Below are 72,089 nucleotides of genomic sequence, written 5' to 3' on the forward strand. Positions count from 1 at the left end.
CTACACCCTTCTGAGCTGTTAATTGCTGGTTGAAGGCTTAGTGTGCTTGTTATTCTAAAAGTGTCTTAGTTCTGATTTAAGCACTTGGGCTCCAAACCAGTTATTTTACATTAAGAAGGTTTGTGGTCTACACTCTTGTGGGAGGAGATGGTAGCGTTCACCATTCTGAGCTGGGAATAACTGGTGAAGACTTATTGTGCGAGTTATTATAAGTGTTTTTGTTCTAGTTTAAGCATTTGGGCTCCAAGCTAGTTATTTTACATTAGGAAGGTTTGTGCTCTACACTCTTGTAGCATTACTGTCCAGACATATTTTTTAACTACTAGAGCATCTAGTTTGCTCATAGCTGAGCATTGCCCATCAAGTTCCTTGTCAACTCTGCCAAGATGAGCCCAAGCCCAGCAGCAAAAGGAGGAGAGTGGTCACCCTGCTGCAGTGACCAGAACTGAGAAACTATGGAAAACAGACAAGAAGCCAAATGGAAATTCGAACAAACTAATTTCCTCATGCTATCACATCTGGGGCAGCTAATGCTCCAGCACTGGGGACCTAGGGTGTTGGTGAGAACTGGGCTACTGGCCAAAGGAAATTCATTGCACCAAAACTGGAAACCCACAGCGCCATGTGGAACATTCGAACAGGCCACCACATCGGCCAAAAGGAAACTTTGCCAAGGAACTCACGAAATGCAAAATCTAAATCACTGCAATGTCAGAGTTATGATTCACTGGATCTGGAATATCAACCATCCAACCACCTACAGCCGATGAAATGATGATGTTGTACTAGTCTGGCGATGAGAAGCGAGAAGCTGGAGTTGGGTTTATGCTGCATAGCCTGACTGCAAGAAGCATAATCACTTTCTAACCAATATCGGACCACCTGGCAGTACTCACCATCGATGGTACCATAAAGACCCACATTCTGTCCATCTATGCACCAAGTGAGTCTGGACCAAGCCAAGGATGGCTTTTACAACCAGCTCCAATACATGCTGGATTCAATCCCATGGACTGAGATGATCCTCTTGGCAGTAGACTTCAATGTCCACATCATCAAAGACAGGTCCTGTTGGGAAGGAACAATGGGTAGGACTGGCCATGGGAACATGAATGACAATGGACTGCACCATCTGTCCTTTGCTGCATCAAACAATCTCATTATGGGAGATAGCTATTTTCAGAATCCCCACAAACACCAGCTCACATGGCAAAACCCATCTGGCAAGGACACGGCCATATTAGACTACATCCTTCACTTACAGTGAGCAAAGAGCAAGTCACCTCTGCCAGCCAGGCTGGACTGGAAGCAACTGATGACCCCCCCATCCGCAAACAGGAAATCCAGATTGCACTGTCAAACCAGTTTGCAACACTGGCTCAAACTGAGTACGTGGATGAGACAGAAAAGCAGATATCAAACTCCATCATGGAATGTGCCAAATCGCTATGCCTATCCATCCACCGCCAAACACAACCATGGATATCTGATGAGTGCCTGCATCTCATAGCCCAGTGGAAGCAGACAAAGATGGTCAACTACAAACAATACCAGTAGTTCAAGTCAAGATGTTCACCAGAGGCTGAAAGCAGAAAGTGAAGCATATTGGAGCCAGGTAGCAGCCGAACTTGAGGAGGTGGAATCCAGACACTAGTACCACACCATGTACAACAACCTCACATGACTGACTGGGAAGACCAGATCTACCAGTGACAACATCAAAAAAATGGACAGGACATTCACCTTGTGAACTCTTGAAACATTGGAGGGAATTCTTTCAAGAGCTTTACAGCCATGACTTACTTTATAGACCAATGGTCAATCCACCACTCATCATTCTCCCTGAGGCCCTAATGACTGATGCAAAGCCAACAGTCAAAGAGGTGAAATCAACAAGAACACTGAGAAATGGCAAGGCACCAGGAGTAGATCAGGTCACTGCAGAAGCAATTATGGCTGGAGGTGATATTCTGCTCCACCAACTCCACCCACTGATCAAGCTGCTATGGGTTATGGAACATATACCATCCACATGGAAGAAGGCCATCATCATACTCATCCATAAGAAGAGGGACAACAGGGAATGCAAGAACTACTGCAATATCAGCCTGATCTCCATCACTGTCAAAGTCTTTATGAAGATCATACAATCCAGGCTGCAGAAGCACTATAAGAAAACCAGTAGGGAAGAACAGGATGGATTCAGACCAAACAGTGGATGCTGTGATCAAATCTTCCCCATTTGTCAGCTAATGGAGAAAAGAATCCAGTGTGGAAAACATACAGTTATTGTCTTTATTGATTTCAAGTCTGTATTTGACTGTATCCACTGGCCTATCCTGTTGAAGACAATGGAGACTGAGCACATGCCAAAGAAAAGCATCAGATTCCTTCAAACATTGTACAATGGTTCTTCCAGCCAGGTGCCCATTCAGAATGAACTGTCTGAAGAGCTTACCATCCAGACTGGGGTCCTTCAAGGGGATGTGGTCTCTCCACTGCTGTTCAATATAGCGGAGGACGCCATCATGAGGAGAGTATTTGAGAGCAGAAGCGGAGTCCAGTACAATGAAGCCCATTCTGTGACTGACCTGATGTTCGCTGATGACATTTCCATTTTTGCATACAGTGATTCTGAGGCTGCAGATATCTTCTATAACATTGCCTGCATCGCCCAATCATGTGGCCTATAAATAAATTTGGACAATACCAAAGTGATGTTAACCAATAGGTCACAAGCTACCGTGCACCTCAGGGGAGTTCAGATCAAACAAATGCAAGAATTCAAGTATCTTGGCTCACTGCTTCAGGAGAAGAAGGTGGCATCAACAGCTGAAGTCCATAGCAGGATTGGATAAGCCACTTTAGCATTTTCCTCGCTCAAGTGGTATCTGTAGAAGGGGACAAACATCTCGATCACCACCAAGATTTGCCTTTTCTGGACACTGATCTTGACAATTCTCATTTATGGATAAGAAACATGGATCCTCCTCAACCCAAACCTAAAGAAGCATGAGGTTTTCCAAATGCGATGCCTGTGCCAAATCTTGGGAATCTTGCTCCATGACCACATTAGAAACAAGAGCATCTGGACCAGATGTGATCAGCAGCCAATGATCAGTAAACAGATCCAGAACAGGAAGCTGTGCTGGTTTGGACACATGTGCAGGATGGGCACCCACCTCTTCCCATACAGACTATTATGAAGAGAGTACCCCAAGAACTGGAGAGTTCACAAATCTTTACCAAAGATGACGTGCTAAACAGGTTGAACAGGACCTGAGAAGTCAGTGACTCGACTTACTGGAAGCCAGAAACATTGCCACAGACCAAACAGCATGGAAAGTCATCATGAAGGAAATCCAAAATCCAGCAGCATACCAATTAGGGGGTCAATAACCTCCACTAGCCACCAACTAGGGACAAAAGAAGAAAAAAGAACTTCCTTGTCTTATTGACTTGTTCAATATTTCAGTTTTCCTCTCTCCTCCTACTAGATCAGTAGCCATGGATATGCATTTCCTGATATTCTCTCTCTGTGGCCATTCTGGTTGAGATGGGTATTCTGAGGCATTGTAGCTGTTGCATCATGTACAATGACAACCCACTTATTCTTAATAAAACAGATACGGTATGTGAGAGGTGTAAATACACTTTAACATTGGAGGCAAAACTCTCTCATACAACCAAATCTAATCCTATAGAGGTTGTCAGTGACACCTGCACCACTCCTTTTCCACAGGGTAAAGACCCTACACATAAAACTACTTATGCTGAGGTGCTTGCAGGTAACCTTCCTAAAACACTAAGACCTCTTGCACAGTACAATCAAAGAAAGTGTCCTCAGCCATCACATAAACACTCTGTAAAAACAACATCCACAGCTACACATAGTAACACTGTACACAATGCCTCCAGTGCTAAGCCCTTAAAGCAAACATGTACACAGCCAAATCTCTTGGTCATTGGTGATTCTATAGTGAGGCACACTGATGTCCCGCTCACCAGACTGAGTAAGGAGAGAGTCAAGGTTAGCTGTTAAGTCACACAGGCACTCAGTTCATTGAACCACAGGTACCAGTATGGGTATCTCATATTTCATGTGGGTGTTAATGACCTGAGACATACCTCCCTTGACTATAGGAAGTGAGACATGATGAAGCTTGCTGATTATGTGTATCAGGCAGGTATGAGCCTAGCACTGAGCAGCATATTACCTTCTTCAATGATGATGCCACTTTAACAACAGAGAATGATTGATTTTAACAACTGGCTTAGCTTCTCATGTTAATCCAGGGGAGTACAATGTTTGACAGGTTGGGAGGTCATGGTTGATAGACCACACTGCTTTGCCAGGGATGGTCTGCACTTATCCCCTCTAGGCTTTCAGATATTGGCAAAGACCTTTGCCATCCCCATACTGCCTTTTTTAGGCAATGCCAAACTGATAAACCTACTGACTTAACTGAGCCTGTGAAGGAATATCTGAAGTTGGTACTGCTCAATGCTAGAAATCTTAACAAGAAACTCCACTCCCTGCAAGTCTTCCTCTCCTTGGAGAAAGTAGACATCTGTATAGTAACAGTGACATGGTTTAAAGTCACTGAGAGTACTCCAGCAGTGCAAGGTTATAATGCCTTTCACACCTTTAGACCAGTTAATGCACAGGAAAGAACTAAAGGTGAAGGAGTCTCAGTTTCTATTAAAAACAATCTCATATCCAGACTAGTTAAAGTGCATGACCCACTGAACTCATACGTGTGCAATTCCATATCCTTGCAACCTATAGGCCCCCTCCATATCTCAGGAAACCTATACTACCTATCTCAGTTTACTAGAGTCCCTCACTGTTCAACCAAATATGATATTCATGGGGGATCTTAACTACCCCTCTATAGATTGAGAATCCTACCCCACGTCTAATATACAAGACCAGAGATTCCTAAACTTTGTTAATACCAACATCCTGGAAGTGCTGATCCATTCTTGTACCAGGGGTACAAACATCCTTGACCTTGTACTCATGAACATGGGAGCCTGATGTTCTTCACCAAATGTAACATCTTTGCTCATCAGATCTGACCATAAGGTAGTACTACTTGAAATAAAAATTAATTCCAGGGATCCAGCAAAACCAAAAACCTATAGGAACTATTCCAAGGCTAACATCTCTCTACTGAGCAATACCTTGGCTGAATTCCAAGCTCCCCCAAACCCAGTAAACACCATAGCATACACTGAGCTATTTACAAAATCTCTGTATAGCCATATTGATAGCTGTATAGCGTGAGCAGTGTCCATTCTTATTAAGAATAAGACAAACTGAAAAGATAAGCCACACTGGTGGAATCACAATATCAATCATTTATACAACCAAAGAAAAAAATGTTGGCCAAGCGTAGGAGGAACAAAGCTATACATACTACAATCCCGTTGACCAATCCAAGCAAGTAGCTAAGAGGATTAATTAATACGTCAAAGGCTAAATTTGAAGAAAAAATAGCTTCTCATCCAAAGGCCCACCACAAAGCTTTCTACAGCTATGTCCATAACCTCAGAGGAAATGCACAACAATGAGCAGAACTTACTGCAAATATCATCACCTACACTGAACCAGAGTGCATTGCCAACCTTTTGGCTGACTGTTTCGGCTCAGGTTTCTCCCCCACTCCCCCTGATATTCCAAAGGAAATACCACATAATGCAAATCCCCCAACCATTAATAGGGAACAGGTCATCAATGCACTTTCCAAGGCCAAAAACATACTGCATCGATGGGCCCCGATAGCCTGGGATATTTAATAAATAACATGAAACATGACCTCTTTAGTCCAATTGAATCACTTTTCAACTGAAGCCTTCAGTCAGGTTTTGTGCCCAAGGAATGGAAGTTGGATACAGCCATTCCCCTGCACAAAGGCGGTCCAATCACTGATCCAGGTAACTACAGGCCCATAAATCTTACCAGCCTGATATGTAAGCTCATGGAAAGAATCATCATGGATATGGTAAATGAGGACATAGGTAACCTACAAACGCTGGGCCCATCACAGTTTGGCTTTGTTAAAGGAAGGTCATGCCTATTAAATCTGGTGGATTTTTTTTAGAGGGTCACCAAAGCACTGGTTGAAGGTAAGACTATGCACACAGCTTATCTTGATCTGGCCACAGCTTTTGAAACAATACCCCATTCAGGCATTATAGAAAACTCATTAATTTTGGTATAAATCCTTTTATTGCTCATTGGATAGCCAACTGGCTCACTGATAGGACCCAGGAAGTCAAAATAGGTGAGGCCACCTCCACCAGGACACCAGTCACTAGCGGAGTCCAACAGGGCTCAGTACTGGGCCCGCTCCTTTTAGACACCTATTTCTCTGTCATGGAAGCAAATGCTGAAGGTTTATGGCTAACAAAGTTTGCAGATGATTGCAAGCTGGGGGTTATCATAAACTCCTGTGCAGACACTACATTCTTCAATAAGGTCTATCTCTGACTAACAAATGGTGCCAAAGCCATGGTCTTAAACTCAATGCTAAGAAATGCATAATTGTATCCTTTGGAAAGTCAACCATCCTAGCTAATTACCATGTTGATAATACACCCCTAAGAATCAATCCAGTGGTCAGGGACCTAAGCACATAGTCTTACCTTTGACCACCATGTGACCACAGTTGTGAGGAAATCCTTTTATGTTGCACAACTTATAAGCAAGGACATGGCATCTAGGTCCAAAGATGTCATTATCCCACTGTACTCCACACTTATCAGACCAGTCATAGACTACAATGTTCCCTTTGGTGTATACCTAACCAGGCATATGCAGCAACTAGAGCAACCTCAGAAAAAGAATACAAGGCATAACAAACCTGCCTTATGGAGAGCACCATAAAGCCCATTCCCTCTATTCAGTCTCCTATAGATTTCTGAGGGGTGATCTATGCCTGGTTTACAAGGTATCTACAAACCCCACACTTATGAATCTCCTACATATTCATAAGTCAAAGAGTACCAGAAATAGAAGGTCTAGGGACCTGAATTTTGTCTGTGACTTAAACAGAACATGATGGAGAGACATATATGCGGCTCAGAAATTGCCACAACTATGGAACAGGCTTCCCATCCACATGAAGCTGAGTTCATCTACTACCCAATTTAAGCACAACCTACACCAGTGGAGGAGGAATAGGACATTTACACTGGGCCTGGCACCCATGCCCCTTATGGACAGAGGTAGCTTATAAATGCCTGTCCCTCAATGTCCTATTTGGATACAGGACATCATTAGTCTTTCAGGAAAATCTGGCTAGGCTTAGAAAGGTCCACAGGTTATTAGCCTAGTAACAGTCTATGAATCTATAAGAAGGACAGAGGAATTCCTAGCTATGTACCCAGTCCACAGAGCCTCAAACACATCCACTGCTGGATACTGTTGCATTGGATGCCCCTGATGTTGAGGGGGTAGAGGTCTGTGTTGGCACAGTGGTCAGAACCAAGTGTGCAGGCATGTCTTTGACATGCTGAAGAGAGACTTCAACTGGCTGAATTTTCTTGTCCTACCTCTACCAGTATGTCCTCAACCAAACTCCAAAGCCCCCATTCAGTGAGACTTGCCAGGTTGTCATGTGCTTCAGTGCCTCCAGATCTGGCGCCTCCACTCCAACCCTGAGAGGACATCCCGAAAGGGCAGAGGCTGATTTCTTCCTAGCCTAGGAGGTATGTGCCTGGTCTGCTCTTTAAGGATTTGAACTTGTATAAAAGAAAAATAAAATAGGAGAGAAGCAAAACAACAAAGGAAAAAGAAACATATAAGCAAAATAAGTACAAAAAAGTGAAAAAAGGGGTGTTGAAACAAAAAAGAAAAAGCACAGTAAATCCACACAATACTTTTGTAATGCAAGGTAGCAACTCAATAAACCAGTGAGAAAAAGATCTTTATTGAAGTATACTCGTTTATGGGAAGTTTATGTGTACAGTTGGTGGTCGTGATTGTGGAAGTTCTTATGTAACTAGGACAAATATGTGAGAGTAGTGATTATGCACACTTGTGATGAATTGAAATGGCAAGGGATATTTTCTTTCAGAAGGGTTTTGTGTTTCAATTCTGTAGTTTTCAAACACATTTTACAGTACACAGACATCAAACATCATGGTTAAAAGTGACAGTATAACTCATTTTTCTTGCTCTGTTCCTGTCTTCATTTGCATTTCTTTCTGCTGCAAAGGTATAACAGTTGTTTACAGGATTACCACTGAAATCACTTTTAAAAGCATTGCTGTACTACCGTTTATGCTACCCTGAATTATGTGAAATAATTTTTACTATTCTTTGTTAAGTTGTTGTTGTTGTGTCTTTCGGCTTCTCCCAGTTAGGGGTCGCCACAGCGGAACTCCGGTCTGCTAATGATTGGCAGTTGATTTTTACGTACCGAGTTGCCAGCCCTGATGCGCAACCTTCAGTGAAGGAACACACATCCACGCATGTCTCCACGCAGATGCTCTAGCTGAGAGTCGAACCGGACAGCATCTTACTGTGAGGCGACAACGCTACCGCAGCAACTAAATATATTATGGACACCTGTTACTCTTACCAGAAGATTCCACCAGCCACTGTGTTCTTCTCTTCTCCTATTGGGAGTTAGTTATACTGGATTTCTTCCTAAGCTAGAAGAAAAAGAGAGAAGGAGAACCCTGTTTATCTGTATTTGAATGTATTCCACATATACACATCTTGCATTCTTTGAAATCACAAAGAAATGTGAATGGAGTTTTGTTTTTGTTTTTAAAAATGCATGTAACACTCTGTAGAATACCCAAACTGCAAGTGCTGAACTGTAACAATTCAAGGAAGTGTGAATTTCCTCTTCTGCAGAACTTTGTCTAGTGTACAGTTGTTGTTGTCTTTCGGCTTTTCCCTGTTAGGGGACGCCACAGCGGAACTCCAGTCTGCTAATGATTAGCAGCAAATTTTCACGAATGCCGAGGTGCCAGCTCGACTTTCAACCTTCTGTTGGGTGTGACATCACCTTGACCAAATCCTTCTTTTCTTAGCATGATTATTAGACCAGATATCGATAACATTGGCAGGTTTGGTGCAACCAAAACTGCTTTGTCTCACACTTTCTTTCTTAAGGGGAAACACTAGACCATACAATTACTATTGGATTATTTCTAAGTTTATCTATAACAATTAGTGTTGCCAGTAATATTTCTTAGTAACATTTATATTTTTCTTCTGTCTTAGTTTAGCAGCATTTGGTTTTATGTAGTGAAGTTGGACCTATTTTTTTATCACCTCATTTAATGGGTAATTGAAAATGAAATGTCAATATTAATGCCATGAAGGATTTCTAGGCCATTTGGATATGTAGCACTTGTTAGGGTGCGACATACAGATTTGGATGGCCAGAGATTAACCTTCAGATTCTTTACAACCTGACATTTAGAGGACTCCATTTTAAATTTTGCCAGTATATCTTTATATTAGCTAATTCTGGCTAAGCAGCACATGGCTGCGAACAGCTTGGCATTGCTGTGGACTGCTGTGGAGTTCATAACCATCTGCAGTGTGCCCATGGTCTTTCAGATTTGTTCATGTCGTGTATCACATGCATTCACAATCAGCAAAAATCTAGAATACATCGATGTACTTTGTAACATGTTTGCATTAGACTACAGTTCATAGACTTGAATAGAAATTAGCCTAATTTGCATACCAAACATGTAAATCGGCCTGAATTTATGCTGCAAGGTTGAGCTGCACCATATGGATTCGCAAATAGCCGAGACAGGTTGCAAATTACTTAGGATACTTCAGACATCAAAAAGTAAGAAAAGGTTTTTGACAATGACTACTGAACAACAGTGATGGCAAAAATAAAACAATTACATTCACTTATTAGAGAATTTAAAATAAAGCAAATAAAAATACATTTATTGTTCCTGACCAGACTAAAGATTTTCCTTACAAATGTGGTTAAACTCTTCGAAGATCCTGACCCTGCTTTATCCTTTCTACAAACATCTTGAACAAACAGAGCAAATGGATTGGACTAATATATCCTCAAAGAGGATCCATCAAGATTCAACCCTCTACCCTAACCTTGGGTAACTTTAACTACCAAAATAGCCCAAAAACAAATGCCCAGAGATTCTTCGACTTCGTCAATGCCAGTGCATTGGATCAGCTGGTCGACACCCCCCATGAGAGATGAAAATATCCTGGACCTGATACTAACCAACATGAGTAGCCACTATAGCACTCCTACAGTGTCATCCTCTTTGGTAAGCTCTGACCATAAAACAATCACTTTTGAAGTCACCATGTTCCCTGACCCCCTCTTGCCAGGGTCAAACAAAAAAAACTTTTCCAAAGCTGACTATAACCTCCTGAGAGCAGGTATAAGCAGCTTCACAGCCACTGTCCCTTCAGCTGGAACTAGCACTAATGTCCAAGCCTGCACCAAAAAACTATATGAACACCTACATAGCTGCATAGACTCAGCAATACCTGACAGGACCAAATCATCTTCCTCAAGGAAGAGTAAACCTGTCTGGTGAATAGCAGCAGTAAACAAACTCTATAATAAAAAGAAATAATTGCTGTCCAGGACCAAGAAGGAGAAGGTGCCAATTTGGAAGCAATCTCTCCTTTGTCTGAACAAGCAAATAAGGTCACTGGTGAAATCCTCTAAGGCTAACTTTGAGTCCAAATTGGCCACATCCACTAAGGACAACAAAGCCTTCTTCACATATGTCCGCAATCTCAAAGGTACCACCCAAATCTGCTCTGAACTGGTGGTCAAGAACACCACATACACAAATGCAGTAGATATAGCCAACCTGCTGGCAGACAGGTTCAGTGAAAGCTTCACCCCCCGTCCCCACCATCAGTAAACCAGGACGCCCCCAGCACCTGCCCCCATCAGCAGGGAGAAGGTCTGTAATGCCTGCTGAAAGGCAAAAAAATACAGCCTCCATGTTAGCCGACAACACCCCTGGCTGAATCCAACATTAACTCAGGCATGAGCTCTCAGCACCATTAGGCACCCTATTCAACCAAAGCCTGAGAAACTGCTTCATCTCAGCCAAATGGAGGATAGCCACTGTCATCCCTCTACACAAAGGTGGAGCATACACCGACCCAGGCAATTATAGGTCCATCAGCCTAACTAGCCCGATCTGCAAGGCCATGGAATGCATTATCATGACCTTATAAAAAAGGACATTGGCAATCTCCAAGCACTTGAGCCCACACAGTTTGGTTTTGTCAAAGGGAGATCATGCCTGTTAAACTTGATTGCTTTCTTTGAAACAGTCACCAAAGCCATGGATGAGGGAAAGATGGTGCACACTGCCTACCTTGACCTAACCAAAGCTTTCAGCACTATTCCCCACTCTGGCAAAATAGATAAACTCTTCCAGCTAGGCATCAACCCATATATTACCAGATGGGTAGCTAAATGGCTCACTCATAGAACCCACTCAGTCAAAATAGGGGAAGCCACCTCTAGTAGTAGACCCGTAATGAGTGGCATACCCCAAGGATTGGTCTTGGGCCTCTACTGTTTGGGATATACTTTTCTGAGGTGCAAGTCAAAAACAGTGGTCTGTGGCTGACTAAGTTTGCAGATGGCTGCAAGCTGGGGCTGTCTTAAATTCCTGTGTTTATATTACGCTGTCGAAAACTCAAACTGTCGACAGCGTAATAATCGACACAAAAATGTCAAAACCCCCGAACATCAAACACATGCAAAAAAAAAAAATACCCAAACACAACACAAATTGCTCTATGTAGGGGGTCAAGCCCCCCTGCACCCTCCACACACCCCGCTACTTAAATATACCAACTCCGAGATCGCACTACATTGCAGTAAATGGAAATCTCCCCTTACGGAGATTTCCATTTACACGCGCGATAACTTTTGTTTTTAACATTTTGGTGCCGACAATATTAGCTTCGATATTGTCGGCCTTCAACAGGGTGAAGTACACCTTAAATTCCACTAGTGATGTGAACATCCTCCAAGAGGGTCTTACCCAAACTAATGAATGGTGCCAGAAGCATAGCCTCAAACTGAATGCCAAGAAATGCATCATTATCCCCTTTGAGGAAAATGGCACACCCACTAATTATCACATTAATGCCAATGCAATCAGTCATTAAGGACTTGGTCACCCAGGTTGATAGCAAACTGACTTTTGACCACCACATTGCCTCAGTTGTACAGAAGGCTTTCTACATGCCCCACCTCAGAAGAAAGGGTATTTTATCTAGGAACAAGAAGGTCATAACATCCCTGTACTCCTCCCTTATCAGCCCCACTATTGAATACAATGCCCCTTTGGCATGTACCTTGCCAAGCACATGCAGCAGCTGGAGAGACAACAGAGGTTCCTGATCAGGAAGATCCTGGGTCTCAAACACCTATCCTATACAGATAGGCTGAAAGCCCTGTCCCTCTTCCCAGCCTTATACAGATTGCTCAGAGGTGACCTGTGTCTGACATACAAGGCCATCTTAGATCCAGCCTTGATGGAGTTGCTGCATATCCATAAGTCAAACTCCACTCATGCAATCCACATGTAAAGCCTCAACCTGGTCTGTGACATTAATAGAACTTGTTGGTGGGAGAGATTTGTGTCCCAAAGACTCCCCCATCTGTGGAATAGACTCCCTCTCCATGTCAAGCAGAGTACCTCACTAGCTGTCTTTAAGAGGAACCTGGATGACTGAATGGGAAACAGAAAATACACCCCTGGGAACTCACCTGTGTCCCTGCTGGATAGGGGAAACTGGTGCTGACTCTGTGGGAACATGGGTGTAATTCTTGGTTAGGCTTATAAGGGCCTCCATTCCAATACCCTAGTATCATCCTATGAACCTATGAACTTATACAGATTCAAATGGAAGCAAGATAAGAAAAAAAGAAAAAAATAAGGGGACAATGAAGAACTTTTCCTTTTTCCTTTTCCCTTTCTTCAAGCCTTATTTACAAGGAAAGTAACATGATGTTAAAGTATGTTTGTTTTTTCCTTTTTGTAAACAAGCACAATTTTAGTTTTATATAAACCTTTCACAATAAAGCAAAAAACAAAAACACACGCAGTTACAACATAAATAGAAATGTGACTACAAGCAAGTAGATTGCATATGAAAGGTAATTTAACTCATTTTTACTGCATTATGCTTATTTATTTTATAGTTAATTGACAATATCTTTTTATGAGTTGGAACAAAAAGTTATACATTTTTTAACAAAGACATTCAGTGTTTATAATAATATATAAGTTGCAGGTTTCTATATGAAATTGCATGCCTAGAAGTTACTGCATTTTTTATTTATGAAATAGAAAAGAGTGCAACATGACACATAGTTGAACTCACATTTGTTTATCTTATATAGTTGAAATTAGAGGCTTGAATACAGCATATATTCTTAGTACTACCTTGTTGGAAAAGTAACAAGCACTAATTTGTATCTGTTACTCAGTGTATTATACAAAATACCATCACCATCACTCTAATATAAAATGAATAGAAATTATCCAAAGTAAACACTTACTAGAGTAATATTTACAAGGAAGCTTTGTTAAAACTAATAATTGTATTCTAAAGCTGTCTGGAAAGCCAATATACAGTCTTAGATATTATACAATGATCCCCCCATTAATATTTAAAAACGTGCACGCTGACTGGTCAGCATGCATGTTGTAAATCAGAGTTATAGTAATGAAAAAAGGTCCAGTCGCCCGGACTTTTTCCATTACTATAACTCTTTTTTTACAGCAACGGAGAATGCAAGATCTCCATTGCTTCACACTGTCTCACTATGTTAAAGGAGTTTAACATAGTGAGACAGCTTTAAAAAAAGCAACGGAGATTCTCCGTTGCTTTTTTTAAAGCTGTCTCGCTATGTTAAACTCCTTTAACATAGCGAGACAGTTTGTAAAAAGCAACGGAGATCTTGCTTTCTCCGTTGCTTTTTTCAAAACTGTCTCACTATGTTAAATGGGTTTAACATAGCGAAACAGTTTGTAAAAAGCAACGGAGATCTTGTTTTCTCCGTTGCTTTTGCCCAGAGCTCTGATGTACTGTGTAGGCATACGCATGCGCAGTACATTAGAACTGCCGCATAATACCAGACAGCTGCGGAAGGGCAGCAAGGACGCATTATACAATGCCATTATTTAAGAAAAGTAATTTTTTTTTTTTTTTAAATAATGTCATTGTATTATAGCAATAACCCACTTCTGGGTGTTGGTAATGCTGGATTTACCCACGGTTGGCTTTGTTTGGCTACTCGGGCTTCGACCTCATGACCAAACCACACCAACCGTGGGTAAATCCAGCATTACCCACACCCAAGCATGGGTTATTGCTATAATAAGCTATTGTTTTTGCTAGACACAGTGAAATGTGAGGTGGGTTGGGGGTGAATATAGTTGTTAACAAAGTACCTGTTATGGTTGTTTAGTTAAAAACAGGTTTTAATATATTAAACAACCTTAATACTCTCTACATGAGTGAAAGATCGAGCTTGGTGCTGTACGTAATGAAAATTATTATTTGAGGGTTGTTCTTATGCAGAGACCTTCAGTGTGGATTATGTGGAAGATTTTGAGGTAAAAGGCCTGAGATAACTTGAAATTCCTGCCCATACTGAAAGAATAGAACAGTTCAAGCTTGGAGATCTGGTTTGACAGGCATCTTTGGAAAGATAATTTTAATAAAATGTAGAGCCTTCTGAATATAAATTAGATCAAATTTCACTGTAACAATACATAGCTATACAAGCTAGGGTTGTCACCTTTTCAAATGCCCAAAGTGGGACATTTTTTGTAAAACATGAGATTTTGCAGGACAAAATATATCCACAGCCAGTACAAATGATAGAACTTTACTTTTGCCAAAATAAAAGGTTATTCTTATATCATTTGAGTTGCTTATGCTATTTCATATAACATTTAGGTGTTCATATACAAAATAAGTTTTATGTAACTATTAAAGGAAAATTGGGAAATATGTTTTTCTCCTAAAATCTCAAGACATTTGCCATTTTTTAGTTTTTTTTCCACAGGACACAACTGCCTAAAGTGGGACTGTCCCTCACAAAGAGGAACAGGTGGTAACCCTAATACAAGCTAGCATAGCAGAGGAAAAGTTAATATCATGTTACATGAAACATGAAAGCTTGTAATTGAAACAGAAAAAAGTGTGTATTGTTCAAAGGTATTATTTGATGCAAATGAATACAAATATAATATTTAAAGTTTTATTTTTATGGTAAAATATATAAGTATAGAGCATATCAATAAAACACATGAAGGTTCCAAAGAAATAAAAATTATGGGAATTTATCTTTGTAATAGTAAATCATAGTATGTGTATTCACTGTGAAATACTGTTGTAACATCTTTTAATAAAATGCAATCAAGGATCCTTATTGTATACGGAGTGGCAATTACAGATAACAGAAATCCCAATGTCAAGACAAATCTTTATTCAACAAGCAAAGCTTTCGGGGTAAACACCCTTTCTCAGTACTAAAACATTGTATTGAGAAAGGGTGTTGACCCGAAAGCTTTGCTTGCTAAATAAAGATTTGTCTTGACGTTGGGATTTCTGGTAACATCTTTTAATAAACACAGAAAATAGTGTATATCCCAATGAATTAAGCACCTCCACGTAAAGTAAAATAAATCCAGAGCCAGGCAACATGGAGGGTATTGGCATGGCGATGGGGATGGGGGCATTTGTTATAAGGTGGGTGCTTTCTGTATGCTTAGAATTTTGATAGAAGTTTATTTAAGTTAAGCTCTCAATGATTATTTTCATAAAAGTCTGATAAAGTGTCCATTTATGGACATGAAGGCGCTTGCTTTGTGGCGATCATTTTTGGTTTTGTTGCTATGTTTGGGGTCTCTGCATTGCTTGGTTCTTGCATCTTGCAACAAACATTTATTTGCGAGGATTCCATGATGGCTGCCGACTAGACTAGTCCCTATTCTTTGAGCTCCTCACAGTTATGTAACATTTGTTTTTTTTACAACTTTGTAGCAATCTTTTTCCTCAGTTTTTTTTTTACAAAAAAATTTTATAAATCTTTTTCTACGCATTTGGATTATTTTTTTCTTTGGAAATCTTATCCTGGGATATATTTTACCTCAGAACAGTTTGTTGTCTCATCTGATTTGGTCATCTGCTGCTTCAGAATATTCTTAGAACCTGATATCCTGTCATCTGCACTTCATCTCTGGGCATGGCTACTAAATCTGACTCCATGGAGACTCAACCTACGAAGGCCAAATTTTCTTCAATGCTCTCTCCTGAAAAAGATTCCAGTTCAAAAAGATTAAGAACATCTAAACAATCTTCTGAAACTTACAAAGTAAGTAATAAAGACTTAAATGATTCAAATTTTCATTTAGATGAACTAAAAGTAGCATTAAAGCCTATCCAAAGTGCTATCCAAAATTTCTCAGAACAATTTGCTGACTTTAGTAAAACTTTAAAGCAAATAAATGACAGAATGGATATGATTGAAAATAGAAATTCAGCTTTAGAAATAAAAACTGATTCACTGGAAAGTGACCTAAAGTCTAAAGATAAGATTATTTCTGAAATACAAGCTAAATTGCTGGACTTAGAAGCCAGGAGTCGTAGAAATAATATCATTATTCGTGGTTTGCCAGAATCTTATGATAATAAAAATTTGCTATCTGTGACTAAGAGCATCTTTGAAACACTGTTAAACTGTGAAACATCCTCAAAAACTATAATTGTAGAGAGAGCTCATAGAGCATTACGTGCAAGTCAGGATTCTTCTTCACCAAGGATTATATATACTAAGTTATTAAACTTCCAAGACACTTTTCAGATCCTGGAAGCAGCTAAAAGTAAAAAACAGTTTATATGGAAATCTCATAAACTGTCATTTTCACAAGATCTTCCTTCTCAAATAAAACTAAATAGACAAAAACTTTCTCCCTATTGTGCTGACTTGATAAAAAGAGGGATAAGATTTCGTATGTCTTATCCAAATACCTTATCTTTTACAGTTAATGACAAAAGGTTTATGTGCTCTGATCCCAAGGAAGCAAAAGATATATTTTTTAAAACTTTTAAAAAGCTTCCTGATTCTGTGTCCTAATATTCCACCTTTTTAGTTGGTTTCAAATGTGATGTTTTCTGTCAATGTTTTATTTCTTCAGGATGTATTTGTCTTTTATTACCTAATTTTATTTTATAATAATAGATGTGTTAATTATATATTTTTTTCTTCTCTATAGGAAAATATTGACTTTATTGTGATAGTAAATGCTTTTCAGGAATATGGTGTTAGTTTTTGATTTCTAACAGCCTAGTAGTTACTTTTTTTTTTTGTACTGCGAAGTAGTGTGTTATTATTTTCTAGGTTTTAGAATTCAGTGCCCTGTGTCAGTTGTCTGCATTTTGGAGGGAGAATTTACGCTTCTCGAGACTGGCCAGGGTGAAAATCTTCTGCTTTTATCATCAGCTGCATCTTTTACTTGGTCACGCACCTCTTATGGACTTTCGGAGACTGGTGGTGACATCATCATTCACTGAGGATGCTCGTTGGATTCATATTCATGTTGGCGCTTGTCTACAGCACTTCTACGCTTTTAGGGTTTAAATTATATACTTTTTTTTCATTTTACCTTGTTGCTGGGATTATGCGATGGTTGTTTTCTGCACTTAACAGGGTATATTTCGATTTAACCACCAGCGAACTACACATTATTTTCTCGCTTTACTGTGGATCTGCGCTTATGAATGTAAAGGCGGAATTTGCCTTTATATGTACAGAATAGGTTAGTTTCATCTATTTTAAAAAGTACATTTTATATATGATGTGTTTTTCATTTTATTTTCAGTTAAAGCAAACTGTTAAGGTATCTGGTTAGATACACTGTTTTTTCATAGAGTTCACGCAACTCGTAAAAGCAGTATGGGGTTATTATATGCGCGTTGCTTTTTACAAGTTATTATACAGATAAAATGTTAATAAAGCTTATATAGGGTTATGTGCTAGTATTATGACCATACTATATGTGTATATGTTTATTTTGTGTGATAATTCTGAGTTATAATTCGGGTTTAATTGTTTTATTTAGGTAATTTAATGAGCGCTTGTAGGGGAATTGTGAGGTTTATTTCCTGCTAGTATACTGCTCTTTTAAACTCAAAATGTGTATTATAACCTTACAATTCATAGTGCTATTGATTTTAAAGCACTTTAAGAGTTATTTCCTTAATCATAAAATGTGCATTATTGTGCTTATAATCTTTGTCTTTGGGTCTATGATTTTACTGAAGGTTAAGGAATTGTGCAGCAGCTTTTTTCATCTTTTAACACTAGATGGCGCCAAAATCTACTCAATGTATTGTAAACTACTGAGTGATGTAGATGTACAACTGCTATAGTGGCAGTGAACATGTATTTTTTTGGGGTTGATTGGAGAGTTTGAGTTTCCTGAGGGATAGACCTTACTGTCTTTGGACCATGTTTTATATGTTTATACTGTGATTTAGTTATTATTGTCACAGTCATTCTCTATGTCATTATTGAGAATTTTGTTATATTTTACTGTGTGGTTATTTGATAAAGTTTAGTTTATCTTGTCTTGCTATATTTATAGTTATTTCTTTTTATAACTTTAACATCATTTTATGTATGATACAGTTAATATTAGTTTCACATAGGGTAATATATATATAGTGTAATGTTAAATATATTTTCCTTTTACTTTTCATATACGTTAATTTATATATGTTTGATTCATTATAATGTCCGGAATGAGATGTTGATTTTGTTAAACAAAAATAGTTTTTTGAATTATTTGAGGAAATTCATTTTATTGTCATATATTTTTACTTAAAATAGGAGCTTGTATTTTAAATATTTGAGTAGGGATTGAGTATGTTGGACATCTTGAATTTAGTTAGTCTTGTATATAGGTTCGGTATTATAGTACTGGTTTTATTTTTTGTTAGGCTTTCATTTAAAGCTTATTATGCTATTTTGATGCTATTGGTAACCAAATTTACAACTTCTACTTTATTTATATCTGATCTTCCTTTATCAATAGGAGATTGGTGGGTAGGCACTAGGGTTAGGATGAAGGAAATATGTAAATTTAATATTATTTTTCTTCTACAGGGGATATTTTTTGATTTGATTGTATATTCAAGCACAGTTCAGAATAAGTTTGTTTCTTTTTTTTCTCTTCTCCTTGATATTGGTTTATGTGTTGTCAGGACTTTACTCTGTGTTTTTTTATGACATCAGTATTGATTGTTTGCCTTAAATATGTCAAATGATATAATAGTGGATTCCTGGAATATTAGAGGAATCCAAAGCAAAGCAAAAATATCATTATTGTTTCATTTGATTTTTAAGTCACAGGCCAATATTTGTTTTATTCAAGAGACCCATATTCCTCGACTTGATTGGGATAAAGAAAAAAAATAAAAAATGGATCAAGAGGAGTGTGGCTTCTGGGGACTCATCTAATTCCAGAGGAGTAGCTATAATCATTAAACAAAAATTCATGGGGATCATTGTTGATGAGAAATTTGATACTGAGGGTAGATGGTGTTTGTTTACCACTTCTATTCACAATCTTGATAAACCTCTTTTAGTTTTAAATCTATACGGCCCATGTAGTCAACAGCATTTGTTCATTTTAAAAATCTATAATATTCTCACTTCATATAAAGACCACTATATCATAGTAGGTGGAGATTGGAACGCAGTAATAAATCCAGAAATTGATCGTACTAGTTCCACTGCTTCTTATAACTATCAAGCTATTCTGGCTCTTAATGATTTAATGGTGGAGCATAGTTTAATTGATCCATTACATTCTGTAAAAATCTCAAATAAGAATGATATTTATACCTATTACTCTAAGTGTTATCGTTCATGGTCCAGGTTGGATTTTTTTCTAATTTCCAATTCTATCTCAAAATATATTTTGGATTTTATTATTGAACCTAGATTTTTTTCAGACCATTCAAGAAACTTTTTAAAACTAAACATGAGCTACAACATTAAAAATCATATCAATCCAAATAAATGGTCTTTAAACAATAATTTACTTTTAAATAAAGAAATTTGTAAACAATGTTCTGAAATTTTACAGGAAATGGAAGGTGATCTAGTATCATCGGATATCCCTTATGATATACATTGGGCTGCATGTAAAGCGAGATTAAGAGGATTGTTTATCAGTAAGCTGCTTATCTCAAAAAACATTACTTTAAGAAAGAAGAGTTCTTAAAATCTAGAATTAATTCTCTTGAAAATCAATTTAGACTGAAGCATGACTCTAATATAGAAAAGCAAATCCTTGATTGCCAGAAATATTTAATTTTGCTTCATCAAAATAATCTTTCTTTAGCTGAGCAAAAATTACTTGCAACATATTCAGAATGGGCTCAAGTTCCTTCTAAATTATTAGCTAGAATTATTAAAAATAATTTCGACAGACCAAAAATTACATCTTTGTTTCACAAGAATAAATTGTATAACACAGATGAAGAAATTATTCAGCTCTTTACTTTACTTTATACTGACTTATACTCAAAATCTTCTAATTCTGTTAATGATAATTATATAAAAACCTTCTAAATTCTTTAAATTTTCCCAAGTTAAATGATAATCAACAAAGATTGCTTTCTGCTCCTATATCTTTACAGGAGATTTCGGATTCAATTGATAATCTTAAATCTGGTAAATCTCCTGGTCCAGATGGTTTCACACCGGAATTTTTCAAATCTTTTAAATTGGTAATTGTTCCCTTTCTTTTTAAAGTATATAATCATATAAGAATTAGGGATATTTCAGACATTCATTGGAATACATCTAAAACTATATTAATTTTGAAAAATAATAAAGAAAAATCAGACCCAGTTAATTATAGACCCATTTCTTTAATAAACTTAGACATTAAGATTTTATCATCTATTTTGGCTAATAGATTGAAACAGGTTTTACCCTCAATTATTTCTCAAGACCAATCTGGTTTTATGTCCCACAGACATGCTTGGGATAATACACTGTCCTTAGAATCTATCATCCATCTTATAAAAAAAGATTCAAATCCAATGTATGCTCTGATTATTGATGCATCAAATGCTTTTGACAGAGTCTGTTGGAATTTTCTTTTTCAAACTATGTCTTGTTTTAATATTCCTTTATTCTTTATAAACTTTTTAAAAGTATTGTATAAAGATATGTTTACCAGACTTTACATTAATGGTCACTTTTCTTCTTCTATAAAGATTACCAGAGGAACGAGGCAAGGTTGTCCACTGTCTCCCTTTCTTTTTAATATTTATTTAGAACCTTTATTGCTGTATATTACTCAGGACACCTTTCATAATGTCCCTAGAATTCTCAACATGAAAATTTATTTCTCAGCCTTTGCTGACGACCTAGTAATTTACTTTCAAACTCCATTATCCGACCTTAGAAAAATAACAAATTCTATTGAATATTTCTCTTCTGCTTCGAACTATCTTATAAATTCATCAAAAACTTATATATTTCCTTTAAATCATATAGTCCATAAACCATTCTTGTTTTCTGATCATCAAATTCAGTTTACTTTTAGTATAAAGTATCTAGGTATCAACATAGAACACAATAATAAATCTTCTTTTCAAAATAACATTAATAAAGTTTGGAACTCAATAATATCTGATATAACCAGATGGGAACATCTAAATATTTCACTTTTATCAAAGGCTGCTATAATTAAAATGAACATTTTACCTAGATTTCTTTACCATTTCTCTTCTTCTGATCAGATAATTCCTAAATCTTTCTTTGAGACTGTAAATAAAGTGTTGGCTAAATTTTTATGGTTTCCCAAATCGGTTAGAATTTCCTATTCTAGATTATCAATCTCTAAGGATAAAGGTGGTTTGGGTCTTCCTAACTTATATCTTTATTATTTGATTGTTTCATCTAATAAACTTTTCACCATATCTAATTTCAAGAATAATACTCATATCAATCATTTTTTATGGATAAAAATTTGGTATAATTACATCATATCTAAAAATATAAACCCAGAAGCTATTCCTTTTATCTCTTTGGACATCATATCTACCAAAAATCTTTCTATCTTCATTAAACAAAAGATCAAAGCTTTTCAAACTTTACTTAAACTATGTAATCTAGATAAGATTTCTCACTTTTTTCAACCACTTCATCTAAACCCAAATATAATGATAGATAACACTCCTTTTAACTTAACAAAGTATCCTCTAATAAAAAGTTTAAAAGTTGGGGATATCTTGAAATATAATGACTTGTCTCTAACTGATTGGCGTAAGATTTTGAACGCCAATTGGAATTATTCGCCAATACTACGTCAATTAAGAGAAGTAATTAAAAATAAGTTTCTATTTATAGAACCAATAGAACATCAAATGAATAATCTTAACACGATCATTAGAACATTATCTTCATCAGATAAAATGTTATCAAATTCCTATAAGTTGATAAAGAGTTTAGTGATGGACCACAACTGTCTTTTGTCTAACATCTGGTTAAATCATAATTCCCAAATAACTGAGAATCAAAAACTCTTGGCTATCAGATATACTAAGGAATTTACCCCTTTTAAAAAAATATTATACACACAATTATTGATTAACAATGATGCTTACTATACCCCTTATAAATTAAAAAAAATTAATCCAAATAAATCCTCATCATGTACATGTTGTTATCACCCCCAAGCCGATCTCCTACATATTCTATGGTATTGTCATTTTTCTCATAGATTATGGACCTCTTTGAAAGTTAGACTACAGAGAATGGGGTACCATAAGTCTACGTTGTCCTGGGAATTTGCCATTCTTCATATTCCATTAATTCATCTTTCTAAATTAGATACTCATGTTATCATTTTTATTTGCTCTTTATTAAAACTTTATATAACTCAAAATTGGCTTGATCGTACCAAACTAAATTGGGATACTTTTCAGAAAATGGCTTATTTATATATTGATGCTCAGAAGAACATAGTTAGAAGTCCTAAAAAAAAGGCATTAAAAAAATTAGTGTTAGAAAAAATTTTAAATGTTATCAATAGTTAATGCCTTTAATTCTTCTCCTGTTTTGTGCTGGTATTTTTTTTTTCTCTCCTTCTCTCTTTTTATTTTCTTTTCTCACTTTCTCATATTATTCCCTTAATTGAAACTATCAATGCATAATATTCTCTATTTCACTTCAGGATTTTTTTATTATTTTTCTGGTTGCCTAACTTGTATATAGTGTATATATTGTGTAATGTTATTGTTTTCATTACTATAATTTTATTTTTTTCCTGAATGTCATTTAGAGTTGCAATATGTTTATTCAAACCTATTTTATATGTATAAAACTCCTAATGTCTTGTTTATATATCTAATAAAAAGTATTTTGAGAAAAAAAAAACATTTATTTGCTTTAATATAATCTCATAATGAAGGAAACAAAAAGAATTGAAAAGATATCCAGTTTCATGTTATGCCACATTATAAACTTGCTGAGTAGCAGTCATTTAGAATTTATGATACTAGCTGAGCAAAATAATACATAGAAATGTAACAATAATAAGAGATGTTGACATGTTGTTCTTTAATAATTTATTTGATATATACAGTTAGAAAATGTTTTTGTTCCTTGGTAAATAGATCTAAAAATTAAACAACTGTTCTACTTATTTATATTAATAAAGACTTATAGGATACAGTTATACTTTTGGCTAATTGTTATTAGAGCTATATATACATATATTTGTGGTAGAGTGGTTTGGAGGTATCTTTCTTCTTACTCTTTGTCAGAATAGTACATGAGTTGGTTTCCTTGGATGGTTAGACTATTCAACCATGGAGTGTTAGACTCCATGAGGGCTAGGAGAGCTTTTTTAGAAGTAATTGTTTTATGACAATCTTACTTATTGCCTTTTTACAAGTGTCTACAAATGTAATGATTTTGTTCTTAGATATACTCCCAAAATTTACTATTTGTATGAGCATTAATAAACAGTTCTTTATAACTAGAGTGTCATTATCTATGAGAAATAAGTATAAGTTTCTGATCAATATGACAAATGACATTTATTAACTATATTTCTATAAATGTTACTGATTAAACAATGGAAGCAAGAGAGGTAACTTAAATAGATATCTGCAGCTGTGTAATTCTTAGGTTATCTTTCTACAGGAAACACACTTACTAGCAGAAAATATAAACAGACTTAATACTAAGAGTTATACTATACTATCTAGTTCACAACATAATCAGAATAAAGGGAAGTAGCTATTTTATGGAATAATTATTTACCTATGCCTGAAGCTATGGGAACATATCAAGATGATAAAGGTATGTTTTGTACTGCTACTATAAAATACAATAAGAAGATATTAACTCTTGTCAAAGTATACTGGATTCTAGGAATAGGACTCAAGACAGCTGATCAACGTTTAGAGCAAGTAATTCAATATGCAAAAGGCAATATAATTTTAGCAGGAGACATTAACTGTATACTACCACTGAATAATGCTAATACAAACAGTAAAAGGAAAATTCAGCTATCTGCAAAAAAGGTAATGAAATTTACCAAACTATTTCATCTTAGAGATTTAAAAGAATCTTCAGAGCCAACTTCATTAATCTTTACACATTAGTCTCATAGGCATGGAACACAGTCCAGAATAGACAGAGTTTATATCTCTAACGAACAAGCAGACAAGCTGGATAAAGTTAAGGCTGTAATTTGCCCATTTTCAGATCATAATGCAATCACTTTTGAATTGTCTTTGAACTCTAAAAATAATGTTAAAATAAGAATAATACCAGCATATATAACAGCTTTACAAGAATTTAAAGACTATTTTCTTAAAGAAATGTCCACCATTATAGAAATTAACAATACAGTGGATACTTCAGAAATCTATACAGGAGACACTAAAAGCATATCTGTTTGGTAGAATAACTAACTGGCTATCAAATAAAAAAAACGAGACAAAGAATTACATAAAATACAGGGGAAACTTGATAAGTTGAAGTTAGAAAAAAAAGAGAAGAATAAAAATAATAACATAGAAGTGATCAATAAGCTAAATGACAAATACTTGGAAATTTTAAATCATAAAACCAATATCAGTCTTAAGAAGTTTAAGATAATTAACATTTCTATCAATCCAAAGTCTATGTGCAATTTAGACACCAAAACAAAATTACTCAGTAAATCCCAGTCACATAAAATAAATATTCACATAGAAAGAAAAGAAAAGTAACAACAGTAGAAACTATTCTAAAGGAATTCTGAGATTATTACACTAAAATTAATCAAAATAATATACTAACAGATCCAGAGGAAACAAACTATTTCTTAGAAAAATATAAAAACTAGACTATCAAATGACCAAATTAAATTAATTGGCAAACCGATTTCTATGTCTGAACTTCAAACTCAAATTTCTAAACTGAAGTCTAATAAAGCACCAGGTAATGATGGAATTATATATAAACTTTACAAGCTATTACCTAAAGAAGCCCTGTACATAGTACATACGTTTTTTTTCTATAGTTAAGGACTTAACTGAAGTTCCTCCTTCTTGGAAATATACCCTTATCTCTTTAATTTTAAAAGGATCCTACTCAATGCCCTCCATACAGACCCATTTCACTTCTAAATGTAGATTATAAACTATTCATGGTAATTCATGCTAATAGACTCAAATACATTCTACCTATGATTGAGGAAGATCAAACTGTGTTTATTTGAAAAAGAAATACCTATGATAATATTAAAAGAATAATTACAATAATCGACTATGCAAATAACACAAATGAAAACTTAACATTAGTGAGTCTTGATATAAATAATGTTTTTGACTCAGTCAAATGGAAATATCTTTTACTAGTTCTAGAAGAATACAAGTTTTCTTTTAACTTTGCACATCTTATTAATGTTATCGGTAACATTGTTGCCTCACAGCAAGAGGTTCTCCTATTCGATTCTCAGCTGGAGTGTGGGGAGTGCCTTCTGTGTAGAGTCTTCATGTCCTCCCCGCGGTTGGATGGGCATTCGAAAGACATGCGTAAATGGGTGTGGCTTCATTAAAGGTTGGACGTCGAGCTGGCACCTCGGCGTTCATGAAAAATCTACTGCCAATCATTAGCGGACTGGAGTTCCGCTGTGGCAACCCCTAACTGAGAAAAGCCAAAAGAAAAACAACAACAACAAGTGTAAATCTTATTAATATTCTGTATACAGATTGTTTTGCATATGTCAGAACAGGTACTTTTACATCTGATTCTATACAAATATTAAAAGGAACTAAAGGATGTCCTCTTTCATCTCTGCTTTTTACCTAGTTATGGAAGCTTATACTAATTTTATTAGATCAAATACAGTTATAAAAGGTATTAAAATAATGGAGAATTCAAGTTCTAAAATTCAGTTGTTTGTAGATGACATCTTATTCACACTGAGTGACAATAAATCTATAGCTGCAACTTTTTAGCAATGGAACTACTTCAAAGAAAATCTGGTTTAACATTTAATGATAACAAAACAAAAATTTTACTGATAAACAAAAATAATAAAATCCCAAATAAGTCACTTAAATATATTGATAAAGAAAATTAATTACTTAGTAATAACCACAATGGATACTATTACAGATATAGTAAATTATAATTATACTAATTGTATAAATAAGATAAAGAATCTAATAGACAAATGGAATAAAATTCTCTTTACAATGGAAGAAAGACTCTTAGTAAATCTATCATCAAAATTATCTTGCCAAAAATCCTATATAGTATTCACTCATTAACATTACCTCCTATGAAAACCTGGATTAAAGAATTTAACACTTTAATTTTGAAATTTCTTTGGTTCCCAATCCCTGACAAACCAAAAATTGCATTAAATCATCATATAAGAGACTGGGAAGTAGTGGGAATAGGACTACCAGGCACAGAATTATATTCATTATCATCAGTTATGAAAACAATATGTTTTTGGATCAACAACACTTGTACAGCTAGATGGAAAGAATTTTTAGGAAACCTGTTTATGCATTCTAACTGTAATAGATATACTAATAATTATCTTATATTAAATAACAGTTTATTTTGGTTATTAAAGGATTAGATTATAGAAAAACGTCACAAAACAAGTGATTCTTACTTCATTTTGATTATAATAAATACTTTTAGAAATTTTATATACAGAAATCTGGTTTATAATGCATGTATTTTTCTTATGTTTCCTATAGCTTATACTCAAAGTAATATCCCTACTTCAAATTTAGAAACAATGGCTGCCTTTAAACAAAAGAATCTGTTGTACTGGTTTAAGTTAATGAAAGACAAAAAGCTGCACTCAGTAGATTACATTAGGAATAAATATGATTCGGATAAAGATATGTGGTTAGATATATAATCTTGTAGACTATATACAGAAGGGAACATTAAGTCAATGCAACCAATGCTAAGGCTTCATGTCCAACAATTGATTGAATGTATCAGATTTTTATTGCAACAAAATTCCTTGGGACATGGTCTCTTGTCCAAATGTATAACGTAGTGAAGAGGGAAACAAAAACATGGATTTGATACATACTGGAACTATTTTACCCAGATCAATAATAGAACACCAAATGAAGAAGAAAAAACGTATTTCTAATATCGTTTTCTTTTGGCTGTTTCCATTAGGGGTCACCACAGTGAATCATCTGTTTCCATTTCTTCCTGTCTTCTGCATCTTGCTCTGTCACACCAACAACCTGCATGTTCTCTCTCACCACATCCATAAACCTTATCTTAGATCTTCCTCTTTTCCTCTTACCTGGCAGCTTCATCCTTAGCATCCTTTTCCCAATATACCCAGCATCCCTCCTCAGCACATGTCCAAACCAATGCAATCTCGCCTCTCTGGCTTTGTCTCCAAACTGTCCAACCTGGGCTGACCCACTAATATACTTATTCCTAATTCTGTTTATCCTCATCACACTCACTGCAAATCTTAACATCTTTAAATCTGCCACATCCAACTCTGACTCCTGCTTTTTTGTCAATGCCACTGTCTCAAACCCATATAACATAGCTGGTCTCACTACCCTCTTGTAGACCTTCCCTTTCACTCTTACTGGTAATCGTTTGTCACAAATCACTCCTGACACACTTCTCCACCCACTCTACCCTGCCTGTACTCTCTTCTTCACCTCTCTTCCACACTCGCCATTACTCTTGAACTGTTGATCCCAAGTATTTAAACTCATCCACCTTCGCCAACTCTACTCCTGCATCCTCACTATTCCTCTATCCTCCCTCTCATTCACACATATATATTCTGTCTTAGTCCTGCTGACCTTCATTCCTCTCCTCTCTAGAGCATATCTCCACCTATCCAGGGTCTCCTCAACCTTTTCTCTACTCTCACTACATATCACAATGTCATATCAAAGATCATAGTCCACGGGGACTCCTGTCTGATCTCGTCTGTCAACCTGTCCATCACCACTGTAAATAAGAAAGGGCTCAGAGCTGATCCTTGATGTAATCCCACCTCCACCTTAAATGCATCTGTCACATACAATACCACAACTCCTCTCTAGGTACCCTGTCATATACTTTCTCTAAGTCCAAAAAGACACAATGCAACTCCTTCTGACCTTCTCTGTACTTCTCCATCAACACTCTCAGAGCAAACATTGCATCTGTAGTGCTCTTTCCTGGCATAAAACCATACTGCTGATCAGTAATCATCACCTCCCTTTTTAACCTAGCTTCTACTATTCTTTCCCTTAATTTCATGCTGAACTGATCAGTTTTATCCCTCTGTAGTTACTACAGCTCTGCACATCACCCTTATTCTTAAAAGCCATCGTGCAAAACACTTTTTCCACTCCTCAGGCATCCTCTCACTTTCCAAGATTTCATTAAACAATCTGGTTAAAATTTCACTGCCATTTCTCCTAAACGCCTCCAAGCTTCCATGGGTATGTCATCAGGACCAACAGCCTTTCCATTCTTCATCCTCTTCATTGCTATCCTTACTTCCTCCTTGCTAATCTGTTGCACTTCCTGATTCACTATTCCCACATCATCCAACCTTCTCTCCCTCTCATTCTCTTCATTCATCAACCCCTCAAAGTACTCTTTCCATCTGTTCAACACACTCTCCTCGCTTGTGAGTACGTTTCCCTCATTATCCTTTATCACCATTACCTGCACATCTTTCCTAGCTTGGTCCCTCTGTCTAGCCAATCGGTACAGGTCCTTTTCTCCCTCCTTAGTATCCAACCTTTCATACAACTCTTCATATGCCTTATCTTTAGCATTTACCACATCTCTCTTCACCATACACCTCATCTCCTTATATTCCTGTCTACTTTCTTCATCTCTCTGACAATCTCACTTTTTCTTCGCCAACCTCTTTCTCTGTATACTCTCCTGTACTTCCTCATTCCATCACCAGGTCTCCTTGTCCTCCTTCCTCTGTCCAAATGTCACACCAAGCACCTTTCTTCTAATATCATCTAAACATACTACTTCATCTCTTAGATGGCATTTATTTACATGGAAGTTATTACATAGATCCTTCTTCATACCTCATAACATTGAATTGATGTACAAGAAAAAGCAACTTTGTTGGCGATGCAGGAAAGAACTTAAAGCAGATTAGCAACACGTTCTTTGATTGTTCTGTTTTGATTCCTTTTTGGAATAATATTAATTCTTTTTTACAGGCAGTTTCTTTTAATACCCCTATTCCTACTTGTGTTAAAAGAACGAAATATAACATATTGTGGACTGTATTGACCATCTCCAGAAAAGTGATCACACAAAACTGGAAAAATGAATCTACTCCCTCATTTAAAAAAATGTATAAGTTTAGCTATCAAAGTAACTCATCTAGAAATTATTACTATCAGATAGAGAATGAACAGATTTACCTTTTGCCTCAATGTATGGACACAATTTAAAGAACTGCTTGACGAGCAAAAATAAAAAAAAAGCATTCTGGAATTGAACAGACATGCAACAACAGGAATTATTAGAAGGTTGATGGATACTCTTGTAAATAGTTATTCTCTTACTTTTAAATATGTATGTACATTTCTGATTACAAATTTTGTAATGATTATATTTTATGAAAATTTAATAAAAAATATTTTCAAAAAAGTAATAAAAGGTTTATAAATTAGTTAATAGTCATTAACAGGCCAATTAACCAGTGCAGTCAATATGTTTTAAATGTCAATTGCAATGCATTTTGAACTGTAGTGGGCATTAAAACATAACATTGAATGACTGGTTTATTATGGGGAATTGCTTGCAAATTGTTTGAGATGTGGTGCTGTTCATTGAAAATGTAATAAGTGGTCAATGTCCCTTTATAGAACTTTGGTATTGTCCATACATCTGAAAACTGGTTATTGCAGTTGAGGATGTGTACTGTACAGATGACAGAAATACAAATATGTAGTGAAAGTGTTGTTTTACTATTGACAGTGAGGGAGGAATGCTTGGAAATGGCAGAGAGGACTACATTTTAATGCAGGTGTCAATAAGCTGAAGTTGTGGTGCACTTTGAAATCACATTTCTGTTTGTTTATGTATTTGTGTTGGAGGCAGGAATAGCAGGCCAGTAGTTTGTAGTTTAACTGCTGATGTCACGTAGACAGTACTGTGGCTAGTGTCTAGCTATAGCTCTTTTTTTTCTGCATAGTACAAATGGAGAATAAGGAATCTAGGCATAGGAATATCTGGGACAAAGGAAAAGAGGAGTACTTATATTGCAAGAGGAGCTCCATTAGTGATAGAAGAAGATAAAAAAGATAATAATGGTAGATTTGTAGTACTAAGGGCCTACTGGCAAGGGAGGAGGATTACACTGGCATGTATTTATATTCCACCTAAAACTGCTAAAATGGAGCTTAAGAAATTTCTAAAAGAAATAATCAGCTTTCACCAATCCTTTCTGTGTTGGACGGAAGCCTTCTAGCTTATAAGTGGGAGTGGTAAGCACTAGGTAACCTATCTACCACTGGAAGAGTGGGTTTTGGCCCAGAAATTGTAGTTCATTGATCATTTGGGCAGTTTTTCCATCTCTTTCTACTTTCTGGTTAAAAGCCTGTTTTGCGTTTGGTCCCCGCCTTTCCTATAACTAGTGTAATCCAGGTACAGATTTACTGTATCCAGGACTGTTGGTAAGCTTCTGAGCCCCCCAAGCCCTTCAGTGGTTAGAGAAGCCTTCTAGCTTATCAGTGGGAGTGGTAAGCACTAAGTAACCTATCCACCACAGGAGGAGTGGTTTCTAGCCCAGAAATTATAGTTTATTGGACATTTGGGAAGGTTTTCCATCTCTTAATTTAAAAGCCTGTGTTTGCACTTGTTTCCTGCCTTTCCTGTTACTAGTCTAGTCCAGGTACAAATCTGCTGTATCCAGGACTCTCTGTAAGCTTCTGAACTCCCCAAGCCTTTCTGTGTTGGAGGGAAGCCTTCTAGCTTATCAGTGGGAGTGGTAAGCATCAGGTAGTTATCTACCACAAGAGGAGTGGTCCCTGACCCAGAAATTGTAGCTATTGGCTGTTTGAGCAGTTTTTTTCCATCTCTTTCAACTTTCTGGTTTGAAAGCCACACTTGTGCCTGTTTCCCACCTTTCCTATAACTAGCCTAGTCCGGTTACAGAGTTGCTATATCCAGGATTGTTAGTAAGCTTCTGAGCCCCCAAGCCTTTCTGTGTTGGAGGAAAGCCTTCTAGCTTATCAGTGGGAGTGATAAGCACTAGGTAGCCTGTCTACCACGAGAGAAGAGGTTCTTGGCCCAGAAATTGTAGTTTATTGACCAATTGGACAGTTTGTTTGTCTCTTTCAACTTTCTGGGTTAAAAGAGCACATCTGTGCTTGTTTCCCATCTTTCTTGTAACTAACCTACTGGTAGCACTAGAAAGCCTTAAACTGATACAAGCCTTCTAGCTTAGGAGAGAGACTTTGGAGTGATTAAGTATCAGTTTTCTGTACTTTCTTGTTGTACTTAACTGTTTTCCTCCTAAACGCAGATTTTCCAGTGTTTATTGTGATTTAAAAGCTTGTTTTTTTCACATATTGTACTTATTTGACTGCCTGCACTTTTAAAAAGTTGTTTTTTGTTTAAATAATTTGTTTAACTGTTGTAGGCTACACACTAAAGTGTGATAGCCTTTTCTGATCGTTTGTAGTCGTTTAAAGTTGTTTTAAGTGTATTTTTTTACTGTTTTTTGCCTTATCTTTTAAAAAAAAAAAATCCTTGTTTCCCGCCTTTTGAAGCTAGTATAGTACAGTTTTCAGGCTAGTGCTGAATTCAGGGCTGTGATACTAGTTTCTGAGTTGCCCATACCTTACTTGGATAGAAGGAAGTTTCTCTGTTCACCTCTGCGAGAGGGGAGCTTTGAGCAACCTATCTGTCCCTGGAAGAGTGGTTGCAGCCCAGAAGTTAGTAGTTTATTGGCCATTTTGGGCTAATTTCTATCTTTTTCATTTCCCTACTATAAAACACGCGTTTGCACGGTTTTGTGCACCAGGCAGTGCCGGTTAGCTACGGTTAAATTATTCCTGGCTCCACTAAGTCTCCTCTTCAGTTTTTCCCTTGAAACTAGTCCAACTCTCAACCTAAGCATTCAAAAAGCATCTTACAACCCAGAACTTGCTCAGACCTAATAGCAAGCACTAATATACCCTGACACTGATTGCCCAGCAGGGCAAGGCTCTTTATTCACCCCCTCACCAACCAAGCGACTAAGCAGCTCACCCTACTATTCAGGCATGACCAAAAGGCAACTTCAGGTGCACTCTCCAGTCCAGCTGGTGAATCTGGGTATCCTGAGGCAATGTTACAACTGCCTCATGTACACAGATAACCCTCTCCTACTACCACAAAACACTAACATATGCGAGAGATGCAATTATGCAGCCAAACTGGAATCTAAGCTGTCTCCACCCAAGACTGGAACAGACAGTCAAGAGGAGAAGGTTAGCACTTGCACCACAACTCCAGCCGCACACAGATCTACTAAAACAGCACTGGCAAAAAATACACATAAATACACAAAATCATACTCGGAGGCTCTAAATAAAAACCTGCAAAAGCATCAGAGACCTCCAAAGCAGACACCCAAACAACCTGCACTACCCGTCACAAACCAGACAACACATAAAGCACAAAATCAGTGTACCACACAATCACAGCCCTTAAGGTGAAATAACATACCTAACACACTGGTAATAGGTGATAATATAGTCAGGCACACTGATGTCCCACTCACTAGGCTGGACAAGGAGAAGGTTACTGTTAGCTGCCTGTGAGGAGGCAGAATCCACCACATAACACAAGCACTCAGGTCACTGCAGAACAAGTACAACTATGACTCTGTCATTGTTCATGTTGGTGTGAATGACCTAAGGCGTACCTCCCTGGACTACATGAAAAGAGACATGGAAGAGCTCTCTGATCATGTAGTCCAGGCTGGTATGTCCCTGACCCTGAGTAGCATCCTGCCCTCACCAAGAATGATACCTCAGTATAAAGAAAAAATGATCAATTTCAACAATTGGCTAAACTTCTGGTGTCATTCAAAGGGGATCCTATGCCTGTCAGCCTGGGATGACATGCTCAACAAGCTGCATTGCTTCACAAGAGACGGCTTGCACTTGTCACCCCTAGGCTTTTGAATACTGGCCAAGGCTCTTGCTGCCCTCATAGTGCCTTTTTTAGGCAAGTATCAAAAGTCAAACCCACCTCTGTAAACAGCAAAATTAACAAAAAACTGAGGGTTATGCTACTCAGTGCCAGGAGTTTAAATCTCAAAATGCATGCGCTCAAAGCACTCCTCAGTATGGAGAACGTCGACATCTGTGCAGTAACTGAAACCTGGTTCAAGGCTCCAGAGAGCACCCCAGCACTACCAGGCTACAACTCATACCACACGTTTCAGCCACAGAACATGGACCGAAACACAAAAGGAGGGGGTGTATCCATATTCATCAAGGATACCTACACCTCCAGGTTAGTGGCGCAGCATGATACTTCTGAGATCATCCATGTGCAACTAACATCGGGCAAATCTGCAATGCAAATTGTGGCCTGCTACAGATCACCCTCCATGACCCAGGGTGTTTATATCACATCATCGAAAGCTGAAAACACCGAACACCATTTAACCAAACCTAAATAATCCAAAGCACACAATATCAAACATTCAGAACAGCGAATTTTTTCCCAGGGGAAAAATTTGCTATTCCGAAACACATTCAAACAACACAGGCATACCAAAAAAAACAGCAATCCACAGACTTACACTTAAAATCATACATCTAACCCCACACTAAACTATACAAACACTACTATCTATCCACTTACCTTAACCCAACCCTAACCCTAAGGACCGTCACTATCGCACACTCACCTTACTCGCGCCCTAACCCTAACTCACTTAACCCGCCCCTAACCCTAAACTCTGTCACTATCGCACACTCACCTCACCAGCACCCTAACTCACGTAACCCGCACCCTAAACCTAACATCCACACAACCCACACTTACCTGAACCCCCATAACTTTCCACCACAGTGCTAAAAATAGCAAAGCCACAGAAACAGACAACCGAATTCTTTCCCTAGGGAAGAATTCGATGTTCTGCAGCTTCACTATTTTTAGCGTTCGCTGTATAAGGTTTGACATTATGGCATTTGATGTTATCGGCTTTCAATAACATGATATGAACCTGACCCAGGACCACCACTCCACCTTTCTGGAGACACTGGAAAACATGAAGGTCCTACCAAACACCCTGATATTGGGTGATTTCAATTACCCTACCATTCACTGGGAAAACTACTTGAGTACAAATTCCCATGCCCAGCACTTCCTGGAATTCATCAACTCAAATGCCCTGGATCAGCTGGTAAACTCCCCTATGAGAGGTGAAAACATATTGGACCTGGTCATCACCAACATGGGTGACAGGTGTTCCACACCAGAGGTCAACCCACCACTGGTTAGATCAGACCATAAACTAATCACTCTGGATGTCCACACCCCACCACCACCCCCAACTAAGGAAACCACAATAAAAAACTTTTCTAAAGCAAACTTCACTTTACTTAAGACAGAGGTGGTAAGTTTCACAGCCCTCATGCTAAAGGATAACGCTGTCCAAGATGCAGAAACCTTTACAAATGCACTCTGTGAGCATCTACAAGGATGCATGGATCATGCCATCCCTAGCAAAACCAAGACTCACTCCTCTAAGAGAAGGAAACCAGTCTGGTGGACCCCTGCCATAAACAGGCTATACAATAGGAGGAGGAAACTAGTTCAGAAAAAAAGCAAATCCCAAGAAGGAAAGACATCCCTGATCAGTATCAGTAAGAAACTGAGGTCCCTCATGAAATCATCCAAGGCTAACTTTGAAAGAAAAATAGCCAAGGATTCAAAAGATAACCACAAAGCCTTCTTTAGCTATGTTAAGAATCTAAGTGGCAACTCCCAGATATGTACTGAACTAGTGCAAAATAGCACAAAATATACTGAACCTACTGATATTGCCAACATCTTGGCAGATAGATTCAGTGCAAACTTCACCCCCCCTCTTACCTCCAAAAGGGCCCACAACAATACCGGAAAAGTGTAGTGTCCCAAAAATCACAGACGCACAGGTGAAAACAGACTTTTCAAAAGCCAAAAACACAGCGTCAATGGGACCAAATGGTGTCCTAGGCTGTGTCTTGCACAAACTACAGAACGAACTAACCCCCCCCCCCCCCTAAACATGCTGTTCATCCTCAGCCTCTCCACAGGCTACGTGCCCATAGAATGGCACACAGCAATGGTTATTCCTCTCCACAAAGGAGGGGCCACAACTGACCCTGGTAACTATCACCCCATAAGCCTGACTAGCCTGGTCTGCAAGGCTATGGAGCGCATCATCATGGAACTCATTAACAAAGACATTGGAAACCTCCAAACACTTGACCCGACCGAGTTCGGCTTTGTTAAGGGCAGATCATGCCTACTAAACCTGGTTGGCTTCTTCGGGACCATCACCAAGGCCATAGATGAGGGAAAGGTGGTTCACACAGCCTACCTTGACCTCGCCAAGGCTTTCAACACCATTCCCCACTCGGGTATTACAGAAAAACTCATCGGCCTGAACATAAACCCCTACATCATGAGATGGGTTGCCAACTGGCTTACAGACAGAACTCACACGGTAAGAATAGCGGGTCCAAGTCCAACTCTAAACCAGTCACAAGTGGTGTCCCACAAGGCTTGGTCCTGGGACCCTTACTGTTCGGCATATACTTCTCAGAAGTACAGGCAAACATAGAAGGATTATGGCTAACCAAGTTCACTGAAGACTGCAAACTGGGAGCCATAATTGACTCTCCGGCTGACATGGAAATCCTCCAGGAGGGCCTTACTGAGATGGACAACTGGTGTCAAAGTCATGGCCTCAAGCTAAATGCCAAAAAATGCATAGTCATCCCGTTTGGGAAAAACAAAACACCCACGAATTATCACAAAGGTGGCAGCCCCCTTAATGCAGAAGAGGTAAACAGAGATCTGGGGACCAAGGTAGATAGTAATCTCTCCTTTGACAATCATATTGCCAAAGTAGTTAGGAAATCCTTCTATGTGGCCCATCTAATTACTAAAGGGTTTGCATCTAGAAATAAAGAGGTTATAGTGCCCCTCTACTCGTCACTCATTAGACCCATCATAGAGTACAATGCCCCATTTGGGATGTACCTCACAAGACACTTCCAACAGCTGGAAAGACCACAAAAGTACCTCACCAACAAGATTACTGGTCTCAAACATATGTCCTATGCAGCTCAACTGAAAAAACTCTGGCTGTACTCGGTGGCATATCGCTTACTCTGAGGTGATCTCTGCCTGACTTACAAAGCCATGTCCAACTCAGAATTGATGGACATGCTCCACCTAAAGAAATCCAAGTCACTGCGAGCAACACGCTCTAGTGAGCTAAACCTCACCACAACAATAAATAGAACATGCTGGAGGGATAGATTCTTGTCACAGAGACTCCCCATGCTTTGGAACAAAATTCCAAACTACATTAGGCAGAGCCTCTCACTAACACTCTTCAAGAGAAACCTTGACGAGTGGATGGGTAACAGAAAATACACCCCTGGGATCACTTAATTGGCTCTGCTTGACAGAGGATCAGTTAATTAATCAATGGGGTGGTGAAAGCCGACAGACTCTGGCTAGGTTTATAAATGCATTCAGGCAGATAGCCTAGTACCTACCTATGAACCTATGAACCTAATATTACTTATAGATGGGGACAGGAATTTGATTTGCAACAGTGAAAATATGTCTGGGGACCCAGAAGAGAAAATATAACAAAGGGGGGTAGATTTTTTGAAGAAATTTATGAAAATATTTGGCATGGAAGATGTGAATTCCATACTAGGAGTTCAAAGTGGATTTATATATAATTCACCAAATACAAAAAATGGGCTAGGCTAGACAGAATTTACATTTCACAGGTACATGTGCATTTAATCGAAGGTTTTGATATGCACCCAATAACTATTTCAGATCATGCGCCAATAATAAAGAAAATAACAACACAGAGTAATGAAATAAAGATAAGACACTGGTGCTTTCCCAGCTATCTGTTGAAAAGAGAGGAATTTAAGGAATGGATAGTGCAAATTATCAGGAGCTAGTAAAGAAGATAGAAATATCTTCTGAAAATATAGCTAGGGAGTGGGCTACAATTAAAGTGGAGTTTAAAAATAGGATGGAAATAAAAGAAAGGGAGATATGGTTAAGAAGTAGCAAGAATTATTTAGAGGGCCTAACAAATGTTAAAGTACTGCAAAATAGGGGGAGTCTCACAGAACAAGAAGAGGGGCAACTGCAGAATGCTTAACAGAAAATAAGGGATTATCTCAATGATATGCGTGAGTTTAGATAGATGCTGTTAAGCAACTGTTTTTTGATAGTAACTCTAGAGCACAAAAACTTTTAGCACAATGACTCAGGCAGCAGAACATAGAAAGGGCTGCCGCCAAGCATAGGGAGTCTATAACAAGGAAGATAACAAGGGATACTGCAGAAATATTAGAAATATTTCAGAAATGTTAGGAACGTCTGTATAGAGCAGAGAAATATGGAAACCAAGAAAAGGCACAAATGGAAATGTTTATGTAAGAATTAAATATGCCATGATTAGAGGTAGATGAGGCTCAATTACTAACAGTTAGGATAGGAGGATAGGAGATAAAAATGGTGATGTATAACCAATCTACGGTAAAGTCCCCAGGAATAGATGGTATTCCTGTAGAAGTCTGGAAGCTAGGAGGGAAAAATTGATAAAAATCTGGAAGGTTCTGTTTAACAGTATTTTAAGAGGAAGAGAAGTACCAACATCCTGGAAGAAAGTGGTGATAATGGTAATACCTAAAGAGGGTAAAGATCCATCATATCCAGCTTCATTCATTCTACTGGTATAATCAATTAAGTCTATAATAACCAGACATCCCCTTTATCTGGTTTCATATACCGAATGTTGTTGCTGTTAGCGAGATTTTCAAGTAGCTGTTCTTCTATGCATGTAAGGGTGTAAAGCATACATTGTCTTTTTGTTGCCAAAAGTTTTCTAATCTCGATCTCACAAACTTTTCAAATGAATTAATAACTGGATGAAGGGGGGGGGGTTGTATGTGCTTTTCCATTTCAAATTCTGTGTCACATTTTCATTGTCCATATTGTCCCCCATAAGGATTGTTACATTAATTTTTCTTGTAAAAATTTCAAGTCAGTTAAAGTCTGTTCTACACTTGCATAACCAGCAGGAATAAAGGTGAAGACTTTTAAAAATAAGCCATGATGTTCAGGTTGTTTTAAAATATCCATATAATTATGATGTTAAAATGATAGAAATTTGTAACAGACACCATAGGACCAGTAGTAACCAGAGGACACAGTAATCTCATCACAATCCACTGGTTGTTGAATCTGGTGGATTATGTGTTCCTCTTGGGCCAGTGTGTTCTGTCCTCCCCCCCTTGAAATGATTTGTTTCTACCATGTTTGTTTTGTATTTGTTGGCTATTTGGGTGGATCATCTCTGGGGTTGTTGTCCTAAAGGGAACTCTCTTTTTTCATGGACACTTTCATACTGAAATTCAGTAGGATCAGACACCACCTCTTCAGTGGGTGAATGTCCTTTTTTGAGACTTGGGTTTCGGATATTAACATTTGGTGGTGCATTCATGATTATCTCTCTCTAGCTTCTTGTTCTTTCTCCTTTTGGCTGACAACATGCTTGTAGTAACTTGTTTAAACATATTATTGAAGCAATACTTGTACTGGCCAAAATATGTTTCCCCAAAATAGAGGAGACATAGAAACGTCTTCTTTTAAAATTGTCATTTTTCGCTCATTATCTTTAACTAATAAGTGACTGAGTTCAAGACCAGTACGGTCAAATAAATCTAAAAGTTCCATGTGAAATGGGGAATTTTCTTCTATACTCTGGGGGATCTTCCAGATCCGAAGCCCTTTGGTACATATCTATGCACACTTTCACATAAAAATAATTGTCTATTTGTAATGATTTGAATTTAAAGTATTATCCAAAAGCTTAATTTGCTGGTCTAATGACAAAAACTGCCCACCTGGTGATTCTAATGTAACCCCAATCATCAGAAAAGTTGAGTCTATCCATTTTAAGACATTTGCAGTTTCAGAAAAATCAGTTTATGCAAGTCCAAATGCATTGTTATCCAAAAGGGAAATAAATTGTTCATTTACCTGTTGCTGCACTGTTGTGATTCTCTGAGCAGCTGTTGTGTAGAATGCATTGATTCAGTGATCCTTGACTGTCATACAACTTGGTAAAGCTGTTGGATCAACAAAGTCAGGTTACACATCAAAGATGTGAAATCCATTGCTGGAGAATTGTTCATAAACAAGTCATCGAAATCCATAGCTAACACGGTGATTGCTCCTCGAAATTCCAAAATAAACCAAACAGCAAAAGCAGCCACTGCAAATCATAAACCAAATAAAATCCAAAAATCAAAATGATTAGGACAGCCACTCGGTTCCAATTATAACATTTATTGCAAAACCATTTAAAATATTAGCACTGACATCTAACATATTGCAGACATCTTCCAAAAGAAATAAAAAGACCTAAAAAGGCTATAACATCATGAGAACACTCTAAAACAGCCCCTTACAGTGGCTTACTAGGGGCAGATATTTTAGCTATACATCTAAAGTTGTTTACCTTGCCCAGTGTCAGTCGTGTACAGCCTTTTATATAGGCAAGACCAATAATTCACTCATTATTTATTTTATTTATTTATTTATTTATATTTGTTGATCGGGTGTGTCTGACTGGACGTAGGTCCATTTTCAGCGGAGACCCGGGGAGAAAAGCTCCACAGTTAAAATAAACAGACAGTAGTTACATTGGATTACATAGTGATTAACAATTTACATAGCAATTACTTACAACATATTTACAGATGAAGAACATAGTACATCAGTAGACAACTAGAATATTTATCTGTGAAGTACATAACAGACATTAACAAATGTTACAATAAAAAGTTCCTGCTGTATAATAAGTACTAGGCTTATGAGCATCTGAGCTTGCTATAATCAAGGTAGTTAGTGGAGTGGAAAGAAAGGTAGTGGTTGGATGGGGTGGGTGATATTAGAGTGGGAGTTGCAAGGGCATAGCCAGCATGTTTTTAGGTGCGCTTTTAGTAAAGTTTTGAAGTAGGTGCAAGATGGCATGGAGGTAATTGTAGGTGGGAGGGAGTTCCATAATTTGGCTATGGTGCAAGAGAATAGTGCTTCACCAGCAGAGTTATTGGCTTTAGTGATCTGCAAGTGATTTTTGTTGCTGGACATTAGTGGTCTAGTGGTGCGACAGGGTTGGAGTAGATTCTGGAGGGATAAGACATTTAGTGGATGGTTTACTAGTTTGTGGGCGAGTGAGAGTTGATACCATTGAAGGAGGTGAGGGAGTTCAAGCCAGCCCAGTTCAACAAGTGAGAGACAGTGGTGACTATGGTAAGATGCTTCTGTGGCGAATTTGGCAATTTTGTTGTAGCAGGTCTCTAGCTTGTTTAGATCGCATTGCCTTAGGTTGGTGTATATTGGAGAGACATAAAGTAGGGTGGAGATAAGGCGGGAATTTGCTATTGAAATGTTTGCTGCTTTGGAGAGAAGTTGCTTATTTCTGTATAGTGCTCCTAGTTTTTTGTGGACTTTTTTATGGTCATGGATATGTGAATGTCAAATTTTAGTTTATTGTCTATTTCCACTCCTAGCAATTTGGTGTGTTCAGTTGGGTATATAGTGGTGTTGTCTTTTGCTGTGATGTTAAAGTGAGAGTTGTTTTGAGTATGTTTGGTGGGTTGGAAAATAAGTAGTTTAGTTTTGTTTGGATTGAGTATTAATTGGGCATCGGATAACCAAGTTTCAACAGAGGAAAAGGCTTCCTGTGTGACTTTTTGCAGTTTGGGTAGGGACTGGGCTGAGCAGATGATGGTTGAGTCATCTGCGTATTGTATGAGTGTGCCATGTTTGGTGGCAGAGGCTAGATTATTGGTGAAAACAGAGAAGAGTAGGGGTCCAAGGATGGATCCTTGGGGAACCCCTATGGAAACAGGTAGTTGGGGAGATATGTCATTCTGCCATACAACGGATTGTTAGAGGACAGACAGGTAACTCTGAAACCAGTTGGTGAGTGATTGTGAGAAGGATAGGTTATCGAGGAGAGAGATAAGTTGTTTGTGTGGGACCATGTCAAATGCTTTAGATAGGTCTAGGAAAGTAGCAGAGGAGAGATAGCCATTGTTTTTATGCTGAAGGATAGTGTTAGTAAAGGAGATTAAGGCAGTGATGGTGCTATGGTTTGGTCGGAAACCATGCTGAGTATTGGAAAGGAGGTTGTTAGTAAGGAGGTAGTCTGAGACCTGAGAGTGTATGCATCTCTCTAGTATTTTGGAGAGTGGAGAGAGAATAGCTATGGGGCTAAATACTTGGGGGCTAATATGGGGCTAAATTAAATACTTAATAAGTATTTATCAGCATTTGGATAGCATTAAAAAATGAGACAACAAAAGTGCCCTAACAAGGCATGCAATAAGCTGTGAACATTCTTCTATGTACAGATTTTCCATTCCTGAAAGGATTGCAGATGAAAACAACAAACGGGACTGCCAGAATGTGTTGCTGCATAAAGAATTATGTTGGCAGTTACATTTGGATGCCATGAGTGTACCATGTTTAAATGAAGCAGTATCTGTTACTAGTGAACTGAAATATAAGGCTTCTAAACTTTTAAGTTCTGACTGCTCATTTTAAAGTTACTTTTTCTGCACTCTGTTTTTTTAGAGTATTCAGTGGCAAAATGCTATTTTTACTTCCAAAGTGGATGTTTTAATATTTTCTTGATTGACCTGTTGACAGTGGTTTTCAGTGTTACAAAGTTTTACTACTGTTTTTAAACAGCACAAGTCACTTTAAATTGCACAGGTCATATTAAGAATTTTGCCGGTCTTTTTTGACATATTGCTACATACTTCCTGTTTGTTACACACTTCCTGTTTGATACAAAAGGGGCTGTTTTAGCGTGTTCTCATGACGTTACGGCCTTTTTGGGTCTTTTTATTTCTTTCTAAAGATGTCTACAGTAAGTTAGATGAAAGCGCTAATATTTTCAATGATTTTGCAATAAAAGTTATACTCGGAACCGTTTGGCAGTCCTGATTGTTTTGGTTCTTAGATTGATTAGGAGGATATAGGAGGGATCGTAGTTGAAAATTAAAGTGGGTGGGTTCCCCTCTGATAATTTCTGATTGAGCAGAAGAACCAGACAGCGGAGTCCTCATTCCCATTTGTTATTTGCATTATATTTAGAACCACTGGCAAAGAAAATAAGCGACTCAGAAATGTAAGGATATAATTGGTATGGCAGTCAAGAAAAGCTGGCTCTATTTTCAGATGATAATATTTTATACCAGATAAAACCAGAAAAGGACATTACAGTGTTGTGGAACATTTTGAGACAGTTTAAAATCTTTTGGGGATACAAAATTAATGAAATTAAAACAAAGGCAATAGCAGTAAATTATGTACCTACACACAAAACTGGTTCAGCGATATCCATAATTATGGGGACATGACAAGATGAAGCATTTAGAAGTATGGATTAAAATGATTCTGGTATGGCAGCTCAGGATATGTAAGAAGAGACTAAACAAAAGATAATACAAAAACTGAGAAATTGGAAGTTGTGTTATTTGAATATAGATAGTAAGACACAAGCAGTTAAAATGTTTTCAGTCCATTTAATCTTATACACAGGTCAAGCATATTTTTATCAACCAGAGGAGAAGCTGTAAATTAATAAAGAGCTGAAGGATTTTATCTGGGAGGGGAAGACAGCAAGAGTCAAATAGGCTAAGTTGATTCTTCCAATATTACAAGGCAGATTAGGATTAACTGAGCTACACAGTTAAGCCTCCTATACATAGCACAAGCAGAAACGTATAATTCAAAGTTGAAATTGATGATGATGAAACGGGGGAAGTTCTGGGATTTTGGATGCAGACCTTTAAGGAGAATAACAATAATCATACAGAATATTATATTCATAAAGTAGCAGAAAGTATTCTAAGAACTAAGCCAACACAGGAATGGAGAAAGGACATACTGACGATAGAGATGACTGCAATTGAGGATACAGACAATAGGCAACAGGGGGTTGGAATTTATTTGAGAAAACTGGCAAAGGAACCAAGGCATTGGGAGCAAATAACTAGAAAGGAAAGGTAATAGAATGAGAAGGTGCCAAGAATTTATTTGGATTGCAGGTTAGAGATTGCCTTCCCTATCAAAGATTGATATCAGAGTATAAGGTAAAGAAAAAGAAATAGGGAGTCCTAAACAAAAGACCAGCACTGGTAGAGTTTTAGTAGCATCTAGAAAAGAAGCTGCTGTTAAAAAAGGAATAATTAGTAAAACATATAAAATATTGCATTATGACTGTAAGAATCAATCAGAGGAGGTTAGAAAGGATAGGGTAGATAGATTGGATAAGCAATTCACAAAAAAATAATGGGGTATATATGTTTGTCTCCCAAATATGCAACAAAATCTAGAAGATTTAGGATTTTTTCTTAGAAATGTTTACATAGATATTTGCATACCCCAAGCAGACTCCAGAGAATTTTTCCTCAGGTAGACAGCAAATGTTGGAAGTGTGATGGGGAAGAAAGAGGTAATTGGGAACATATTTTCTGGGAGTGTAATGAGTTGGCAGACTTTAAAGATTCCCTGCAGACTTCTCTATCAGAGATACTGGGTGAGCAAATTGGTGTAACTAGGGAAATTATTTCTCTAAGCTATGATATGAGTCAGAATTGCCTAGACATAGTAAGGCCTTGCTGAGTCTAATTATGGTGGCTGCCAAAAAAAAAATTACTACAAAATGGAAATCAAAGTCTAAACCAACTGTACTAGAAGTATTGAATATAGTAACAGAGATACAACAACTGGAATTGGGATCTGTAGAAAAGGGTAGGAGTAAATTACATAGGAAAAAAATGGGAATTGTAGGAATAATACATACGGGGAGGAATGAGGTTTAGCCCATTAACTCCAAGTACCAACACATGGTGCCTTAGTGCTTAAATCTGTGTGATCTTTGAGGCACTAGGAATTGTATGCTTTTACACCTCTATGCCTTCCTCAAGTGTGAGTAACTTTACATTCACATTTTAGCTCCACTATTTAAAATTAAGTTGAAAAAATACCTGCACTTTGTCAGTTACCTTCTCAACTTAGTTTTTAGTGTGCAGTGGCATGATGCTCATATTTGAGTTTTTTGAGAAAATCAACCTACCATGCACTGTATATCTTCTTGTGATCACAGCAAGCCAATTCTGTATGCATTGCATGAAGTGAGTGGTGGCAGCCAATCGGAATTTTTGCAATCCAAGCCGCCACTTGCCTAACACCTCTACCCCCAAACCTAAGTTTTCTTTGTTCTGTCACAACAAATAGAGGGTCCTGCAGTAGCAATTCCCTTTCTTTTTTGTGATGTGCAGAATTTACCTACATTGCTACGAGATCCTTCTATTTATTTTGTCAGAACATTTCTGTGCTCCATTTCACAAGACTGGAGATACTGCTGCATTTGCAATCTGAGAGGACAGCACTGAAGAGAAACCCTGAAAATCAAACTAGCACAATACAGCTGCAATGAAGATCTTTCTTTGAAAGTAGAGAAAGGTAAGTCTACTGGCAATGTTCACATGGGAAAATCGTGCCTCTTAATCCCTTTCTGCTTATGTCTGAGGACTGAAGTTACTAAACAATGATATACATCTGAGTTTCTGACTTCAAATCCTACAGAAAATGTATGTTAACACAAACCCTGCTACTCTAGCAACTTTGTAAGTTATGTAGCATCTTCTGTTTGCATTTTCCATGCGGCCTGTCAAGTAGCTTAGATATGTTTCCTTGGATTTGAAAGGTAAAGGACAGAAATACTTCTAAAGTGCAGCTTAGGGGTGAAACTAAGGATCCAGAAGACTAGTGGGCCTAGCTCATGTTGCAGTTACTCAAGTCCTTTTAGTGTTGAATGCTGCCTGTACCCAGATGAGTCCTTTTGGTAATAGTGTTGAGGCAGTGAGGCAGGACCCTGGGTGGACCCACGTGGGCAGAGACGTGGCAGACTGAATCTCAGTGGTTGGGCAGGCAACAGCCCTCAGTGATGAGGTAGTCCAATTCTTGGTGGTGGGGCAGTCCAATTCTCAGTGATGGGGCAGGCCAAAGGTCGAACCCACCTGATAGAAATCACAGTGCAGACAAAAAAGTATGCTATAGAATATGCTGTACAATAGACAAAACTCAGCAGACAAAACTCAGTACAAAACAAAACCATGCATAGACTTCTATCTTCCTTCCATTAGGGAGATCTTTATTGGAGCCAGCCGAAACGTTGTTCCAGTGAATGAAAAACACAAGCACTAACACCTCTACTTATATTGTTTGGGGAGGGCATGTCTAGATGGACCAATCATCATGGGGGGATGCCCTTTATTATGATTGGATGTCAATCTCAGTGTGGGACCACCCCCCCCCTTTTTATGTCACCTCCCTTAATTTTGTCTGTAACCAAAATGTTAACAAAAATGAAAATTATCTGAATATTGGTCAAAAACACATAATGTGGATACAATAGTAAAAACATGAACCAAATTTGGTCTGGAGTAATGAAAACCTCACATATATCCAAAAACTCTTATTTGAAAGAACATTGTTTAGCAATCATTTTTTCAATTAAATCAGCCCGGGGTATAAAACTCATCTTGTCTATTGGGCCAGAGCTACTGGGATCACATCAGATCAGCAAAGAGTCTGCATCCCCTTCTTGGTGGTATCTCTACAGGCTGGTGTTTTTTTTAAGAAATTAAAAAAAAAAACATTTGTCAGAGGAAAACATTCATAAAAAAAGGGCCGTGCAGTGGCTCAAGGTCCAAGATCACTGGAAGTTTAACAGCTCTTTTCAAAACAATCTTCGTCAGGGTGACTCACATCTGGATTTGAAAGGTAATGAATAATGTAATTTGGTTTCATATGTGTGTTTTGAATGGTCATTATTTTCTGTACTTTATTCTAGAGTATGTAAGTGTGATTAAGTGGTCTTTTCCCTGCCTTCTTTTCTGCTGGTGTTCTTTGGGCTCTGGTTGCACGTAGTCATGCACAGAAGTTGAGACTTTGCATACTTGCACTGTGTTTCGGATATCTCATCAACTCTAGTTTTCCCATGACAATCCAGTGTAATATGTGTGCAACACTGCCCAGTGCAGCACTCATCCAGCTTGTTTGTCTTCTGATCCCGTCTGTTCATGTTAATAAGTAAGATCTGATGATATGTCAATTCCTTTTATTGTGGTAGCTGGAGCCCCACCTTCGACTTAGGTATAGCCCATCATAATCTGTCCCAGTTCTCCTTAGACATCACTATTAGATATGACCGTTTCTCCACCTTTTCTTGTACAGAAGTTGAGCAGACAAAAAGGAGGCAGTAAAAGTTGACAGGCTTTGCCCAGATTTCTTGTACTAAGAGGATGAGAGGTATGTTGCTTACCAAAAGATAAGCAATCAGTCACATTATTTATTTACACTCAGTAAGCAGCTGTTTAGTGAGTGTAAAAAAAAGAAAAACAGAAAAAAAGTGTGCGTGTGTGTATGTCTGTTTGTGTCTGCATGTATGAGTGTATGAAAGCAGTGGACACAGTGAGTGTGAAAGATCGAGACAGTGAGAGCAAGGTTGTGTGAGTGAATGCGTGTATGAAAGCAGAAGAGACTGTGTGTGTGTGTGTGTGTGTGTGTGTGTGTGTGTGTGTGTGTGTGTGTGTGTGTGTGTGTGTGTGTGTGTCTGTTTCTGTCTGCATGTATGAGTGCATGAAAGCAGTGGACACAGTGAGTGTGAAAGATCGAGACAGTGAGAGCAAGGTTGTGTGAGTGAATGCGCATGAATGCAGAAGAGACTGTGTGTGTGTGTGTGTGTGTGTGTGTGTGTGTGTGTGTGTGTGTGTGTGCGTGCGTGCGTGCGTGCGTGTGTGTGTGTGTGTGTGTGTGTGTGTGTGTGTGTGAGAGAGAGACTGAGAGAGTGAGAGGATCTTGTGTGAGTGAATGCATGTATGAAAGCAGAGGAGACTGTATGTTTGAGATAGTGAAGAGTGAGCGCGAACAAGGGCTCCCCTGGCAGCAGAGAAGTTTGCGCATACCTCTCAACCTCTTACACCAAGAAATCTGGACAGAGATATAATATCTTATTGTACTAAATATTTTAAAGCCCTGAACAAGGATAACAGCATAGAATGCTCAGCAGTTTTTGTTGTATATGTAAGTTTGGATAATGCTGCTATTATGAATAGCAGCAAAAATAATTTGAAAATTATTCTTGGCAGCAATGAATTGTCAGAAGACATAGGTAATATTTCATAAGTTCACTAAGAAAAAGGGATGCAATTTAAAAAATATGTTTGAACATGATGATTTATTAGTGAAACATACAATAACTGATAAACCAAGATGGACTCACACAAGTGTATTTGGTAAGGAATGTAAGTTTATCAGTATTAGGGGTTGGGAGGGTGGCCTTATGTTTAAGGTGTTTGCCTTACAAACACATGGTGCAGGGTTTGAGTCTCACAAGGGATAAATGGCTAGGCTTAAAATGGCTTGCAAGGGCAGTTAGCTTAGTACTAACCTATGAACAGGTTCCTGGGGTCCTTTGGGTTGGGAGGGTGGCCTAATGGTTAAGGTGTTTGCCTTACAAACACAAGGTGCAGGCTTTGAGTCTTACAAGGGATAATTGGCTAGGCTTAAAATGGCTTGTAAGGGCAGTTAGCCTAGTACTAATCTATGAACCTATGTTTATTTTCCTCATAAAAGTATACAGTGACATGCTCATTTTAATTGTAATAGTACATTTGTGGTTCTACACAGCTATTGTATATGTTTACATTGTAATGGATTTCAGACTTGAAAAACTACAAGGAGGTTATTTCAATGTATAAAAGAACATGTGATAGCAATGAAAAAAAATTGTTATAATGCTTTAACTAAATACAGGTAAAACTGTCCAAACTTTAAAAAGTTTGCATTTGCAATTATTGGCTGGATGACCTTCAGTCTAAGGGCTAGAGGTTTTCGTAGTTTCTTAGAAGTGAAAGAATTAAAATGGCTACTTTTTTATTATTCTTGAAATCCATGTTAAATGCTATCTGGAAGTTTTACATGTAAGATAAAGTTGTATTTTATAGACATATTGTATTTTCTATGTTGGGAAATTGAGTATGATTGAATGTCTTAGGATTGTCGAACAAACGCGCTAACCTTTTAGTAAGTCTCATGTTCATTGTGTAACCAGCTTTTATGTTTTTGTGTTTATAGTCTGTGTTACTCTTTGTACACCTATGGGGTATATTCTGTCTGTGTTACTGTTTGTACACCTATGGGTATATTCTGTCTGTGTTACTGTTTGTACACCTATGGGTATATTCTGTTTGTGTTACTGTTTGTACACCTATGGGTATATTCTGTCTGTGTTACTGTTTGTACACCTATGGGTATATTCTGTCTGTGTTACTCTTTGTACACCTATGGGTATATTCTGTCTGTGTTACTCTTTGTACACCTATAGGTATATTCTGTCTGTGTTACTGTTTGTACACCTATGGGTATATTCTGTCTCTGTTACTCTTTGTACACCTATGGGTATATTCTGTCTGTGTTACTCTTTGTACACCTATGGGTATATTCTGTCTGTGTTACTGTTTGTACACTTATGGGTATATTCTGTCTGTGTTACTCTTTGTACACCTATGGGTATATTCTGTCTGTGTTACTGTTTGTACACCTATGGGTATATTCTGTCTGTGTTACTCTTTGTACACCTATGGGTATATTCTGTCTGTGTTACTCTTTGTACACCTATGGGTATATTCTGTCTGTGTTACTCTTTGTACTCTTGGCCATTGCAGCTTGCAAATGGCTAGTTACACTTTGTGGATATGGCAGTCAGGTGTATAGCATGTGGTTGTCAAATCAATAGATAATCCGATAGAGAAATGGAAAAAAATCATAGGTGAAACTCTGGTTTTGCATACAAGAATAAAAATAATTTGAAACGGTTACTATGTAATGATTGGCAAAAGAATGTTATGGTTTCAAATAAACTTGGAACATACCCTTGTAAAAATTGTAGGATGTGTCAATATATATCTACACTTTAGAAATTTAAACATCCAATTTTATCTTTTACTTTTCAGCCTAGACTGTATATTACATGCAATACAACTAATCTAGTGTATATGGCAGAGTGCAAAGGATGCAAGTGTTTTTATATAGGCAAAACACAGAAACAACTTAGAGATAGGATGTACCAACATATGTATGATGTAAGAAATAAGAATAAATTAAATGCTTTAGCTAAACATATTATGGAATTCCCTGCACATGAATTTGGATTCAGGGTTTTACAAATTGTTGTTAATGATAAGGGTGGGGGTAACTTTAACAGTCAAGTGGAACATGCTGAATTAAAGTGGATTTTAAAATTACACCCAGGATTAAATAATTATGTGTGTATCAAAGCAGAGCTGGAAGCTCGCCCCCTTTAAATGAGTATAAGAATGAATATTTAGTAATTGATTTGTTTTTAATTTTTAATTAATGTTTGAATGAATGTATTAATTGATTTTTAAATTGAGTAATTGATGAACTTTTGATTGTAAAATGTGTATGTGTTTCTGCATTTTTACTAAAGACTTGAGAAAGTGTAGTTGTTCTACGTGAAAGCGCTTGTCTAAATTAAAATTATTATTTTTAAGCCGTGGTGGTGATCTGGAATTTTTGTTTCATTGCTGCTGCTGATTCGTGGATGGTCTTTGGACTTTTGCTGGTATTTTGTTTTTGTGTTTTATAGTCTGTGTTACTCTTTGTACACCTATGGGTATATTGTGTCTGTGTTACTGTTTGTACGCCTATGGGTATATTCTGTCTGTGTTACTGTTTGTACTCCTAGCCATTGCAGTTTGCAAATGGCTAGCTACACTTTGTGGATATGGCAGTCAGGTGTATAGCATGTGGTTGTCAAATGAAGTGGTGCGTGTACATTTATTATTCATAAGTTCAGAGGAGATTACTAGGCTAACAGCTTAAGGGCCCTTTGCTTTTTTTTTTGTTTGTTTGTTTTTTTTGTTTGTTTTTTTTTTTTTTTTTTGTTTTTGAAGACCATGCTGTTAGAGTCTAATAACTGCTTATATTGGTAGAACAGAGGTGCCTAAGCTAATGAGGTCAGGGATTACAGTATGTGCTAGGCATGCTAACCATAATGGCATTGATAGGTGCTACTGTGATATGGTTCAGTGCAGTCACAAAAATGCAGAATGCTACCATCTTAAAACGCTGATCTCTGTACAATACAAGACAAATGCCACAGAGTCACAAATACACCAGTCATCACATCAATCCCCTCTCACATATCATACGTTTGTTATTCCTCAAATGCATGGCACTTTGAGTGACAGCACAGCCAAGTCTGACCTGCATTGAGGCAGGTTAGGTTGACTCATGCTCATAGACCTTCACCATATGCTTGGTGTGGATATCACAACCAGCTTTGAATTAGATGTTCCTGTCAACTAGCCGTAGTCACCCCTTGCACAAACCTGGTATGACAGGGCCACTATATAGCATGTCCTGTATCTACCACATCACTGCAGTAGCCAATGTGTGCATCATGTTTGTATTTGTGCATGGTGCCATGTTATGATACATAGGTTTCAACTTGTTGTTATGTAACTTGCTGCTGACCATTCTAGACCTACCCATTGCCCACATTCTCATGATGGCCCTCAATATCATCTTCACTGCCATTTCTTCATTCCATTGATCTTCTGGTTCAGATATCTGGGTTGTGTGTGGTAGGACTCTAGCATGCCAGGATGGGAGGACACCATGTTTTACTACATGATATGTTATCATATTATAAAGCAAGGCAAAGACAGTGGCCATCCAGCTGGTTTTCTTAAGTCTATACGAGACTTCTTCTCAGATATGTTAAGGCACCAAAATAAAAATGTAAGCAGTCCAAAAAATAAGCTGTGATACTAGTCTAGTTTCTCAGAAAACCTTTTCTTCTACTGGAGTCAGCCATCTGCACCTAAAAAGTCAAACAGAATGTATAAATTTCCACAATCTTTTAATGTTGTATATGTTCTTCCCTAACCTGACCCAGCAGCTGTAGCTTTAGTTAATCCTACTGCTGCTACACATTTAGTTAATTCCAATCCTACTCTTTCTGATAAGGATGGGAAGGTTATTGATATGTATCGGGAACGAGGTAGATAAATGTTTTGTCCACAGTTCTTATAAGGAAAAATCTGGTTTCAATAATTTACTTTCTTCATTTGTACATGTCACTACTCATGGTTTACAGTGTGCGTGTACAGTATGACTCATTTCATGCTTCTTCCAGGTCTGCCACTGGTACTGTTTTGAAAAGGTTTGCCTTGCGGTGTTCTCAGAACCTTCCAGATGATGTTAAAATGATATTTTAAATTCTTCTTTGGATAAAGATTTAGTTTTTGGTCCCTCTACTTCAGAGATGAACAAAATGTGTAATGAAAGGGAGGACTCCATACAGGGAATCTCCAATATTTTTCAACCCTCCTTTTCCAAATTTCCTAAGGGATTTTCTAGCCCCTCTTCCAAGTTTAGCAAAAAAACAAAATAAACTGTCTCAACTAAATACAGGTAAACATTCAAGCAAAATGCAGACACCAAGTCACTCCTGTGTTTACACTCTGCACTAACAATATTTCTGCCTTTGTCACTTATGTGTCTTATTTTAATGAGAGGGATGGTTCACTGAGATAAAATGTATTATTACTTTTGCAGTGGTTCTTACAGAGATCAACCAGATAGTTTAGATATTTCTGACTTTATTGTGTGTCTGATTCTAATCAGCGGATGGTTCAATGAGATAAATGTTATTAACTGCACACTAATTGTGGCATGGAGCAACCATTTATTTTGGACAATATTTCTGGCTCTGTCAGTCATGTGTAGAATTTAGGTAAGAGGAAAGGCTCAGTAATATATAAGTGTTATACTAATACTGAAGTACTCTGGCCTTTTCCTAACAGATGGTAATGACTTAGTCTTACATTACACCTGTACCAGGAATGTAATGAATGTCTACTCAACAGCTTATGCGCAGCAATTATCATCTTGGTCTGAGCACGCAGAATCTTGCAGTAATGAAATGCAAGTCATTATCACATTATTAATTTCCAACATTTATTTATTTATTTATTTTACTTTTGTTAACTGGGAAAGTCCACTATACACAGGTCCTTTTTCAGTGGAGGCCAAGCGAGAAAAGCTCCATAGATAACCAACAACTAAGAATACTACTGGTACACAACATAGAATATGATTGTGTCAAATCCTGAAATAATGCATCATTTTTAATAAGGTACAATTATAACATTTATGTATATACAGATGAATCAGCAAAAAATATTAACAAACAGTATTAGGAGTATTTAAAAATCCTAGGTAATAGCAACTGTTACAACAGCATATGGGCTGTAAACATTCAGATAAGCTTAGTAAAGAATAGAATATATGAAGGTAGCACTAGCCTGGACTAGTACAGGAACATAGCCAAATATGTGTAGTTACAGTATAACACTGAGTCATTATCACTTCTCAGGTAAAACTCCAGGCAGCTGCCACTGTTATTCACATTACTAAAGGTCGTTATCATATTGATGAAGGCACATGCCAGATTTTGGTTTCTGTCTATGTGGAGTCATGCTAAAGTCCACCCCCCCCCACGCACACACACACATATGCACACACACACACAGTTTCTTTCCTTCATTTTTGCTATTGTTTCTTTTGTAAGATACAGATGAAGATATCCATTGTGGTTATAGCGGTCATACTTGTGTGAATGACTGCAACTGAGCATCGTGTCATGTAATAGCTTCCTGTATCACACAGTTACTATAAAGTGTTCTTCTGTGTTACTTTCCAACCACCTCTGCGCAGGTAAGTCAAATCATATTGTTCTATACTGTGGTGTTTTGCAGCTATAAGTTCAAGTGAAAGGCAACAAGTACCTCAATGAAAATGCCATCTGTTTAGGAGAATTCAAGCAACATTTATTTCTTGGGTGAGGAAACAGACTCTGACGGTAGCAGCAGTAGTTCAGACATGGGTGTGGACTTCCTACCATGACGTAATGCAAAACCAGAGTGAAGATGAACTATCATGCTTTGTTTAATTATCAGGTTATGAGAAATATAATATTAATAATATTTCTGAGAATATCTCACTAAGGGAGCATGACATAGTAATGGTTATGGTATCATTTTAAAGCTGGCATTCACACAAGCACATTAATTACAAATTGTATGGGTCTCCATGACACGTTCAGCAATCTATTGTGATTTGTTTTACCAAAAAGGTAAATAAAATATGCATCATGTCAGTATTCCTTGGTAAATATTTAATAATGCCTTAAATACAAACTGTCAACATTTATACAGCTGGAAAGATCAGTGTCTACTCAACAACTTTTGCATTTACATTTTTAGTCTAGCTCTTATGGTTGAAGAGTTATGAACATTTGTTTTCTGTATGGTATTACAAATGGATTATCTGAAAATGAGCTCAGGCTGCACTGTTGTTCCTATGGTGGAAGTAAGCAGGCAGCATTTTCTGAGCAGCTCCAGAGTGAGTGAGTTAAAAGAAGGCAGGATTTGATTGAACTATGTAAGGTCTGACTGACAATGATTGGGTAAATTATGATGTACAACGTTTGCAGCTAAAATTATGTCAATATGGTTTGTGATGTAAAATGCTTACAACTGGGATTATGTCAATATGGTTTGTTTTCATTTAATGACTGCCTATGTCATAAGTGATAATTTAATAAAGATGTTTCTTGTTTAAAAAAAAAAAAAAGAAGGAGCATCCAGGCATAGACATGATTACTTTAGCTAAGAGTAATATTGTGTACTCATGGCAGCATTTAGGACATATGGCAAACTACTTTATGGTAAAGCGGGCCCCAGACAAGCGAAGAGGAGCAAAACATGGAGACAAGTAGTTGTTGAAAGCAATGCAGTTGAAGGCAGAAACAAATCTCTGGCACAATGCAAGAAAAGGGCAAATGATATGGTAGGATGTGCTAGAAGCAAGGCCAGCAGAATGCAATTTCCAGGACCACTACGTGGGGGCTAGGGGTGCCTCCGAATCTTATTAAGTTAACACCAAATGATGAATATCTTCTGTCCATCCATGGGGATGACTGTGATGGGTCTACTTGAGTAGACCGAAATTCCATTATCGAATTTTACTTAATCAAGACGACAATACCGAAACCTTAGTTTACGAACATTCACGTCACCAGAATTTTAATCCGGGAAAGGAGGCTGTTGACCAACATGGGGAAATTTGCCCTTTTCCCCACTATAGTTAGATCTCAGAGTTGGCATATTTAGTTAGGGGGGGGGGCACAGCTCCCCACCAGAGCAGGTTTAAAATACTGTGCTTTGTGTCTGAATGCTGGAAGTCATTACTTTACCTGGGAAAATAATTCATTCAGTTGAATTGTTCACGGAAGTGAACGTTCACTGTTTAAGGTTCAATGAACAAAGGTTCGTGATAATGAACCTTCAATAATATGATATAGACCCCTTATCCCAGAAGGGTGTAATAGGGAATTCTTCTCTGTCTTGAAGCAGAAACATACACACTTTTTTGTGGTGTTTAGTAGGGCTCCTAGAAATGACACTAACCTGTCCAGGATCAGTTTGGATTTTGGCAGGTTCATAGAGAAACCCAACATGGGTGGGTTTGACATGCTTTGGTGTGTTTGTTTTTTATGTTTGTCTAACTGCCTCCTTTCCTGGATTAAAATTCATGTGATGTGAATGTTCGTTAACTAAGTTTTCAGGATTGTCATCTGGGTTAAGTGCAATTTGATTTAATGGAATTTCAGGCTACTCAAGCAGACCCGCTGTGATACAGAAGATGATGCAACTAGAATAATTAGAGGCAGCATGGACACTCTGACATCAAACCATAGTCTGCGGTGTAGTATTTGCATTCATCAGCTCCTGAAGGTTGGTTTAAAGTATACACATTTTAAATGTTTAACATTGAATGGTGACAAACGCTGTTGTAATTAAATATGTCACAGTTCATTATTATTAGTCAGCCTTGTACATCGGCAGCTGATGGAAATGAAGGCAGACTGCATGACTCATCCCCTTGTAAGCATGCTATACTGTATGCTGTTGCACTGCTGTTAATGTGTTGCAATGATTTCTTTTACAGGCTCAAAATCAGAAGCAAACAGTTCAACTGTACCAATAAATATGGATGAAGTCAGCAGTAGAATGGATGTTGATGCTGCTGGTGGTCATGGTTATGATGATGATGATGATGCAGTTATATTTATGAGACTCCCTGAGGAAGTAGCAGGTAGTCTCACAGTGTAATGACAGGCTATCTCATCTTTCACCTCACAACATGTTAGTAATTCTACGGAAAGTGACAATACATCACAAAATAAACACAGGCTGACATTCTACTTATGGATGTACACCAGGAACAAGCCTGCACGTCTACACCAAGTCTCTGCATGCAGAAGAACAGTTTGAGGATGAAGGCAGGCAGACTGATGCCACATTTCCCACAGTGACAACATTACAAAGAGGTGCTATATGCAGAAATTATTTTGATCTAGCTCAGGAAGCACATAAAGCACTGGCTATACAATAAGAAATGTGACATGACATATTTAGGACTCAAATCAGCACAACAGAGAGTCATCTAGAAATGGTTAGAGTTCTGCAGGGTGTGCATGAAGATTTCAAACACTACTTTGAATTGGCAGAGAGGGATAATGCCATGGTTTCACTGATGCGTAATATGGTGACACACCAGGTATCAGTTGCAGCCTCCATTTGTACACTGGTTTGGACATACCAGAGTCAAGCTGGACTCAGTTTGACCAGGGGAAGGGGATGGGGGACTGTCCAGACACATGGCATGGGGGAAGATCACATGATACTAACACTTGCTCTAAAGACAGTAGTATCAGGACACACAGTGATCAATCACAACACATTTCCTCACAGGCCATGTCAACAGTCATCTTCACCTAGAAGAACCTAACATTCCAGGTCAAGGTAACAGTCATGAAGCACTGTCAGGTCACTGACAGGAGGATCATACCTCTCAACCTGGAAACATCAAAAATCTGGACAAAGGCCCATGAAAAATAGGTACAAATCTGTAAGGTGATTAACATAAAATCAGCATATATAATTATGCAACCCCACCACTCCAATGGACTTGTGGGATACCAACTTTCAAATGCAAACTGAAGAACAGACAACCAAAATATGGCCCCAGAGTCTCCCTGCAGCCATGCCAGTGTCCCATTACCTGGCTATTTCGCCTCATTTACCATAAACACTAATGTGCATACTGCTTTTCTTCTACGATTATTTGGATTTTATTTTACGTTTTATAGCACAATGCAAAAACATGAATAGACATCTGCTAAACAAAGCAATACAGTCTCACAATGAAAATAGACTTAGCATTAAAACTTCTCTGCCCTTGAAACTCATATTCATTGAAACAACACTGAAACCCACACTACATCCAAAGAAAATACATCTGGCCAGGGGTGGATAAAGATTACATTTGGGCTGTTTTCAAATCATAGGTCCCTTGCAGACGAAACAAGAAACATACATGTGTTACACCTTCCTGACTTTATTCAATTATATTTTTTGTATAATACAGCACACTTGTTAGACTTAGAGAGCATTTTAATTTATTGTTTGAACATTTTTCTAGTAAGCAATGAAACAAAATGCATGAACCAATAATGACAAAACTGCCCAATTCAGAACATTTCCATCATAAAAGTCTGCTTACACACACACACACACACACACACACACACATATATATATATATATATATATATATATATATATATATATATATATATATATATATAATTTCACGTAAGTAGAATAACAGTAACCATGGGCATCTTGCACAGCTCTCAAACTTATTTTCTATTTCATTTTTTTTGCTTGACTTACTCTGATTTGTGTTATCAGACAAACTCAATAGCTGTAAATGCATAACAAAATAAAATAGGCGAACTGCATGTTTTAAGATTTCCAATTTTTAGTCCAAGTACTGACATACCCTCTCCTACATTCATCCTGAAGCATCAAAACTATTATTGTAATCCAGGTGCTGTTAACTGACCACTCTTGCTTCTTCGCTGTCTGCAGTGGAAAAACATGTGTTTTATCTTGAATGCTGGAAATTGTACGTACTTGTTTAAAAATATTTTTCTTATAATGCAGCACAGAACATAATAATTTTGGTTTTCTGTTCCTGAATTTGGGTTAATGATATTTTTTGCTCTTTCCACTGAGGCACAAATGCCTTTGTGCATGACATTTTCTCACTTCTGTTGTATCTGTAGCTACACCCTTGACATGTTACACCCACCCCCTTTTAAAGTACAACAACACAGTAGAGTATCAGCACTCCATCTACATTCTGCAGGAGTAGAACCCACAGCCTTCTGCATCAAAAGCAAGTATTTAACCTAACAATGCAAGCAAACTCAGCATAAGCAACACTAAACTTCTTTTCCCCTGAAGCTCTCAGCTCCTTGTAAAATCCACTGGACACTCAACTGTATCACTCCACTTTGCAGCATAAGAAATCTGGAAAAAGCTAAAATTTATTTGGGGGAGAGGACAAAAGCCCAAAAACCAGGGACACATTTTGAACATATAGTTTTAGAAAGTTGCTAGAATAAAATGCTGTATTACCACCATGCATTACACTGCCAAGCCTTGAATCCAGGATCATGTACACTACAGTCAGAGCAACATACCACTATGCCAAATCAGCAGCTTCCTGAAAGATAGAAAGACTGAAAATTAAATGGCTATCATTTAGTTAATTCAGACCTCACTTCTCACCATATCTCTAAACCTCTTAGCACAAAACACCTGGACAAAGCCAATAATGGGGGAATACAGTCCCCAAACATATTCAGTGAATTCATTTCTCACCATAACACTCAACCTCTTAGCACAAAAAACCTGGACAAAGCCAATGATGGGGGAATACAGCCCCAAAAATAGGGACAAATTTCAAATACTGATCATATAAACTTAGAACATTGCTAGAATAAAAGGTTTTGTGTTACCATGTATTTTCTGAAGAATATGATGTCTGAAATTTAAATGCCTGTCATTATTTAGTGAATTCAATCCTTCACTGATTTGCCACAAAAATCCAGAAAACTACAGATTTTATGAAGAACAAAACAAAAATATGAGGCAAAAATCTGGAAAGTTTTCACAAGTGGTGATGGATAAGGAATTTAGGCTCTTGTTAACTGTACCCAAGGTGTAGGGTTTGAGCCTAAGTACCTATAGCCACCAGGTATGTTCAAATGGGGCATTACACACACGCACAAATTACTATCTCCTCCAAGGAAGAACACACAAACCCACACTACTGTCTTCTCGAAGGAAGAACATCTATCATTGCATGTACCCTATGAAATGTACAGTCTGAAAATTGTAGGTAATGTTAATATTACCATTAAAGCAGGGGCTGCTGAGAGAGACACTCATGTACAAAGAACTCAGATTCCGCTTCCTGTTAACTTGGCACTTACCAATGTAAAATAATGGACTACAGAGTGCTGGAAAATGTTAATACTTTAAGCCTGTCATGAACTATAAGGCCTGGAGACAGAAACTTCAAAGAGTGATAAGATCCCTGTAAAACAATTTAAGCAGTAATTCCATGGTGAGATCACCATAAAAAAGTCTTTTAAAGACTGCTAGAGAAGGCATGCAAACATGCATTAAACAAAAATCACATCACGACATACATAGCACTTTGCTAGGTCCAGGTGGGCTGTATGGACTGCCTTACCCTCATCAATGGCCTTGGTGACCCGTTTCAAAGAAGTCAACCAAGTTTAGAAGGCATGATCTGCCTTGACAAAGCCAAACTGGGTTTGATCCAGAGTCTGCAAATTCCCTATGTCTTTATTTATGAGATCCATTATGATCCTTTCCATGGCTTTGCAGATAAGGCTTGTCAAGCTAATGGGACGGTAATTTCCAGGGTCGGTGGAGGCACCTTTGTGAAGTGGGACCACATGGCTGCGCCACTCCTAGTGCGTATCCAGAGGTGAGACTGAGATTAAACAGCTGTCCTAACTGTGGGTTTTAATTCCCGTTGAGTTCGTGGAGTACACATCGGGGACACCATCAGGTCCCATGGATGCAGTTTTTTGCCTTGGAGAGAGCAGTTTCACCTGGGCATTAGAGATGTTTGGGGGCTACTATCATTTGGTATAGATATGTCTCCTTTTGGGGGAGGGTGGGGTGAAGTTTGCACTGAACCTGTCAGCCAGTATGTTGGCAATGTCTGTAGGATCAGTAATCTTCACATCGTTTGAACTAATTCTGGGCATATCTGGGAGCTTCCTCCCAGGTTTCTAACTTTATAGCTAAAGAAGGCCTTATGATTGTCTTTTGAGTCCTTAGCTATTTTTTTCTCAAAATTTGCTTTGGATGATTTTATGAGAGCTCTTAGCTTTTTACTTATAATGATCAAAGGTGTCTTACCTCTTAAGGATTTAGCTCTATCTTGTAGTAGCTTCCTCCTTTTGTTGTAGAGTTTGTTTATGGATGGGGTCCACCAGACTGGACGCCTGCCTTTGGTACAGAGAGTCTTTGTTTTGTTTGGGATTGCCTGATCCATGCAGTCCTGCAGGTGCTGGTAGAAGGCATTTGTAAGTGATTCAGCGGCTTGCGTAGTGTTTACCGCAGGCTCGGGGGCCTTAAAGGAGACCACACTAGTCTTTAGAAGTGTGAAGTCAGCTTTTGAGAAGTTCTTTACTAACTGCTAAACAAAGCAATACAGTCTCACATTGAAAATAGACTTAGCATTAAAACTTCTCTGCCCTTGAAACTCATATTCATTGAAACAACACTGAAACCCACGCTACATCCAAAGAAAATACATCTGGCCAGGGGTGGTTAAAGATTACATTTGGGCTGTTTTCAAATCATAGGCCCCTTGCAGGCGAAACAAGAAACATACATGTGTTACACCTTCCTGACTTTATTCAATTATATTTTTTGTATAATACAGCACACTTGTTAGACTTAGAGAGCATTTTAATTTATTGTTTGAACATTTTTCTAGTAAGCAATGAAACAAAATGCATGAACCAATAATGACAAAACTGCCCAATTCAGAACATTTCCATCATAAAAGTCTGCTTACACACACACACACACACACACACACACACACACACACATATATATATATATATATATATATATATATATATATATATATAACTTCACGTAAGTAGAATGACAGTAACCATGGGCATCTTGCACAGCTCTCAAACGTATTTTCAATTTCATTTTTTTGCTTGACTTACTCTGATTTGTGTTATCAGACAAACTCAATAGCTGTAAATGCATAACAAAATAAAATAGGCGAACTGCATATTTTAAGATTTCCAATTTTTAGTCCAAGTACTGACATACCCTCGCCTACATTCATCCTGAAGCATCAAAACTATCATTGTAATCCAGGTGCTGTTAATTGACCACTCTTGCTTCTTCACTGTCTGCAGTGGAAAAACGTGTTTTATCTTGAATGCTGGAAATTGTACGTACTTGTTTAAAAATATTTTTCTTATAATGCAGCACAGAACATAATAATTTTGGTTTTCTGTTCCTGAATTTGGGTTAATGATATTTTTTGCTCTTTCCACTGAGGCACAAATGCCTTTGTGCATGACATTTTCTCACTTCTGTTGTATCTGTAGCTACACCCTTGACATGTTACACCCACCCCCTTTAAAAGTACAACAACACAGTAGAGTATCAGCACTCCATCTACATTCTGCGGGAGTAGAACCCACAGCCTTCTGCATCAAAAGCAAGTATTTAACCTAACAATGCAAGCAAACTCAGCATAAGCAACACTAAACTTCTTTTCCCCTGAAGCTCTCAGCTCCTTGTAAAATCCTCTTGACACTCAACTGTATCACTCAACTTTGCAGCAAAAGAAATCTGGAAAAAGCTAAAATTTATTTGGGGGAGAGGACAAAAGCCCAAAAACCAGGGACACATTTTGAACATTGCTTGTATAGTTTTAGAAAGTTGCTAGAATAAAATGCTGTATTACCACCATGCATTACACTGCCAAGCCTTGAACCCAGGATCATGTGCAACTTACCAACAAGATGACCACTGAGCATCCTACCATGCAAGAAGCACTAGAGTGAGATAGTGTGCCAGATGTGGGAAACATGTACACTGCCAGGATGCTGGAAAGACAAATTGGTGATGCACCCCCATGCATGACACACTACCTGGCAGTTGATGGAATGGAAGCCCTTCTTACTGCAACACCACTCACCCTGAGGACCAGGATGGGTCCTAAATGTGACATGGGTACAATTTATTGCACCAAGTACCTCAGAGAAATGTGCTGTCCCATAAACGGCATGCATACTTGTAGACTACATCCAGGAACTCCTTCAGTATCCTCAAAGCAGAAGCATGTGAGATCCTTAAGGTGTCCCTAGACTGTCTCTGGAAGGTCCCCAAGTATATTGAGGGCTATACATACTTTGTTGTCCACAGGAATGGAAGTCTAAGCATTCCTCCAGTGCCTCTATTGGGGTCAAACACACTGGCAAAGACCCTTATAATGTCCCCTGTCCATTCTAAACCTATAAAGGACTTCTTAATTATCAAAGTTATAATTAGTAATACTTTGCATACATTTCCATCTTCTTGGTGGGCGAGTGCTGTTGGGCGCAAGCAGTTTTGACCCAGCCAAGACAAGCAATCTGTCCTAGAATAGGAAGGCTCACCACAAGAGAAAATTTTCATCAACTGCAACTCTGATACATTTGGTGAGGCTTCACTTTTTATACCACATCTGCAACAAACTTGGGAAACCAGGAAAAACTGACCATGAATTGCAAATAGCATAAAATAGCATTAACTAGCATGAGAACATTTACATCACTTCTCATTACCATCTCATTATCTGCTCATTTGCATAACTACATCAAAGGACACCAAGAATTAGCGTAAATAGTCTATATGAATCATGGCTCAGCTGCGCCTGTTTGCACTCGCCCCCAAATTCCCTAGTGCATTTGTTTTAATGGCCATGAATATCACCTTCAGACTTCTTAGCCATAGGGCATGAATGTTGAAATTAATTAAATTAATTGGCTGGCCTTCTTGTGAAGAGGTGGGATCAAAATAAAAAAAAGAGCTGCTGCTTGTATAAATGAACTAGGAAATGAGAAAATGGGTTGTTTACATAATGGAGTTCTACTCTTATATAAGGAACACTTGAATACCCCTCCGTGTGTCTCCTTGAAGGCAGTAGAACAGAGGCACCAGATACTTTTAATTGTAAAACAGAAATCAAGTTTTATATTTATCTGGCAAATGTGCTTACTACCACTGGATATTTTGTATGAGGCTCGTTGTTTTTTCTCTAGTTTTACTGCTTTGATAAATGTTTAATCATTATGACGAGGTTAGGTGTTGGAAAAGGCTCACATCCCATGTTTTCTGTTTCATCCTCAAGGCTATGCTAAACCTGTAATGAGTTTGCTGCTTTTTCTGTGTTGTTTTTAAATGTTTGCAAACAGTTCACATTGTTCCTCATCAACTGGCATATCAGAAATAAGTAAACGTTATTCAGCATTTTAAAAGACCAATATAACGATTCTGGGATAGTGACTTAAATCTGCTGCATCTATTGACAAAGAAAGCTAAACATGTTTTAGGATGAAAGTCAAAGATTCAGCACATAGCCAAACTATCACAAGGTTTTATATATATATATATATATATATATATATATATATATATATATATATATGTGTGTGTGTGTATATATGATAAAAATTAATTCTTCATAAACAGATGTTCTGAAATGAAAAAATAAGAAATGTTGTATCCCTCCTTGTTATATCCCCCCACCAGCCTCCACGTTAGAGTCCTCATTACCTGCTGTGACATGCAATTAAACCAGTTATATTTTAAAGATGGACAACATCATAGCTCAGTCTTGTATACTAAAGCACATAATTAAAGAAATATAAAATAAACTTTATTGCGTAAGTTACCTCTTTGATAATGTATCCACACATACAAGGATCTGCAAACAAAGCTATATCCTGTAACTGAAATGAATTCAAAAGTTCATACAGCTTTACATTTCACAAATCACAAAACTCATTGGTCTTAAATATAAAAATAAAAGTCTCTCACTGAGATTAACATTTGAAAGGGATTTTAAAAGAGGGGAAGCAATTGCCATACAAGAAAATTTGCATTACTGTATTTTTACTGCATGCAGATTGCTGAATCTGAGCAATGTTGTTTAGAAGGAAGTAAACAGATGTTCCCAGTGTAAAACTATATTTGTCCTCCAAAATGCCCATAAATGAAATAACATTATATTCTGTTAAAAAAAAAAACAAAAAAAAACAAGAGTTTAACCAGACCAAAAAAAGGCTGTCCTAGCCTTGTTTTAGAGATGCTTTATTTTTAGTTCAGACTTGAATGAATAGTAACCTATACCCGTTTTTCAGAACCTTGTGAGTTTTATAAATAGACAAGTCATTCACTTTAGTTATTTCTTGTAAAACTTCTTTAACATCATATTCATTTTGCAAAATAAAACATAGTTTGAAAGAAAATCAGATTATCTTGACAGGCCACGCTTTCTAGTTTCCTTTCAGCGATGAGTTCCAATGTATTAATTTATTGTAATACACCTTGAAGTACAGTGCAGAAAAAGAATAGTAGGGAATGGAAGAAGAAATAACATTTAAACTCAAATTTGTGCATGTGGAAGTGCATTTCCTACAGGCCATGACATTATGACTTGTAGTAAATTCATTTGTTAATCATGGTCTGGTTACTCACATGAGTTATTTAACATGTAGATGTCCCTGTGCAAATGTACCAGTACAGCAACTGGCAACTAGGTTGGCACTTTTGTGCAAAAGCATTATCAGGGTTACCGGCATCAAAATCACTGAAAGAGAAAACAAAATGTTATAGAAGCACTGTACTGGCACAAGTCTAGAGGACTGGTTATGTCAGCAATGTATGTACAAGGAATTAATGCCAAAAGAAAGTGCTTTTTGGTTAATAAATGGCTAATTATAAAGTATAGAAAGAAACAGTTTAAAGAAGCAGATTATGAAGAGGAATTAAAAAATACACTGACATATAATATCAAAAGTTAGGGGTTTCACGATGTTTCCTTGAGAGACCACAGCTCTAAGAAAAGAAACTCCAAATGAACACCACATCAAACTTGTGCAATGGACAAGCAAATATTAAAAAAAAAAAATAGCCTGGTTCCGTGGTATGAGAGATGGAACCTTGTCTGCAACTCAGGTGAGGGATGTTCGCTCAGTAACCTCAGCACTGGAGGAGTCAGACAAGAAAGAGAAGTAATAGGGTGCAGCTCATTCACCTGTCCCATGGGAAGGCTGGGTTACAGGTGCTTGGTGAGCACAATGCATGGTCCTCTGATGGAGACTGGATAAATTACCACCTGTGCTTTAGGCTGAGAGGATAGAACTACCTGCTTGCAATGCCCCATGCAAAGGGGATGACTGAACAGAATGGTCAGCCCATGCACATTCTCCTCACCCGCAGAAGCTCAGCATGTGCAGGGGACAAAGGGCTTAAGGTAAAGTTCCAAGCCTCCCCATTGGCTGTCTAAATGATGCACCCTCCTGGTTGTAAGGTAAAATCCCAAACCTTCCTATTGGGTGTCTACATGATGCACTGTCCTGGTTGACTTTTACCCTGGAATGGGGAATGAATGGGCCAATTGGTAGGGAGGGGACTGAAGTTCAGCAGGCAATGGGTACAAAACTGTGTGGGATGATTCACCTCACACCTTCTGTGTAGAGGCTATATCCTTTCATAGTCTAACATTCTAAAGTGAAGGTCAAAGTTTCCTCAGGGTGCTGAAAGGGTAACACTTAAGAGTATCACTAGTTCTCCATTCATTGGTGACATTATTCTAATGCAATCTGCGTATAGAAACAACACCATAATTAAAGTATACATTAATGAGAGTATAACTCATATGAGGAAGAGACAGTTGTAAGTGGTGTGATTCAGCACTGCATTTTTATAATGTAATTTCAGCTATGTTTGCACTCATAACACAAAACTACTGTGTACTACAGAGCTGACAATTAACATAGCAAGTCATGAAACTGTGAAGTTTAATATCCTGTGTTTGAGGATGAGGATAGGGCTGCCTGGTGGCAATGCCTCATGCTAAGGTGAGGACTGAACAGAATAGTCAGCCCATTGCATATCCCCCTCACCTCCAGAAGCTCAGCGTGTGCAGGGGACAAAGGGCTTAAGGAAACATTCCAAACTGCCCCATTGGCTATCTAAATGTTAAAATCTCCAGATTAATACAGTCACGAAATAATTCATGCAGTTTATGCATATATATAATGATTTGTATACAGTGATATAAATTGATTTTTTTCATAGAAAGAGGCACATTACTAAGCATACATGGAAATAATTTATAAATAGTGATATATGCATATAAACAAGTTGTCTGAAAGCATTACAAGCTGAAATTTCCGATAATAAACTTTATTTAGTGATTCATTAACACACTTTTTTACAGCGTGATTTAGTGTGAAAATTATTATACAAAGAAAATGATAACATGGATATGGTTATGAAATGACTAAGGGTGAGATTCAGAAACCCTTCCTTAATTTTGCACTAAAGATGATCCTTGGAAGTATAGTCCAACACCAAATACCGGCATAGTTCAGAGACAGAAGAGTGGAGAAGGTGGCATAAACTATAAATGCCTAAATTACAGGTCTTGTACATCTGAAAAACAGTGTGGAACAAAAAACAGAACACAGTACACCAAACATGTCCCACTGAAAAAATTCAGAACCAAGATGCTGCCCAGATCTGTAGTTACATCCTTTATTCAACATATATAAACAATCCTAGAAGCACTACCCACACCAAGAAACATATAAGGGACCATAGCAACACCTAGCTGCCTGTATCATGACATGCCAGTCTTGAAGTTCATGGGTCACACAAATCCTCCATGTTAGGTCATATATGTAACACTGTACAGCTGAGAATGAAACAGCCAGGACAGAGATGGACAACACAAGAAATGATCCATACCTATGATACTCAGCCACAGAATGGAGAGATGATAAAATCAGCAAGCAAAGGAGAGTAGTATTGCTGGAAGTGAATTCATCCTTAAATCTTTTTGACAAACTCTCGCCAAAATGACACTGATATATAGACTGTATTTTATATAGCATATTTCATGGCAGAAGTAGATTAAAAATAAAAATAAAAAAATGCAGCTGGGTGCACAAATCCCAGGATAAAAAAGTAACAATCCTGGTATGCTCACTGGTGCCAGGACTGGAAAAAAACTGACAGTGTTGAATCTTCACGACATAGAAACATTCCTACAATGGGATTAGGCCAGGCTCAGGGGGGAGGATGGCCCCCTGTTGTAGAAGTAGTAGTCCACAAAAAACACAAAAAACTGACAGGCCAAAAAAAGAGCCATAAAGATGATAGAGTGGACTATTGAGAATATGAAAGAAATCATGCGTTGTTACCATTATGCAAGAAGTCCAGAATTTCCAGATAGCAGATGTTCAAAAATGAAAAACATTGTATAGATCAAGAAACTTTGGACTATTTTGAAAAAGTAGGGACTGAGGAAGTGAGAAAATATGAAGAACAAAACCTAGAAATTTTGAAAAGAATAAAAAAGAAATTTGGACATGGGAAGGAAAGAGAGATCTGATATGGTGCAATATTTATGCAAAGGAGAAAGCCAAACATATCAATACAAAAAAAGCATCTCCAAAGGTATTTGAAGATAAATACAAGCAAATGCAACCAGATATGGACAATTTCACAATGCAAAACATAAAACCACAAAGGGAGAATGTAAAATAGAACAGGGGTTCCAAAAGTGTGTGCCGCGGCACCCTGGGGAGCCATGGCTTCCTCACAGGAGCGCCGCAAACTAATAAGCTTAGTTGCAAAATAAACCACAAACAGTTCACAGTTTATTTTGCAGCTATGCTTATTAGTTCACGGTGAACTAAGTTGAGACCTACACTGTAGCTTTTTAGCAGAACTGGCATCAAGTATAGCAGTGGATCCCCAACCACCAGGCCGTGGAGCACTTGGAACCGGGCCGCCAGGTAAGTGAATGGCTGTATGAGTGTGTGTGTGTGTGTGTGTGTGTGTGTGTGTGTGTGTGTGTGTGTGTGTGTGTGTGTGCGTGCGTGTGTGTGTCTGTCTGCATGTGAGTGAATGCGTGCATGAAAGCAAAAGAGTCTGTGTGCGTGAGAGAGATCGGGAGAGTAAGAGCGATGTGTGAGTGAGTGCAGGAATGAATGAAGAAGTGGCTGTTTGTGTGTGTGAGATCAGGAGAGTGAGAGCAATGTGTGAATGAATGCAGAAATGAATGAAGAAGCAGCTGTGTGTGTGTGTGTGTGTGTGTGTGTGTGTGTGTGTGTGTGTGTGTGTGTGTGTGTGTGTGTGAATGCAGGTATAAATGAAGGAGTGGCTGTGTGTGTATGTGTGAGATCCGAAGAGTGAGAGGGATGTATGAATGAATGAGTAAGTGGGTGTGTGGCATGTGGGTGTGACAGACAGTGAGAGCGATGTGTGACTGAATGCAGGTATGAATGAGGAAGTGACTGTGTGTGTGTTTGATTGGGAGAGAGAGTGAGCAATGTGTGAGTGAATGCAGGTATGAATCTGTGTGTGTGTGTGTGTGTGTGTGTGTGTGTGTGTGTGTGTGTGTGTGTGTGTGTGTGTGTGTGTGTGTGTGTGTGTGTGTGTGACTGGGAGAGTAAGAGTGATGTGTGAGTGAATGCAAGTATGAATCTGTGTGTGTGTGTGTGTGTGTGTGTGTGTGTGTGTGTGTGTGTGTGTGTGTGTGTGTGTGTGTGTGTGTGTGTGTGTGTGTGTGTGTGATTCGGAGAGTAAGAATGATGTGTGAGTGAATGCAGGTAAGAATCTGTGTGTGTGTGTGTGTGTGTGTGTGTGTGTGTGTGTGTGTGTGTGTGTGTGTGTGTGTGTGTGTGTGTGTATGAACGCAGGTATAAATGAGGGAGTGGCTGTGTGTGTATGTGTGAGATCAGAAGAGTGAGAGGGATGTATGAATGAATGAGTAAGTGGGTGTGTGGCATGTGGGTGTGACAGACAGTGAGAGCGATGTGTGACTGAATGCAGGTATGAATGAGGAAGTGACTGTGTGTGTGTTTGATTGGGAGAGAGAGTGAGCAATGTGTGAGTGAATGCAGGTATGAATCTGTGTGTGTGTGTGTGTGTGTGTGTGTGTGTGTGTGTGTGTGTGTGTGTGTGTGTGTGTGTGTGTGTGTGTGTGTGTGTGTGATTGGGAGAGTAAGAGTGATGTGTGAGTGAATGTAGGTATGAATGTGTGTGTGTGTGTGTGTGTGTGTGTGTGTGTGTGTGTGTGTGTGTGTGTGTGTGTGTGTGTGTGTGTGTGTGTGTGTATGTCATGGGGGGAGAGAGTGAAGAGTGAGAGTGATCCCTGGCAGCAGCAGCAATGAGGTCTGTGTAAGTCTGGACCATATCACTGGACACATACCTCTCACCCTCTTAGATCAAGAAATCTGGGCAAAGCCAAAAACAGTGGGGGTACAAAGGCACAAAATAAGGACACTTTTAATAATTGTTCTCACAAACTTAGGAAGCTGATAGAAATGCAGGTTTTGCATTAGCACAAATTTTCTGAAGGGTATGAAGTATGAAACTCAACTGTCTGTCATTATTTTCTGACTTCAGCCTCAATGATCTGCCAGTGATCTGCCAGAAAACAACAATTTTATGAGAAAAAGACAAAAAAATATGAGGCAAAAATCTGGACATTCTGCAAAAATCTATACACTTGAGAGGTATGCTGGACAGAACAAAATAATAGGGACAAATTTTAAATATTGCTCTTATAAGCATAAAGTTAATAAGGTTGCCATTAGGTTTGCTTACCTCTCAACCATAGTAGATCAGCGTTATGCTGTTAAGCAGACTGTACACTTTTTTTTGGTAATTGTCTTTTTATTGTACTTTTGAGCTTTTCTCCCCAGGTCTCCTAGTCCAGTTGGGCAGCTTTGTTAAACAAATGTCAAATAAATACATAAATGAAATATGCACTTTATGCATGCTGCGGGGGGACCTGGATTCAGCAAGGGAGCTGAGAATCGAAAAAGTTTGGGAACCACTGGAATAGAAGATTAGTAAAGTAGAAGTTAAACAAATAGAAACTGAAGTTATGGAATACTTGTGAAGTGAAGGATTTAGAGTAGAAAATCTAATGCAGGTTATGTCACAGCATGATGGAAAATGAGTCCCCAAAGCAAGCAGAAACAGGTTGAGTGGGAGACATCTGAAGAAGAATATGGACACGGGAAAGAAAAATAGATTTAATATGGTGCAATATTTATTGAAAGGAGAAAGCAAAGCTAATCAATACAAAAAAGCAGCACCAAAAGATATTTGAAGAGAAATATAGGCAAAGGCATCTAGATATGTAAAATTACATAATACAAAAAATAAGAAAACAAAGCGAAAAGTAGAAAAGAGGATTACTAATGGAGAAGTTAATGAAATAGAAACTGACATTATGCATTACCCGTGAAATGAAGGATTTAGTGTGGAAAATCCAACTCTGGTAATGTCATAGCATGATGGAACAACGAGTCCCCATATTAAGGAGAAACAGGTGGAATGGGAAGCATCTGATCACTTGCTACATGAAGATACTCTGGAGCTTTCAGAAGGAAACCAATACAAATGTTCAGCTGGAGTTGAGCAGCAATTGAAGGAGCATGAAACAGTGGCAACTCTGTCACAGTCAATGTTGTGGAGTGATAGACCAGTGATTTTCCATATGAAAGAGCAAGGCATGATGCAAGATGCAGCTAAAGATAGTATGTCACAGGAAGATGTTATGGAACTTTCTGTGGAATGTCTACAGGAAAACAGAGAACAAAGTACGTGCCCTCAGTTTAGAAGAAAATGATCTAGGGGAAGAGTTGCTTGATTGAATAGAGATGGATAGACGTATTAAGATCAATGAAAGAAATAGATTACAGAAAGTCAGTTAGACCCAAAATGTTAGAAGCTTGATAAAACAAATGAACAGTAATCAAGAGTATTAACAGAAATTCAAGTGATATAACAGTAGTAAATAGGATATATTATTGTGCAACTAAATTAATAACAAATAGTCTTTCTACAAAAACACAGGGCAGTAAGGAAAAGGAAGGGAATAAATGAAATGCCATCATAGAAGTATCGAATAGAGAAAACTATAAAGCAATTAAGATAAGAAGTGTCATGTGTTAGAAGAGTACAGAAGAGGGAATAGATCTACAAAAATACTTAGAAAGATAGATGTAATAAAAGCAACGTGCACTATCAGAACAGACCAGGCTCTATGATACACTATTGCAAATAATAAACTAAAGGTATCAGTGCAGGCAGAAAAAACTTAGAAGATATACAGATAAATATAAAGGAAAAGTACAAAATAAGTAAGTCATTTATGACCCCTAAAAGATTTATAGAGAATTGAGAAATAAAGTAAAACAAATAGAAATACCACCAAAAAAGCAGAAATCTACACATTTTGGAGAAATGTCTATGAAGACCCCATGGCACATGACACAGATGCTGAAGGGAGTAGAAGAGGTAAAAAAAAAATAAGTTGAAATGTACAGGATATGAAATGGGACAGAGAAACTGAAATAAAATTAGGAAAAACTCCCAACTAGAAAACTGCATGCCCAGATGCAGTACCTAACTTCCAGCTAAAAGTATTAACATCTTTACATGAAGATTTAGCCCTGAGTAAGGACTATTTATATGTGCATCCTGAGCAGACCCCAACCGGGTTAAGAACAACAAAAATAATGATTCTACTACTTAAAAGTGAATCTGCAAGCTTTCCTAAAAGCTATAGACCAATAACTTGTCTTTCGATGATGTATGAACTATATACTGGAATTGATGTCAACAGAGTTTCATGGCAATAGAACAAAATTATAACAAAAGAAAGTCACATGGAACAAAAGATCATTTGTTGTTAAATAAGTCATAATGGAAAATTGTAAAAAGGGGAAGAATCTAAGTATGGTATGGACAGATTACAAAAAAGCATTTGACAGCATCCCACATCCAT

The sequence above is a fragment of the Protopterus annectens genome, chromosome 1.part0, assembly GCF_019279795.1.
Source record: "Protopterus annectens isolate FY-2018-M chromosome 1.part0, PAN1.0, whole genome shotgun sequence".
In the NCBI taxonomy this organism is placed as follows: Eukaryota; Metazoa; Chordata; order Ceratodontiformes; family Protopteridae; genus Protopterus; species Protopterus annectens.